The sequence below is a fragment of the Lolium rigidum genome, chromosome 5, assembly GCF_022539505.1.
Source record: "Lolium rigidum isolate FL_2022 chromosome 5, APGP_CSIRO_Lrig_0.1, whole genome shotgun sequence".
In the NCBI taxonomy this organism is placed as follows: domain Eukaryota; kingdom Viridiplantae; phylum Streptophyta; class Magnoliopsida; order Poales; family Poaceae; genus Lolium; species Lolium rigidum.
Window position 1 is genome coordinate 259,037,182 of NC_061512.1, and position 72,089 is coordinate 259,109,270.

A 72,089-nucleotide genomic window follows, 5' to 3' on the forward strand; every position below is an offset into this window, starting at 1 on the left:
GAAACCAAGCATGTCCATGACCGCATTGTACGAGGTGTTGCACACGCAAAACCCACCGGCGGCGGTGGTTAAGCAACACGAAGAGCCGGGAGGCTTCCAAGGCTGCGGTGGGCCTGGTCCCTCGACGTCGTCCCGCAAATGCTCCGGCACACGTCCTAGCGGTTGCAAGGGCGTGCCACACGACCTATACCTGGTCGGGAAGGTGTTGGATTGCTTCGATTAGTTTCATGCATGGCGGACACGTAAACATTAAATACGAGCCCGATCGGCTCTCGAGGTTGCCACTGTGGATCGGCTCACAAAGCCGATCGCCCCATGGTCTACGTAGGGTTAACGGCCGACATGGGGCTCTCGCTTGATCGGTATAAAGCTAAACCAATCTACGACAGTTTAGGGTTTTCACCGTATGATCGGAACATCCTACGCGTAGTTGAGCCTAATAGACACGAAAGATAATGGAAAACTAACCCTAAAAGAGGCCTAAAAACCAACATTAAGTTAATTCCCGGAACATCCCTCTTAGGACTAACAAACCATACCTAACGCACTACCGGATCGTTCAACCCGTTTGCAAGGCCTAACCATACGGATATTAAACCAATCCTTGAAGAATCAAGGAGCAACTATAACGGATCGGATCTACTAAATAACGAACAAGCAAGATGCTGCCCTTACACCGGATAGGTGTAAGGGCAGCTAGATATCGAGGGACGGCACAGCTAAGCAGATATGCGTAAGAAAAGCATCTATGCAAGCCCCAAAACATCTACGATAACTAGTGCTACTCGCCATCAACAACGCTTCAGTACGAGTAGCACAAGGTAAACGAATAAACGTGTGCTGCCTACATCGCAAGATGCGATCTAGGCAGCATGATGCTACCGGGAGAAACCCTCGAAAGAAGGGGTGGCGATGCGCTGATTTGTGTTTGTTGTGAACGTGATTGTCCTCCTTTTCCGATAACCCTAGATACATATTTATAGTCCAAGGGACTTTCTAATTCGGGCGTGCACCTAGCACGTGCACGAGTTAAACTCTATCTTTTAATTCTAAACTAAGATGCGATCTACTATATTACAGATACACGGGCAATTAAGCCCAAACTCTTCGTGCAAGGCCGCTTCAAAGATGCTCCACGCGTGTATCCTTCAAGCCCATCTTCACTTACGGCCCATCTCTGATTTGGCCAAAATGCTGGTGATAACACATGCCCCCTGGTTTTGGTGATGATAATTTCAAAACCACTGCATTTTTCTTCGAGGGGTCATGTCGTGGCAGAGCAGAACCGTCGCAGTATTCTTCATCATGACACCTTGCCTTCTCAACTTCTCTGCACGACTTGACAGTTTTGGCACCACATCCTTGGAAACTGTTCGAGCATTGAATCTCCAATATATCTCCTTTTATTTAACCGCATCGAACAGTTCACCTCTTCATCCCCTTGCTCCAAACCAGCCGTCAGCCAAAAACCCTCTTCCTCTGTAGCCATGTCTTCCTCTTCCTCCTCCCAATCCTCTTCCTCGAGTGAAGTAGAGCCGGAGGTCAATCAGATGGAAGCGTACAATCGGCGCGCTCCCGAGCATTGGGATGAGCAGGAGTTTGACTTCGACTTCGTGCCAGAGGGCCGACCCGAGGACCTTGTACGGTCGAGATGGCGACATGCCCACTGGCCGACGGGGAAGATGACCTTCGGTTCTTGATCGACGGAGAGCTGGAGGCGGAGAGCGGCGGCAACGACCCCCCTTTCGGGGCAAATTCACCTCCTCTACCAAAGAAGAAGAAGAGGACGATGAAGACGAAGACGTCTCCTCCGACACGAAGCAAGAACAGGAGGAAGACACCTCCTCCGACGAACCGCCGCCAAAGCGCATCCATGCCTGGGCTTGGTCAGATGAGGACGACGATGACGAAGAGGAAGAAGCCTCCGCTGAAGGTTACGGTAGCGAGCGAGCGAAATCGTCGACATCAGCGATGACGGCAGCTACCCCAGCGACGGCGAAGACGGCAACAGCCCTTAGAGTAGGGATTTACTAGCATAAGATTAGCAATAGTAATATGTTCCCTTTGAGCAATCGGCTTCTCTTTGTAAGAAATCACCTTTTTTAATCAATGAAGATGAAGATGTTCTTCCAATTCAATTTCCAATCATCCGATTTCACCTCTTGCCACTTTCGATTGTCAAAGGTGGTCAACGCTGCAATCCTTGTCCCAATTCCGATCCTCAAACGGCAATCCTTAACCACTCCAAATCACCGAGGCAACCTTGCACAATCTTCCGGAGCATCAAGCCGGAACCCAAGGAAGTATCGAAAGGTTCAGAACTTTCCTTATCGGGAGCACTGAAAATTTAAAAAAAATATGGACTCCCTCGAGGTTAGACCACCTTGCTCGATGACGACGGCACTCGGCAGTTTTACTCATGATCCGTCCCTGCTTCCTCCCCGCTGGTATGACTACCTCAAACAGGATTATGAACCTTGGTCACGGATCTTCAAGGCCAGTGCCCCCCGAGCCTCAGTTAAGGCGAGACTAGTAGTGAAAAAGGTGGCTGCCAAGAAAACTTTGAAGGGTAACAACCACTGTGTCCGGCTCAAAAAGGGATGCGAAGATAATATCGGCGAGAACATGCAATCCGGCCGACGAAGCTCCAGCTTGAGCACCTGCGGGGACACCACCACATGAAACTAGCCGAGATGTGTCACCATCGGCTTCCAAGAAAAGGTCAGCCCTCAACTCCCATCAAAACAAGATAGGAAAGCTTACGCACAAGGAGTCGATGCACCACGAGGGCTCGGCAGGACCAGCAAATCCCTTCTTTGAACCAAGAAGCTTCACATGCAATGGCTCTCTAACTCCTCCTGGCTCAATTCTTGTGCTTTGCTACTCAGATCGGCTCACCATTCTTGACGAGATCCATCCCCACGTCCCAATGACGCTGCAGTTGAAGCCCTGGCCAATCGTGACGTTGCTGTCTTCAAGTCAAGGATACGAAGTGGGTTACGCCCTTACTGGTGTACTCTGTGCCTTAGACTTTTTCCTTCAATGAGGCCTGATCAAGTGGCAGCTTAAACTCTGTAATTCTAAAGTCGATGTCCGAGCATCGGCTGTGCTTAAAATTTTTGTATTTTCGATTTTTTATTAGCCGATCGATCTCATGAATCGTACATACTTCGTGGCCTTGTACCTTCTCTGTGTGTATGCCCCCCGAGCCGAATCCTTCAAGTGATTGAAGATATCGGCTTTTCAGCCAATTCAAGCTTGTTTCGCAACTCACCATGCTAAATAGCACATCAGTGAACACGTGTGGTGCGACTAATTTTAGCCGATTCTTTGGAATCGGCTTCCCTTGCGATTGTCGATCCGACTATTTGTCGATAAATGTTGGCCATGGCTTATCCCCGGGACCAATTTCGATCTCTTCTAGTCCATCAGCTGCTTCGTAAACCCCAACTTTCCATCGCTTGCTAAATCAATGATGAACACGGGCGAAGGCATGTTGAAACTATTTGTGGCCGATTCTTGGGATCGGCCTCCTTTTCCATTGCAATGCTTAACGAGGGTTTACAACTTCTTGGTTCTACTGCTATAACGACGTGGCATGCTTGAAGTGAGATCCTTGTTTCTTATTTTTGGGGCCGATCGCGAGAGATCGGCCTCTGCCACGTGCGTCCATAGACTTGGATCTTGCTACTCTGTCGGGCCGGTGGATAAGACCAGCCTCACCCCATTTTTTGTAGCTTCGATGCGCTCACGGCCGTCCGGATTGATTCCGAGAAAGCGGCTCTTGGTCATTTTTTTCCCAGATGTTCATGGCAGCCAAAGAAATGTCGATCGAGTCATCTGCATGAACAACCTCCACTTCATCTCCATCCCATTGTATGATGCACTGATGCATTGTGGACGGAATGCAACAGTTAGCATGGATCCAATCCCTTCCTAGCGGGACGGCGTAAGTGCTCTTGCTCGTCGACGATGAAGAAGGACGTAGGGATGGTCTTTCGGCCGACGAGTTAAGTCCACGTTCGGTACACCCTTGGCTTCGACGGTTGGCCGTTGAAATCGCTTAGCGTGACGTTGGTCTTGATCGGATCTTCGGTGGAACGTCCCAAACGTCGTAACATGGAGTACGGCATTATGTTGGCTACTGCTCCCGTATCAACCGGCATCTTGGCTGATAGGCTGCCCATTGATATAACCCTTCGGGTATAGGGCTTTCGGATGCTCGTAGCTCTTCTCTCGTGGCTTTTCAAAGATAAGCGGTCGTGGCCCACAATCAAAGCTGTGCCACGATACTTCCTCATCTCTTGGAGCACAAAACTCGACGGGAGAACGAACACCATGTTTGTATCGGCCGATGTCCTGCATCGGCTTTTGTACGCTGGGTCGCCACACTTTCTTTGGTGGGCGAGCCTCCGTCTCCGGTGTTTGCTGAATTTTCACGGCCGAGATCGGGCCGTGCTTTCCTCAACGTGTACAGTCACTGCGCCTCGGCTTCCTCCAAGTTTCGTAGCCGTTGCACTCTGCGCTTTTGGGAGTGGCTGAGTCCATCAGGACACCACCTTGGTCGGTGATATCTATCTTCTTCCTCTGACTCCTCGAAGTCTTCACCTTGGGATGACTCAGCTCGTTTGTTACGAGGTGGGAGAGGTCCTAGACGCTTGAACAACTGAAACTTCATTCGTTCCCTTCCTCTTCGTTTACATTCTGGGCAGTTCTCGATTGTAGGCAATCGGCTCATTCCTGAGTCCCAGCAGTGTTTGAAGAAAGGACAATTCCAATGCATGTCCATGTCCTCTCGCTCTCTTGACCTCCCTCTGGCGTGACGCTCATACCCTTCGTATCGACGGTATTTCCTGTTGTCTGCATCGGGCCAGACGATATCTATCATCATCTACGTCGTGGCGGCGACGTCGGTCGTATTGCTGTTCATATTTGTTAAGGAGGTGCGCGGAAAGTGGTCGTTGATACCGCACGCTTATCACCTCTTCCTCAGTCAAATACCGTATGTCATCATGCTGGGGCCGGTCGCGTGGATCGGCCTCCTCTTTATCTTTGCCACGGGAGCGACTGCTCTCGGGCTTATCCTTACCATGGTGATCTGCGAGCCCTGCCATGTTGATATCAAAAGAGAAACGTGGCTCGCGTCTTATGCAATGGCTGAGATCCACCATGTTGACGTACGGAAACGGCTGCGTGTCAACTCTCATGGCAAAGCTGGCCGAAGAGTAATCGGCCTTGTTCTATCGCCATGCGAATCTGTCCGCGCAAGACTTTGCGGTCGTTGGTGGCATGGGTGAACGTGTGATGCCATTTGCGGTATGGCCTGCCGTAAATCTCTTGTAGCGTGGGGATTTTGTGGCCTTCGGGTAACTTCAGTTGTTTCTCCTTCAGCGGCAAATCAAAAATTTGCTCTGTTTTGCTCAAATCAAAGTCAAACCCTTTTGCGGAGTCCTGGTTGTTTCACCCACTTGCGGGACACGGGCTTTGCCCCGAGTCCATTCATCTATAGCGACTTCACGATCTCCTACGAGAATCATCATCTTCTTCCATCTCGATCGGGGCGACGCGCTTGAACTTGTCCTGGTACAATTCGGGTGGCGTTGTTCATACGATGTCAATTTCCGAACCATATGCGCCAACGAATTGTAGTCGGCTTGGAAGGTCACATCTTTGAGCGGCGGCGATAATCCTGCTATCGCCGGCTCGGCCGCTTCCTTCTCGGATAGGCGAACCGAATAACATCGGTTCACGACGGTCTGAACCTGCTGGATGTACTCAGATACCGTCTCTCCTCGTCTCTGCCGAACCTGGGTCAGGTCGGCAATGCCAGCTTCAGTAGCTTCTGAATGGTATTGTACATGGAATTGTTCCTCCAGCTGCTTCCACGTCCGAACCGAATCTGGTGGCAACGAGGTGTACCAACCAAAGGCCGGACCCGTGAGAGATTGTGAGAAGAACCTCACACGCAGCTCGTCTGAAGGCGAGACCATGCCCAAGCTGTGCCAAATATCGGCTCACGTGCTCGATTGAGCTGGTTCCTTCTGATCCACTGAATTTTGTGAAGTCAGGGAGCCGATACTTAGGCGGTAGTGGGATTAGGTCATAGTCGTTGGGATACGGCTTGGAATAGCCGATCATTCTCTTCTTCGGCGGGATGCCGAGCTGGTCTCTCATGATTGCGGTGATCTCATCCACCGTAGGAGCTGCGAAGTCGAGCGTTCATAACTTGTACCGGTGGTATATTTGGCTAGCCACGCTTGTTTCTTAGCATCTGCTCCGGAAGCGCTTCTGCTCCGGCAACTACTCCTGTTCCGGCGATCCCTCCTGCCGTGGCGATCCTTCCTCTCTGTAACCTGGGTCATCCGATTGTTGCGGTGCGGCACATATGTGCACACGTATCCATGTGGAATCTCCTTGGGCGGCTCATACGGGAATTGGTAATCGCCGGGATCACCTCCAACCTTGTAGACAACGTACGCCGGTGAACCTTGTTGCTTGTGGAGCTGCCGTCGTGTATGGCGGTGGCGGCCTGGTATAGAGCGGTATCTCTCCTTGATGAGTTCCTAGAGCAGGTCCGACGGAGAGTACTTGTGCTTCATGACTTCTTGCACCACATTGAGCGCGACACGCTCCGGAGTGTTCACCAAGCTCTCGAGAATGCCGATGAAGAGAGTGAGCAACGGCATAGTTAACCTCTGTCGCGGGGCTGCGAGTACGTTCGTCCGAAGGGAGAGATAGATCTAGTCCCTCCGAGCGCACCTTCGGGTTGGAACCCTTTGAACTTGATCCCGTGCGAACGGGTTTTCTCAAAAGCGCCGATGAGATCGGCTTCCAAGATGGCCTTGAGATCATCGTATTTCTTCTTATGCTCGGGAGGCGGATCTTCGTACTTGACCGGTTCTTCCGCCATCTCGGATGCGAGATGTTGACGTGGTTGCTTGCGGAAGATTGTCCCGATGTCCCACCGGGCGTGCCGAGAATGTGTTGCCTGCCAAAACCCACCGGCGAGCGGTGGTTAAGCAACACGAAGAGCCGGGAGGCTTCCAAGGCTGCGGTGGGCCCTGGTCCCTCGACGTCGTCCCGCAAATGCTCCGGCACACGTCCTAGCGGTTGCAAGGGCGTACCACACGACCTATACCTGGTCGGGAAGGTGTTGGATTGCTTCGATTAGTTTCCTGCATGGCAGACACGTAAACATTAAATACGAGCCCGATCGGCTCTCAGGTTGCCATGTGGATCGGCTCACAAAGCTGATCGCCCCATGGTCTACGTAGGGTTAACGCTGACATGGGGCTCCTGCTTGATCAGTATAAAGCTAAACCAATCTACGACAGTTTAGGGTTTTCACCGTATGATCGGAACATCCTACGCGTAGTTGAGCCTAATAGACACGAAAGATAATGGAAAACTAACCCTAAAAGAGGCCTAAAAACCAACATTAAGTTAATTCCCGGAACATCCCTCTTAGGACTAACAAACCATACCTAACGCACTACCGGATCGTTCAACCCGTTTGCAAGGCCTAACCATACGGATATTAAACCAATCCTTGAAGAATCAAGGAGCAACTATAACGGATCGGATATACTAAATAACGAACAAGCAAGATGCTGCCCTTACACCTGGATAGGTGTAAGGGCAGCTAGATATCGAGGGACGGCACGGCTAAGCGGATATGCGTAAGAAAAGCATCTATGCAAGCCCCAAAACATCTACGATAACTAGTGCTACTCGCCATCAACAACGCTTCGGTACGAGCGGCACAAGGTAAACGAATAAACGTGTCTTGCCTAGATCGCAAGATGCGATCTAGGCAGCATGATGCTTACCGGGAGAAACCCTCGAAAGAAGGGGTGGCGATGCGCCTGATTTGTGTTTGTTGTGAACGTGATTGTCCTCCTTTTCCGATAACCCTAGATACATATTTATAGTCCAAGGGACTTTCTAATTCGGGCGTGCACCTAACCGTGCACGAGTTAAACTCTATCTTTTAATTCTAAACTAAGATGCGATCTACTATATTACAGATACACGAGCAATTAAGCCCAAACTCTTCGTGCAAGGCCGCTTCAAAGATGCTCCACGCGTGTATCCTTCAAGCACATCTTCACTTACGGCCCATCTCCTGATTTGGCCAAAATGCGGTGATAACAACGGAGTCGGGGTGCATGTCTGTGGGATTGTTGTCCCTGATGGCCTATGTGACGTCCTTCACAGCAACAGTCATGTGGTGAAGGCCACCATCTCGTCGTCGGCGAAGGCACCTCTCTTCCTCTTGTCGGCGGTCACCTTCTCAGGCGCGTCGGCAACCTTCTCTGGTGGCCCATTGAGGTTGATCGTGTCGGACTCCTGGGTTTCAGCATCCTCGGGTGAAGGATTTCTTTGCAGCCGAGCCCAGGGGCTCACTGGATCCCATGGCGTACTTGCCGGTGGCGAGGCCGAAAGAGAAGATGGTATGCATCTCGTTGTAGTTGGCAATGGGCACATTCATGAACTCTGCGTCCTTTGGGTGATCCTACAATACGAAGGGATAATGATGTTAGTTCTGCTCGTGGCTGATCAAAAGAGTTAGTGAGGTGGACTGAGCGTGCTCACCGCGACGTGCCCGCAGTAGTGCTCACCCTCAAGGATGATGCATTTGGTATCCTCGCACCACTGAGCCCCGCTTAGATCGCGGAGCACAGTAATGATGAGCCACCTCTACCTCCACTTCCTCGGGTGGTTGTACACATGAGTGGAGCACGCGGAGACAACACGGTGTTCAAACGGCCCTTCACCACAACAGTCAGATGGACTTCCTTGAATCCTTTGTCGGTTCTCACTCCGGTCTTGATCAAGATGCACATCTTCTCCAAGACGAAGCTGGACATGAATGGAAGCCATTTCATGGGACCCTTTCTACGAGGCCTTCAAAGCCCTGTCCGCTTCCCTGTGGTTCTTGTCCTTCTTTGTGGTGGCCAACCTAACCGCGACCTTTGCCGCTACGTGAGCCACCGGGTCAGCCACGAGGCCCATTGACGGATGGCAAGGGGTGGCCGCCACCTTGGAGTCATAGACGAGCTGTGAATCAGGAACTTGCGAAGGGATCTGAGAGTCCCCAACACAGATAGGCGCCTGGCTAAAGTCATCACAGAAGGAGTCCTACACACATCGTAGTACATATAACGTGAATCTACTTGCAAGCAAAGACATGCCTAAAGTGGACAACACAAACCATACTAACAATCATCCTAAATCAGACAAGCGAGTTCATTGCAACTGTGAATAGCACAAACCCTAGCAAAATCATGGTAGGTGAGCACATTTGAACAAAGAAGCAACCGGAAATGTCGAACCCTAGCAAGATCATGATAGCTCAGCACAATCCGGACTAACCCCTGCTACAAGACCAAACCCTAGACAAGATCTGACAACTCCTAACCTAGATCTAAACATTACCGCGGTACCGGGATAAGGGATTCCTTACCATCATCGCCGGAGGTGAAGATGTGTTGCACCAGGAAGTAGATGAAGCCGCCTAGATGTAGTCGCCGCCTCCGCCGCCTCCGCTGCCACCGTCGCTGACCGGAGATGCGTGCGCCTCTTACCTCCTTGCCGGCGGGAGGAGGAGCTCGAAATTTGGGGGGGAGAGTGAAGGAGGGGTAGAAATAGGCCATGGGCGCGGCGGGAGGTGACGGAATCCTTCCCACCCCCCTTCTCGCTTTCGCCAATGCACGCCGCAGCTCCCGCCATCTCCATCCTCGTCTCCGCACGTGCGTCGAAGATTCCTTTTTGCATCAGCCGCGTTGGAGATTTGTCTGCACCGCTGGGAAATGTCGAACCGAGCGTTCCTCCAGAACCCGGCCCGAGGGTGCTTTGAGAACCGATTCGTGCAACAACGCCACTCAGCCCAGGCAACCAAACGGACCGACAATTGCTGAGCCGATGCGAGCCAAGGAGCGCACATCCTACCAAACGCGCCCAAAATCATATGTTGCGAGAGAGATTGTAGGAAAAACGAGGTAAGTGCACAAGGATGACGCCCGCAGCCTCCAGGCTTCGGGGATGAAATATCAGTGCTGAGCCTATTGATAACAAAAATAAACTCATGGAATACATCACTGAAAAAAAATCATATAAATATCAGGAAATCTAGGGAAATACAAATGTACATACACATGCAAATACATGAGCTATCATGTGCTCTAATTTTCAGAGAGCTGCTTTGAGATTCACTAAGACTAAAATCATAAAATATCATACAAAGATAAGGAAATCTTATACTGCAGCATAATAATATGTTGAGAGCAATTATGCGTTAAGAAAAAATTAGTGGATTGTGTTAGTGTAACAACAGAAGAGACTTCCTCACAAAAAGAGATTAATCATGCCACATAAAAACATGGCCAAAAGAAAAATAAAAGAAGACACGAAGAACCAACATATTTCCAGAAACTAAGGGCAAGGAACCTGATATTACAAAATCTCAGGAAACTACTGGAGACGCCAATTGAGGCCACCCTTGTTGAGCTGAGGGGGGAGAGGAGAGCCTGTACAGCTCCACTGCATGATCTATGTACACCAGAGTCTGCAGATCTATCTATTCTATATTCTGGAGGGGTCAAAGTCCATCACTTGCTACCACATACAACACATGTATGCAAAGTCAGATCTGCATAACTTAACTAGTTTCTTTTAGCTGCACAATAATAACTCAAACTAATCTGAAAGGATCTCCTCCAGCTCAGAATCCTCCTGCTTGGACAACGATTCATCGTCAGCCTCGGTGTCAACCATCTCTCCTGTTGCAGCAGGATCATCTTCAGCAATCATCTCTTCTCTCGCATTGAGATCATCCTCAGTAATCGTCTCTTCTCCTGCCCCTGTGGGGTCTTCTTCAGAGTCTGACCCATCCACCTCTTCGTCGATGTAAATAGGATATGCTGGTTCGCCAATGGCCTTCCTTATTCCAGTGCTATCTATGGTTTCCTGACGATTACTAACAGGAATTGATTTGACTACTGAATTTTGGTCGGTCTTTCCACATATACATGCAGCAGGGTTGGCATGGAATTCACCTCTTCCTGGCATGACTTCCAAGGGATCTCCCATAAATCCTTTCTGGAGTATTCTCATCTGAGAGGAGAATTTGTCCCATGACATGTTCCCCCTATTCATAAATAACGGGTAGAGCTGTTTAGCATTTGGGCGGATTGTTCTCTTGTGGCTAAAATATCTCCTGCAAAGAGCATCACTAGATGGTCAGAACTCAGAATGAAAAATGAACAGAGACATAAATAGCCAGCAGAAGCATCACCTTCGCCCAGCAAGTATTTTAGCCATGTTGCCATTGTTGTTAGTCACAAAAGCATCACTTCCATCACAAACAATGAAATCAATTGCAGCCATGCGAGATGAGTGTGTCAAGAACGGAGTCAACTCATCTTTGCTTGCCAATGATTCTTTTGTATGGAAATTCGGGAAGAGCGCCTTGAGGGGTGCTAATGTAGTTTCCCCTCCATATATCTCACCAGAAGCAGCATAGATATGGACATCACTTCCATAGCCTAATGCCCGCAACAGCAGCCCTACCTCCTCAGGAGTTAGTGGGCATCTACCTTGCCTTCTTCCTTTCTCTGGGTTACTTGTCTGAAATTTTAAAACACGATAAGTTGGCAATGGGCAACTTTAGCTCACTTGTATAAGTAACTGAGATGCAAACTGTTCATACATGCAAGGTTTTCCATCGCTTGCGAATGGCACCTAGATCTCTCCTCTCCTTTTCTCCACCACCATAGTAACACCCAGAAAAAGCAAGCATATCACTTTCGAATCTGCCAGAAAAACAGAAAACCTATGTTGATCAATAAACAAAAGTATAATGATGCATGCTTCACATTTTGCAAGCAAAATATTTTCTTTCATTTTCTTCTTTCCTTTTGATCAGTTAGCCATTTAGACATCATAATTTTTCTGCTCAATTATAATTCTAGTTAAGACAAAAACAATTGGTTCGATCTGAAAGGAATCTAGATAGTGAATCATAATGACATTAGGTGTATTTCAATAATTCGAAATCCAGCTTCATATTGTGCAAAAAAACTTGGATGAGGGGAATATCCTACAACTCTGGAATTCTTGAAGAAACGGATGTACCGGAGAAAGACATGAGAACGACAAAGGAATGAAGATTATTTTAAACTTTTTCATTAAACTTTCGTAATTCGGTAGTCTAAGTATGTCCCCTGTTGTCATGAAAACTGCAAGGTCACATATGTCTCTGTCATATTTTGAGAGAGTTCAGTAACAGTAGTATAATTTATGTGTTACCCGAAAATTGTATTTCCCAGAAACAAGATATCACACAGAGGGTCATTACATATGTACTTGCAAGTTGAAACCAAAAGGATGAGGGGTAAACTGAAATTGGCATATTATGAAGAAAGGAAATATGTGTATCGAGGACAGCTTCAGCTAAGTGTACCTCAAATGAAGAGCAATAAAATATCTGCTCTTCTCTCGCATTCTTTGTATTAGCTTTTCACCCAATTTTTGTATTGGATCAGTAAATCTCAAAGCATGGTAATTTACTCTGCAACGCAGTTTTTGCAGGTCAGTGTCCAATTTATTTGAGAGCCTGTAGTCATATTTCGTCATCCGAATAACCTGCAACACGAGGAAGAAAATAATAAGCCTGTGACTTGAGAGTGAGAACTTCAATAACCTCAGCCACAAATGAGCTGAAAAGAAAATGGAAGTACAGAAAGAAGCAAAGAGGGCAGAACAATGTACCAAGAAACTGGATGAACAGAGTGCAAGCATCACTGAAAAATCTTTTGGTAAAGGCTATTTATTAAAATGCCTAACTAAATTTAATCTACTGATAGGTTGTGTGTTTCAAGAAAATAAGATTAATTTCATACAGAACTAATATGTCCCCAGTAACAAAGACTCCTACTAAGCCACAGGGGCAAAACTTACATGTTTCTTCAGAAGTGCAGGCAAGACACGCTTCAAGTAACATTGTGGAGTACATTTCCGGGGGACACGCATTTTATAAGGTCGCACAGCTTTCCCTCCTTTTTCTGGAGGTTCTTTGATAATTTTGACATCCTTCGCAAGAAATGAAATGAACCAGTCGATATCAAAGATTTCGGAAAAATTGCTGCAGCAGATGTTGCATTAATATAGAATAAGCAAAATTTGTTCAACTTAATCACTTAAACAGTCATAGAAGACCACCGTTGAGATTTGGAAGCCCTCACTACTTACATACCTTGAATCTTTCCAGAAAGATGTCTGGTCCAACTTGGGGACAACAAGTGTAGCATTTAAAATACGTGCAGCAACTACAGCATCAACTATCTGAAAAGAAGCAGATGCCACGGTTTGTTTGATACACACAGTTCAGTTGTAGAGAACATACAAAAGTACTTGCGTACTTTAGACTTGCAAGTAAATGTACGAAGCATATGCTTTGCAGTAAACTGTAGTTCTTATTCTGCATAAATCTTAAAATGAAGATGCATGGTTGCAAATTATCAGCTAGAACAAAAAGGTAAGGCTGAAGAAAGGAAGGAACTTGATGTGGCTTAGCATATACACAAATAAAAACCAAATGCTTCTAGTGTGTCCATCAGAAGCTTCTCAAATGTATATGTACTGTATTGTACAGGGAGGATGGCGTTTTTGATATTCTCTTGGGACAAATAGACTCAAAAGAGCCCAAGAATGACACAAATCATTGGCGCAACAGTACCTAAAGTACTTAGATAAATATCTTCGACAATCAGTGCAGCTGAGGTTAGTGTTCCTATCACATGTCCATTCACACACATGAGAACGTATTCATACAAGGGAAGCGGGGGGAGGGGGGTTAGGTGCACCTCACCCCTGTTCTCTGCTGATTCAGACCTCCACTTGTAACAATAATCAAATATCGATCGGATTGTGTGGCAATACTGGAATCTGCAAAAAAAAAAGGCTTTAGCAAGATGTAGTGAAGTTGTCATAATACAAAAATGGCACCTCAAAATTCCGAAATATAGCATGAAACGACCCCCAGGTGTTCATCAACCAACACCCACTACAAAAGTGTGCACAGCATTCAATAATCATGATGCAGTGACGCAGTGTATATATATATATAGACACAATATTAGGAGAAGTTTCGGCAGAGCGGTGTCTCACCAAGGAATTTACGGCTAGCGTTACTGCATCCATAGAAGTTGGTAGCGAGCTGTGAACCCCAGAGACCGTCTCGCGCAGTCCATCCACTTGGCTGCATTTTGGGTGACACGTGAATTGATTGATCGATCAGTTATGTAAAGAGAGCTAAACATTTCCTATGCAGAAAAGCTACCACCACGTAACCAAATCCTGAAATCTTCAGGTGAGGAAAACTACTACTAGTGTATGTGCCTGGATGGTCCGATGTAAGATACGTGTGCACGGACGAAATTTGCAAGACAGGTGGATGAGGGAGACTAGGGTGTTCACTACTTGACCATCTGTTGTTATCGGAATTCGACATATTTACCAAATCCGCGGCATAAGCAAGAATGGAATCCTTGCATTGCGACCTAGCTGGAGCGTGATAGCACTCCGTTTCACCACCCGGGCTGTTGGCAAGAGATCGAATCGAACCGCATAAACAGCGCGAGGGGGAGGGGGAGCCGGAGCTAGACGTTCGTACCGGAGGGTGGCGGAGGGACCGGCGGGAGGAGGCGCCGGGGTGGCGGTCCGCGACACGCGGCGCGGAGATGGCGATGGAGAGGAGCGAGACGGCGAGGAAGAGCAGGAGGAGCGCCGCCACCGCCGGCAGGGCGCCGCGGCGCGGGCACGCGGAGTGCCCGGCGCGCGGGTGGGCGCGGCGCCTCGGGTGGGCCATCTCCGGCGGGGAGATGCGGGGGACGCGGCGGGGCGGGGAGAGGAGGTCGCCGGGACGGAGACGACATAGATCGACAGGCTCGGCGCGGGGGGATTTTTTTTTTTTGTCTCCTTGTGTAGTGCAGTGCACCTTAGCCGAATCCGAGATTTTGGATTTGAATATTGACACGACGCGTTTCGTAAAAAGAAAACACACTTAATTATGTACGGTGTATAATAATAAGAAAGAAGAGAATTTGTGCACTCGTGAAACCGTTGCCCCGATAGTGAGGCAATCAACAAAAGAAGATGATGATATTTTAGCGAATAAGAGAGCCGAGGAATAACGGAGTGTTTCTTTCTATACGCTACGTAGGCATGGGGCGATCGTGAGACCACTATAAGAAAAGAAGCGCGGCGACACACCACGCCTTAGGGTTATTGTTAGACGATCAATACAATAACTAGTAATATTTCCCTGAATAAAAGAGGCAGAAAAATAGAATATCTTTTTTCCAAAGTCACCGTAAAAGATGACAGTAGTACCTTTCCTAAATAAAAGAGGCAACGGACAATACAATAATTTCCTTTTCGAAGTTTCCGCAAAAACAATGGCACGGTAGGTCGTGAGATGATCAACATAAGAAGGTAGTAATATTTTCGCGAATAAAAGAGGTGACAAATAATGGAAAACTTTTTAGGAAGTCAATGTAAAAGAAGACAGTAGTATGTTTCCTAAATGAAAGAGGCGTCCATTTCCAAAGTTATCGCATAAGATATTGTTGATGAAGTATGAAGTTGCAATATTTTTCCCCAATCGTTTCATATATGGTACTATTTATTTTGCAGCTGGTAATGTTTATTTGCAAATTTCAAAATTAATTCTAATTTGATTACTGTAGGAGTGGTGCTATTCATGTACATGCTGGGATTCGTAACAGAAAAAAGTTCTAACTAACGCAACCTAGTTGTCCAGATCTATCTAAGAGTAATGTTGTAACGCAAAAGATATTGGTGAACGTACCCTCGTAGACCGATAGCGGTCAACGTTTCGCTAGAACGTGGTTAATGTAGTTGAATAGGTGACGCCGACCTCAGGGTCGTGAAGAAACCGTCTCCCCAAGGCAAGTACCGCAAATTACATCTGGGCATGGGCAGCCCGGCCCGAAAATCCTGGGCCAGGCCCGGTCGGGCTTGCACTTCGGGCCGGGCTCGGGCCTGAAATCTGAGCCCGAACATCGGGCCGGGCCAGTCGGGCTTGCACTTCGGGCCGGGCTCGGGGCTGAAATCTGAGCCCGAATGTCGGGCCGGGCCGAACTCGGCCTTCATTTTCGTGCATTTTAGCCTAGTCGGGCCGGGCTTCTCGGGCCGGGCCGGGCTTTTTGCTCGTTCGGGCCAGGTTCAGGCTTAAATTACAGGCCCGACGGTCGGGCCGGGCTCGGGCCTGACTTTTTACCCGCGGGCTTTTTAAAGCCCGGCCCGGCCCGAACTTTGCCCAGGTGTACCGCAAATGTAGCACCTCGTAATTTCGCACACATATGGTGCTCAACGACGCTCCCGGTCCCGATCCGCCGAAGTTGCATAAATAGATCTTCTGGATCCGGATCTCGGCAGCGTTCCGGTGTACTAGGTGGAGTTGTTCCCGCCCTGCGCAGTTCTTCGGGGAACCGCGTGGAGTCGAAACCGAGAGAGAGGGAGAGAGAGAGAGAGAGAGAATACTCTGTTTTATTGTGTATTTATTTTACCTCAAAAGATGCACTATATATAGGGCAAAAGTAGAGGCATGGCAACATGCCTACTCTATTGTTTGCCTATTCGCCTCCTTCGTGCCGCATGGTGGAAATTGACAGTTGGGCACCACATCGGAGCTGAAGGCCATGGGCGATTGACAAAGGACTCGCCATCCAGCTGCACAAGCCTGCCACGATGCCGCCACCTCTTGCGCCGAGGCCTCGAGCTCCAGCGCCCGCAGCTTATCGGCTTGATTTCGCCGGCCGGCACTAGCTAGGACTTGCCCCACGCGCCATGATTGAGAGCCAGATCTAGCTGCAGAGGTCAGTCGAGGATCAGCTACGTGGTGCAATGGTGAAGCCAGGCACGTACGCTAGCTCCATCCGCTACACGAACATGAGTGGAGACGGAAGGCCAGAGTCAGGAACGAACATCCGCTAGTGTAGCTAGCTGCCAGCCGGCTGGGCGCGCGGCCTGGCGTGCGCCGTAGCGACAGTAAACTAAAGAGTCCGGAGGCTGGCAGAGACGGCAGAGGCAGCTGGCTGCTGGAGCCGGAACAAGTAACGTGGCAAGTGTAAATTCTAGCCCGAAATGAAGCACCACGTCAGGTCGGTACTTTCTTGCTGCTTGATCATTGCTGCGTGCGCACATTAATTAGTTTGACTGCTATTGTACAGTAGTACTTCCTTTTCTGCTATTTTTATTGATTAAAAACAAGGTTGTGGTGTTCGTTTAGCGACATTTTACCAAATCAAAGTTTGGCAATTTAGCATATATTTGATTTTGGCCACACGATGTTGCGCATTTTATCATACAATATGGTCTATGTATTACGATGTGGTTTTTTCGCCAACTTTTATTAGACTTTATGGCTTTCATATTTTTAGACATACTTTTATGGTTGCCACACTTGCCAAGCTCAGGCTTGACAAAGCATGGCTGGGAATCAAACAACACACCCTTGGCAAAGGCTAAGGTCAAAAAATAAAAGTCTACCATCGCGGCATTACATACTCAACACTATAGCCCCCTGTTGAGACCTCGTATTGCCGTGTCCTCTTTAATTTTTGAAACTAACTTGATAGAAGTTAAGGAATTGTTTCGGAATACATGGGCATTGTACTCCTTTCAAATTTCACATGCCAACAAACATGTCAAGCAAAGTCATTGCCTTCTTGATTCACCATTCTTGTGGATTCTTGTGGATGACGTGAGTCCACCAAATGACCAATCCTTCATGGTGTCCCTGGTATGCCAATATCTAGGCTCTACATCATCTAATCCAAGCCAAGTCTTTAGGTTGGACCAAAGTCTACAGTGAACCTGCATTTGAAGAGGAGATGTGCGGCCAATTCGGGCACTTTATTGCAAATCTTACAAAGGCCACAATTTTGTCATCCTCGTCGCTCAGACCTATCCATCGTCGATTTTTTCCACACTATATTTTGAAGAATCAAATATGCAATAATCTTGCATTTGGGCTGCGTCCACAATTTCCACACCAAGGAAGGCATGGATCCATCGAGGATGTGGTGAGGCCCAAAATTTTTATCTTGCATACCAATTTGTCCGAATAGCATTCATTGTTGGTGAACTTCCATATGATTGAGTCTGGACTCTGGAGTGTCATTTTCCAAATGGATGGTGTCAAGGAGGTCCTAAAGCTTGGAGAATTGGACAATGTGTTGGATAGAAAGACCATTAAATGTGGTTATTTGAGAGACCAAAAAGTCGTTTTCCAAGGATTTCGCAACTGTGCACTTCTTCTTATTGGAAAGCTCAAATGTGAGAGGTGCAATGTCTTTTGGTTCCATGCCATTTAGCCATGCTTCCTCCCAAAAGAGGGCTTTTCTTCCCATCCCAACGGTAACTTAGTGGCCGCGGGAAAAATCTCGTGCTCGCGAGGTGTACATTTGTTTCCAAGCCTTATCCAAGGTTTTGGTCATCGCTCCATTCATGTCAAAGCAATATCGTGGTCTTTAGGCTTGCACACACATTCAAAATAAACTTTGCATTTTCCTCCGGTTATTTTGTCACAAGCCACCCAAAAGGAAGGCGCACCTAATGCTACCAATCTTCATGAGCACTTCCATGGGAACATCGAGCACTATGATGTAGTAGATGCCAATGCTTGTGAGAACCACCTTCACAAATGTTGATCAGCCGGCCATAGTGACAGGCTTCCCAAGCCAAGGAATAAGTTTGGTGGCCACATTGTCTTCGAAAGGCTGAAAATGGATTCTGTCGAGTCGTGTGAGGTGTGACCAACAAAGCAAGAACAAGATATTTCATAGGGAAATTGACTTGTGTTGCCAGGAAGGCTTGAAGGATATCTACAAGGTCACCACAACGAATGGGGTCTTCTTGACTTTTTGCACAACATATTACAAGGCAGGTGACATTTTAAAAATTTGCCAAGATAGATGCTAAGGAGTTGATGTCATTCTCATTTGTGATCACAAAGATGGTTAGATGATGGCGCCGTCGGCATAGAGGGAGGTGCAAACCTTGGGTGGTCTCACACGGAGCTACTAAAGGTGTCCTTACTCGGTGCCTTAATTTGTTTGCACATGGCAGTATGGCACATATTGCAACACGTTTGTGTGTCCTCCACGTGTGTGAGTTACAATTATGCGTAAGAGATACTAGCAAAAGTGCCCGTACGTTGCACCGGGAGAAACAATAATATCAAGAACTCCACCAAAAACTATCAAGCACTCCACCAAATCATCCGTATTGACACTCGATCACCATCATCAACGGTAGTCCCAGTTCTTCACGATTGTTCTATTCATGATGAACGTAATCCTACCATATGTACAGGCTCCGGACCGGCCTAAGGATGGCCGCTACCATCATTGCAACTCTTTAGGTATCCAAAAAAAAAACTTGCACTAAAATATCTCCAAGACGATTGGGAAATTGGCAACAGTAAGCACTGAAGATTCATGCGGTGGAGGGACGGCGGCTTAGTCCGGGCTAGTGACGTCGGCGAGCGTGCAGCATGGAGATCGCATAGGCCTCTAGAACCACTCAACCAGACCCCCTTGTTGTTACAGTCCAGCTATGGCGTGTAGGGTTCACGTGCACGGGATATGGGACGCCCGGTCGGGAGAAGTTCTGAACAAGGCGCGCCGGAACCTTCCGACGGCAAAGGGGAACCGGGGCGTGCAATGGCGTCTCCGCAGAACCGCTGTTCCGTGCTGAACTCCGACGGTAGGGGTATCGGAAGCGTGCCTGGCGTCTTCTCATAACCGCCGATTTGTATCACTGAACCTAGCATGGAAGTTGAATACGTCAATCCTCAACGAGCCTGCAATAGTCCGGGAAGCCATTGAGGCGTGGCTAGATAGATTGCCTAGGCCAGGGCGCGTCACTACAGGAATGGGCCGATATGCCGAGGGCCGGGAACCCTCGGCGTAGCCTGTTTTGGCCGTCGGCATAGGCTACGCCGAGGGCCGCCCTCAGCATATCTCCTCGGTGACTGATACGTCTCAAACGTATCTATAATTTCTTATGTTCCATGCTACTTTATTGATGATACCTACATGTTTTATACACATTATATGTCATTATTATGCATTTTCCGGAACTAACCTATTGACGAGATGCCGAAGTGCCGGTTCTGTTTCTCGCTGTTTTTGGTTTCAGAAATCCTAGTAACGAAATATTCTCGGAATTGGACGAAATCAACGCCCGAGGTTCCTATTTTGCCCGGAAGCATCCGGAACACCGATAGCCGCCGGAGGGGGCCACACAGGCCCCAGATGATAGGCCGGCGCGGCCCACCCCCTGGCCGCGCGGCCCTATGGTGTCGTCGCCCCTTCGACCTTCTGACGCCGCCTCTTCGCCTATATAAAGGTCCCAGACCTAAAACCTCGATACGGAAAAAGCCACGGTACGAGAAACCTTCCACAGCCGCCGCCATCGCGAAGCCAAGATCCGGGGGACGGGAGTCTCTGTTCCGGCACGCCGCCGGGACGGGGAAGTGCCCCGGAAGGCTCCTCCATCGACACCACCGCCATCTTCATCACCGCTGCTGTCTCCCATGAGGAGGAGTAGTTCTCCATCGAGGCTCGGGGCATACCGGTAGCTATGTGGTTAATCTCTCTCTTTGTACTCCAATACAATGATCTCGTGAGGTTCTTTGCATGATTGAGATCCATATGATGAGCTTTGTATCGCTACTAGTTGTGTGCTACTCATGTGATGTTATTAAAGTAGTCTATTCCTCCTGCACGGTGTAATGGTGACAGTGTGTGCACCGTGTGGTTCTTGTCGTAGGCTATGATCATGATCTCTTGTAGATTGTGGAGTTAATTATCATTATGATAGTATTGATGTGATCTATTCCTCCTTCATAGTGTAATGGTGACAGTGTGTGCGCTATGTTAGTTCTTGGTTTATTTTGCAATGATCTATTATGCTCTAAAGGTTACTTAAACATGAATGCCGAATGTTGTGGCGCTTGTTAACTCCGGCATTGAGGTGCTCTAGTAGCCCTACGCAACGAAAGGTGTTCATTATCAAACAAGAGTGTATGTAGCACATATGAGAAAGAGTTATTTATTATGCGATCAATGTTGAGAGTGTCCACTAGTGAAAGTATGATCCCTAGGCCTTGTTCCTAAATACTGAAATCGCCGCTTGTTTACTGTTCTACTGCATGTTTACTTCCTGCAATATTACTACCATCAACTGCACGCCAGCAAGCTATTTTCTGGCGCCGTACTACTCGCTCATATTCATTCATACCACTTGTATTTCACTATCTCTTCGCCGAACTAGTGCACCTATTAGGTGTGTTGGGGACACAAGAGACTTCTTGCTTTGTGGTTGCAGGGTTGCTTGAGAGGGATATCTTTGACCTCTTCCTCCACCGAGTTCGATAAACCTTGGGTGATCCACTTAAGGGAAACTTGCTGCTCGTTCTACAAACCTCTGCTCTTGGAGGCCCAACACTGTCTACAAGAATAGAAGCACCCGTAGACATCAAGCTATTTTCTGGCGCCGTTGTCGGGGAGGAAAGGTAAAAGGTACTCACACTCCGGATCTCGGCTACTAAGCTATTTTCTGGCGCCGTTGCCGGGGAGGTAAGGTAAAAGGTATTCACATCCTCCGACTACTAAGTTATCTCTTAGCATTGTTGCCGGTGTGTGAGTGCTCGAAGCTATTTCCTTTAGATTCTGCAATTGCATCTTTTTGTTTCTTGTTTTTTATTTTCACTAGTTAGGCATAATGGAAAACAACAAAAATTTTGGTGAGCTTTTTAATCTTTTTCCTAATTTAGAATTGTTTGATGCGAAAATTAAAAAACCTATGGAACCTTATTTACATGATAGTAGCAATGTTATTAGTATGAATGCAATTACTGCTAATGCTATGGATAAGTCTAAGCTTGGGGAAGCTAGTTTCTGTGATCTTTTTACCTTCCCATCCTTAGGGGAGAAAATTTGTTCTGATAATGCTTTATCTCCCATATGCGATAACTCTAATGATGCTTGTGATATTTTAAATCCACCTACTGCAAGTACTCGCTTTCAAGATACCCATGAAAATTATTGAACGTGTTATTGATAACCGCTATGAAGGGGATGGAACTATCCATCCCGAAGATCATTTACTTGTTTTTGCATGGATTATGCGGGTTATTCAAGTGTGCAGGTATCTCTATGGATGAAGTGAGGAAGAAGCTATTCTCTTTTTCTGTCGTCCGGTAAGGCGGCGCATTGGTATAAATTGTTGAAGAATAGTCATTCTCTTGGTTGGGAGGAAATTGTACCTCTCTTTTATTCTAAATTTTATCCTCCTCATGAAGTGCATATTGATAGGAATTATATTTATAACTTTTATCCTCGTGATGGAGAGAGTGTTTCTCAAGCATGGGGGAGATTGAAGTCACTAATGCTCAAATGTCCCATTCATGAGCTACCCCGTAATGTTATAGTTAACAATTTTTATGCGAGGCTTTCAGGACAATACAAGGACTATCTGGATGCCTGTTCAGAGGGATCTTTCACAAGCAAGGAGGTTGAAGCTAGGTGGGATCTTCTTGATCGGATTGAGGAGAATGCTGAAGGATGGGAGAACAACAAAGGTGAAGAGTCAGGTATAAATTATGATTATGAATGCATTGAAACTTTTATGGATACTGATAAATTTCGAGATATGAGTGCTACTTATGGTCTTGACTCTCAAGTTGCTGCAAATCTTTATAAAGCCTTTGCTTCTCATTTTGAATTGCCTAAAAAGAATTTTGATAAGTATCATGAACCTTTTAAAGAGGCTTGCATGAAGAATGAAATTGTTGTTAATGATTGCAATAAGCATGCTCAAACTCCTAAGAATGCTATTTCCTATAAGCATGTTAATTTTTGTGGAATGCATAGACCTTGTGGAATTAATCAAATCAAAGATGAATATTGTATCCATCATATTAATGAAAAAACTAGAAAGTGGGCTAGGGCTCTAGATGATCTTGGTAAAAAAGTTTGTGCCCTCTACCCTTTTATTTGTGAAGTTTGCCATGAAGTGGGTCATTTTAATTTTCAATGCTCCACCAATGATAATTTGAACCCAATGAGTGCTGCAAATTTGTATTGTGATGATGAAATTACTCCTAATCAGCATGATGAACTCACTTTATTTTTGTGGTGTGAAGAGCTCTCAAGAAAAATCTCTTTGTTACATATGAGTGATCTTGATATTGATGATGTCCTGCATGGGTGTTTTTCTTATTGCATTGATAATAGCCATACAAATACTTACATACAAAATATTTTAGAAGATGACACCTTGCCAAAATATGATAGGACCGCTGTGTGTTTTCAACTAATTAATGAAAAGGAGGGATCCTCCCAAGTTTCTTCTATTGTTTCTGAAAGTAAATCAGGTTATGCGGACAAGCCACCCTTCAAGCCTCTTCCTCCTAAAGAAGGGAACGAGGAGAAGGAAAAGAAGAAGAAGAAGGGAACGAAGAAGAAGAAGAAGAAGAAGAAGAAGAAGGAGAATAAAAAGAAAGAGGTAACGGCATATCCCCGCGTGAATGAGATAACGCTAGGTAACCGTAAGTATGTTGCTCCTAATGATTATTATGATAATGAATCTGAATACAATGATCTTCCTATGCCCTTTACATACATTACTGATCATGATTTGAATGAGCACACTACCTTTGATATTGGAAATCTCTTTGGTACTGATTATGAGAGTAATGATGATAGCATTATTCATGTCCCCTCAAATGATGATATTGAAAGCTCTAAGCTTGGGGATGTTGTTCTTGAAGATCCTATATTTGAGACCTCTACATTTAGTGAAAATGATGATATTACATATTCTGGTTTAGATAATCACTATAGAGATGGATATGACACATGTTACAATTATCCTTATGAAACTTGTCATAGTTATGATGGGCTTGCCAAAAACCATTCCCTTAGTATGCAACTTGTTTACCATGTTCAAATTCTTGATAATAATCTTGCTCCAATTACTATTAATGAGAAGAACTCTTCTTATGCTAAAATTAATGATACTCCTATGCATATGAACTATGATAAGAATGTTTTAAGTGATGGGTATATTGTGGATTTCATCAATAATGCTACTGAAAGTTATTATGAGAGAGGGAAACATGGTTATATGCATATTAATAATATTAAGTTTCCCCTCTCTATGTTGAGAATTTTGAAGTTACTCGTGTTTTATCCTCTTTTGCTTGTCACCTTGTTCTTCATGAATTCATTTGTGTACAAGATTCCTATGCATAGGAAGCATGCTAGGCTTAAATTTGTTTTGAATTTGCCTCTTGATGCTCCTTTTTGCTTCAACTACTAGTTCTTGCGAGTGCATCATTAAAATTGCTGAGCCCATCTTAATGGCTATAAAGAAAGAACTTCTTGGGAGATAACCCATGTGTTTATTTTGCTACAGTACCTTTGTTTTATATTTGAGTCTTGGAAGTTGTTTACTACTGTAGCAACCTCTCCTTATCTTAGTTTTGTTGCATTGTTGTGCCAAGTAAAGTCTTTGATAGTAAGGTTCATACTAGATTTGGATTACTGCGTAGAAATAGATTTCTTGCTGTCACGAATCTGGGCCTAATTCTCTGTAGGTAACTCATAAAATTATGCCAATTTACGTGAGTGATCCTCAGATATGTACGCAACTTTCATTCAATTTGAGCATTTTCATCTGAGCAAGTATGGTGCCATTTTAAAATTCGTCTTTACGGACTGTTCTGTTTTTGACAGATTCTGCCTTTTATTTCGTATTGCCGCTTTTGCTATGTTGGATGAATTTCTTTGTTCCATTAATGTCCAGTAGCTTTGTGCAATGTACAGAAGTGTTAAGAATGATTGTGTCACCTCTGAACATGTGAATTTTTGATTATGCACTAACCCTCTAATGAGTTGTTTCGAGTTTGGTGTGGAGGAAGTTTTCAAGGGTCAAGAGAGGAGGATGATATACTATGATCAAGAAGAGTGAAGAGTCTAAGTGTAACATCCCAAAAATTTAAAACAAAGAGAAAATGAATTCCCTTTTTCCAAAAATGAGAACCAACAAAAACTTTTATTAAATTAAGTTTGGTACATAGTGAGCATGCTTATATGTGGTGATATTGCCATGATTGTTTATTTATTGCATTGAACCTAATTCCCAAAACCCTAAACCCTAATCTTCTCACAACAAAATAGTATCAAATAAGAAGGAACTCAAATGAAGTAAAATATGTGGGCCAATAACCCTAACATGCAAATATTGACTAATAACATGCTTACTCTTCAAGATATAGGTGAACCATTGTGATACTCCACTAAACCCTAAACCTCCCCCCCTCTTTTCACCATCATAGTTAAAATAAAATAAAAGGAAAATAAATAAGAAAAAGAGGCATATGAGAATAAAATAGCAATTTGGGGAAAACAAATAATATTGACCCTAGTATTTGTTGTGAATGGTTAGATCACCTCCATATGACATATCAACCCTCAACAACATCATTTGGGACAAGCAAAGTCAAATTAAAAATCAAATGCCACATATGCATAGAGGCATATGTGACACATAGCCACTTTTCCAAAAACTTGACCTAAGCACCTCTACCTTGCCAAAATGGTTGAAGACCTTACTAAACCCAAACTAATACTAAATCAACCATGAACCATGACCTTTGGTCATAGGTAAAGAGAATGAAATAAAAAGATGAAATGCACATATGTGCATATGGCCAAAAATACAAATGTGAGCCAAAGACCATCAAACTTGTTTCCCTTGCTTGGATTGTTTTCTTACATCATACTAAACCTCAACCACATCAATGAGATCAAGAAAAACCAAATAAAATTGGAAATAAGAAGATTTTTCAATACACATATGTGGATATGGCCATTTTTACAAATCTTGAACCTAGACCATTATGGCTTGCACCATTGGTTGTGTTTGGTTACTAAACATATATAAACACCTTTGGAATCAAAGAAACTCAAATCAAACCAAATTTGGATGAAATATGAGCTCACATGCACTAATGGTCATTTGGCCACATTATAAAATGTTCCCCACTTTAACCCCTGGTTTTTACTTTTCTTCAAACTAAACTTGGTAAAACAAAGCCATGTCATCCAAGAACATGTCAAGGTGAGTAACTTTCATGTTGACCACCAAGGTCAGAGTTGACTAGGTTGACCAGTATGAGAGTGACAAGTGGCAACATTGAAACAAAGAGAAGATCATCCCCATTTTGAAATTTCACAAACCACTTCAAATTTGACCACCACCACCACCAGTAGACTTCAATTATTATATGTTTACAACCCACCAAAATTTAATCAAAAATTCACATCTTTTCTTCTTGCGGCCATTTCATCGAACACCTTGGGTGCACCAACCTGCCAACCCTATACCTTGCTTTATCCAGTGTGTAATTGCCCCAACTATCAACCCTATGTCATCACCAGACCACTCTTTCACCCAGTAAGCAATGCCAGGCCTTGGTACCTCATGTACCTTGATGTATTTGACAAAACCTTGCCATGCCGTGGTGGCCATGGCATACCTCATGCCATTCCCCTCTCCACCCCTCTCCAGCCCATCACACCATGTCTAGGACACTCACCACACCTCCTCGGTCACGCTCGTGCAAGCCCTGGACCAAGATGACGTCGACAATGCCCAGAACATGCCGTGCCCAAACGTGCCAGGACGCGCCAGAGCGTGCATGGACGCGCCCTGGACACGCCGGTACACGCACGCGCGCCGTTGACTCTGGCCGTCCCCAACCCTCTCCTCTCTCCTACGCACGCACCACGGTACCCTCTACCTCCAGGACAACCCCATTGGACCGCCGGTGCCCTGTAGACGACGACGCCATCGACGCCATCCGCCACTGCTGCCAGAGTGCGAGGACGATGACGAGCGCCACAGACCGCCATTCTCTGCGCCGTCAAGTCCCACGCCCTCACCATGACATCGCCTACCCGCCTGCGTCAGCTTCCAACCCTCTCGACCACTGTATCGCCGTCGTCATCGTCGACCTGCCCCGCTCCGCCTCGGCCACCTCTCGCCCCTATAAAAGGAGGGCCTCCCCGAGCAATTCCAACACACCATCACCTTCCCCTTCTCTCTCTGACCCTCCTCGACTCCTCTCCCAGTCACCTTCTCACCAGTAGCCCTCCAATTGCTAGCCGGAGTCCCGTAGCGCCGCCGCAGAAGCCGCCGTCAAATTCGTCCACCTCCGGAGCTCCCACGACCCTCGTTCGCCTCGCCGTCGTCTTCCACGCCGAACGCCCGCCTCGCCGAGCCTCGCCGGAGCCCCAGGTGCCCCCTAGCAACCCCTCTGGCCGCCGGTCGGGTTTAGACCTCGCCGGAGCTCGTCGCCGACGAGGACGAACCCCAGCCGTAGATCCCCCTTTCATCCTACGTCCCACATTCCTCCACACCGGTTCGGCGTTTAAACGCCACTGACGTGCGGGGCCCCTTGTCAGCTGGCCCGCGTGCACCGTGGGCATAGCTGGGCCGGCCCAACTCTTTTCCCCTCTCACTGGCCCATTTTCTTTCCCGCGCAAGCCCACTCATTTGAATGTGAATATTTCGAATTAAATTCAATTCTTCTTAGATGCTGTTTTGAAAATTAAATAGAATAAAATCTACTAAACCAAATTTAACAAATTTTATATATTTGGAAACCTTGATAAATTATCTACAAGACTACACTGGTCTCACCCTTAAACTGTTGGTAGAAATAATGTGATAAAAATAACAAGGCAGGGCCTTTTTCAACTTCAAATAATTATTTAAAATTAACCACAAATGCTTTTTAGTTGATTCCAACTCCTATAAATCATATTTCACTTGCACTAAGTGTTTATGCAAAAATATGCTATGCTTACTTTGAATGATCATGGCATGGTTAAATAAAGAACTATATGACTACTTCTAGTCAAAGATATTGCCCAAAACTATAAATAAATCTTATGAGGATATTTCTCTCATTTAAATCTTGTCATGAACAATTCAAAATAAGCTAGAGACTCTGGTCATTTAGGTCTCATATGAATTGTTGATAATATTAGATCCTTACCATGTTAGAATTAAATGGTATGAGGTGCTACACCTCATTTAAATCATTAGTATGTGGTATTCAACTATATGAGGTGTAGCCTCTCATTTAAATACTTACTCCAAGGGATTCAATGAGAATTGATGACACATGTAGTAATAATCCATAGGTTCTTATTTAAAAATATTCAATCATTTTCATAGTAGTATTTCAATTATTCAAGGCTACTTATTAAATCTTATGAGATGTAGTGGTCTCATTTAAATCTTGTCTCAACTAAGTTAATATGGGGTATAGACTATGGTCAATTTTAAACTCATATTAAATTAGTTGATGATATTAAATCATTAATCCTGAGTATTAAAAAGGCATGAGGTGGTGTACCTCATTTAAATCATTTCCCAATTGACACTTGTGAAGAGGTTGACTTTAGTCAACCTAGGTCACATCTTATTCATGAAGGAAATTAAATCTTAATAATATTTAATGAGAGGAAATTATTTTCTCTCAAGAAATAAATAGAAACTCTAATTAATATTTATAATGAGATGAAAATATTTTTCTTAAGAATAAAATTAAATCAACTCACCTAATAAGCATGTTGATTGATAGCTTAGTAGGAATGATTTATGTGTGTGCTTAGTCTAGTACTTAGGCTTTGTGTAGTAATTGTGTGTATTATACTCGTATTTAGACGCTAGTACCGAGGAGTACACCGAGGAGGAGGAGGTCTACTTCCAGGAAGAAGAAGACCACTTTGATCAGTACACCACCCAAGGCAAGCTAATATTATTGCTAAGTGCAAAGCTCTACCGGAGCAAGGCACCACCACTTTTTACTTTATGCTTAATGATCCCAACCCAAGTTTTGCCTTACAAGCTTTAATGTTTTTGGTTTATCAAAGTTTACTTTTGGTTCATGATTCACTTGGTCTAGAGTAGAACAAGATCAGCAAATTTAGCCTAGAGCAATGAAAGCTAGATAGCACCCCTCATGATTAGTTGCTAGTGCTAACAAATAAAATTGACTACTCTAGATGGGAACTTGTGAAATGAAATGACTTTGAAAACCTTGGAATGATGAGTCATTCTATTGAAAGATTTTGAAGGTAAATGTGACTTGTGAATGACATGGTGAACTTTACAAAAACTGATGGTTGGGTTCGGATGCGATACCATTCCAATTTTGCAAGTACCCCCACAATACCCGATTATGGGTAAGGGCTTAACTCGGAAGTTTATGTATCTTAGTATGGGTTCCCTCTAAACAAGCGTCATCGGGGTTATGCCAAGGGCTGCCTCCAAAGAAACATGACATGATGTGAAATGACGTGAATGAGGTGAATTGTCCGGCCCAAGCCTCGTGCGGTTCCCGAGCCGACCGTCCGTCTTCACCGGGAGGCCAAGATCATGGGGAGAGGTGCCTATACTAGGATATGTAAGTGAAAGGTTATGGTTGGTAGTCCGCACACGGAGTGTGATAAATCAGTGGCCGCTAACCCCGACGGATTATTGCAAATGTTGTGGCACAAGTGTACGACCTCTGCAGAGTGTAGAACTATTCGAATAGCCGTGTCCACGGTTACGGACGATTGGAAAGGCCATACTGTTCCGTCATCAGACCATTTTCAAAAATGTGACATGTGAAGGGTGACTTGTGTTTTGAACCTGAACTGGTGACTTTGACTGGAATCACAACAGAGTTGTGGGAATGACACTAATGTTCCCCCTTGAGTTAGTCTAGCGATTCAAGCATCTTTACTAAATGTTTATGAAATAAACTTGGCTTTATGCAAATAAACCTAGAGCTTAGCATCCCCCTTACTATAGTTGATAGTGCTTACATTAGTATTAGTTTGCGAGTACTTTAAAGTACTCATGGCTTTGTCCCCGGCTATTCAAATGGCCGGACTATGAAGAGGAACAACGAAGTACGAGGAAGATGGACAGCAGGACGTCTACGACAACTAGGATCACTCCCGACGTCAACAGCTTGCTCGTGGAATAGATGGACCGCAACCGTTACTTCGCTTCCGCTATGTGTTTTGTAATAGGATCTCTAGATCCACTATGATGTATTAAGACTGGATCATGTGATCCCTATTTGTAAGACAATTACGTGTTGTAATGAATGATGTGTTGTGATATCAATCTATTATGTCTCGCAAAAACACTATTCCTGGGATTGCGATGAATGTCATAATAGGCATCTGGACTTAAAAATCCGGGTGTTGACAAGTTGGTATCAGAGCCATTGTTGACCTTAGTAGACCCTAGTTAGAATGGACGTCCTGAAAAATTTAGTTTCAAAACAAATGAAGTGAATATTTATGAAAAATTATTCTCACTCTTATCCTTGAGATCTTTTCCCAAAATAAGAGATCCATACTCCACTTTTCCTTGTAAATATTACATAAAATTTTGCACACTTGATCACTTCTCTAACTTACTTATCCTAATTGCTCATAGATGGAATACCAATGGGAGTGTTATCAGCTTGGTCATGGAGGAGAACTGAAGTTTGAAAAGGATTTGAAGCAACTAGTGGAATATCTAGGACACCCGTACCCTGAGTTCTTCGGAACATCCTTCAATAATCAGTTGGGAGGACCACCTCGGTGGGAAGTTTCGCCGATCTAGGAAGAAAGCTTGGAGCCCCGGTATGGGAAACCATATGGTTTTCTCGTAACGGGAAACACCTGGAAGGAAGGACTAGACAAAGCTATGCAAGAAGCAATTTCCGTCTGTGTGGACAAAATAAGGACAAGATCAAGAACACTCGTTTCCTCTACTACCCAAGACATGACTCCATGGGAAGACCGATGACCATGCCCCCACCACAACCAGAGATGAACCCCTATAAAGCCCCTCAGGACTTCAGGCAGTACAAAACCCGCAGGGATTTGGAAAACGCCCTCGCCCGTCGCCAAACACCACAACAGTGAAGACGAAGAATTCTCCCCTGAAGAGTAGTATCATTAAAGCACTAAGTAGGTGTGAGTTGTATCAGGATCCCTTGTATCGTAGAGCGAATGAATGGTTCTTAAAACCAACGGTGTGTTAGCTTTGTAATGTGTGATGCTTGGTATGAATGAAAAAGTGTTGTTGGTTTCTACCCCCTCAACACTACTCAAGTTTTGAACTTTTTGAATTTAACTCAAACAAACCATAGAAATTTCCCTCTTATCTTATCATCTAAACCAATGCTCAGATGGCCCCACCAAACCGCAACCAAGACGCAATGATGCAGATGCTCCAGATGATGATGGAAGATCGCGAAGCCACGAGAGCTGAACGACAAGCCAACTTAGCGGCACTGCAACAGATAGCTCAGAACAATCAAGGCCATGGAAACCATGATCACCCTGGATCGAAGCTGAAGAATTTTCAGAACACCAACCCTCCGATGTTTAGCAAGACCGAAGAGCCACTTGACGCAGATGATTGGCTCCAAACAATGGAGAACAACCTGGAAGTTGCGGGAGTAGAAGCCGCAGAGAAAGTACTGTTCGCCACCCACTATCTGTCAGGACCTGCAAGAGCCTGGTGGACAAGTGCCCGCGCAATGAATGCTGGACAAATGATGAACTGGGAAGACTTCAAGCTGAAGTTTAGTAAATACCATGTGCCCCAAGGACTAATCAAGAAGATGAGAGACGAGTTCCGCGAACTCAAACAAGGAAGGATGTCCGTGGTGGAATACCGCGACAGGTTTCTTACACTGTCAAGGTACGCCCCGGATGAGACCGACACCAATGAAAAGAGAAAGGAAAGATTTCTGAATGGACTGCATGACGAGATGCAAACTGTGTTAGTGAACATTCCGTTCGCTGACCTCGAAGCCCTAGTGGACTCAGCCATACAGATGGAAGGAAAGCTGCATCGTGCAAATGAAAACCGCAAGCGCAGGATGATGAACCAGAATGGACCCCACCATACCCAGAAGTACCGCAACAACTCCTCTGGAGGATTCACCCCAAGACACAACAAGCCCCCTGCTCAGAATTTTCGCCCCAATTACTCCAACAATAACCGAGGACCCCCGAAGCCCGGAGGCAACCATAACCACCACAGCAACAACAACAACAGCAACCCCAACAACACCAACAACCACCCCAATGGTAACAATAACAACCCCAATAATGCCCCAAAGACTGGAAGCAACACTGTTCCCATCAACCCCAAAGATAAGTCAACTATAAACTGCTATGAATGTGGAGTTGTGGGTCACTACTCCAATGAGTGCCCCAAGAAGCTTGCCAGGATTGCCGCCAACACTGCTGCACCTGCCCAGCAACAACGCCGCTTCGCAGTAGAAAGAACCGAACACCAATAACGGCCGACTCTACCACATGAATACAGCGAAGCTACTGGAAGCACCTCGGGCCATACCAAGTATGTTTTTCTGTGAATCAAATTGCTCAATCTTTCTTAGGAACCTAACTTTTCTTAAAATCTCGGGACGAGATTTGTTTAAGGGGGAAGGGATTGTAACATCCCAAAAATTTAAAACAAAGAGAAAATGAATTCCCTTTTTCCAAAAATGAGAACCAACAAAAACTTTTATTAAATTAAGTTTGGTACATAGTGAGCATGCTTATATGTGGTGATATTGCCATGATTGTTTATTTATTGCATTGAACCTAATTCCCAAAACCCTAAACCCTAATCTTCTCACAACAAAATAGTATCAAATAAGAAGGAACTCAAATGAAGTAAAATATGTGGGCCAATAACCCTAACATGCAAATATTGACTAATAACATGCTTACTCTTCAAGATATAGGTGAACCATTGTGATACTCCACTAAACCCTAAACCTCCCCCCCTCTTTTCACCATCATAGTTAAAATAAAATAAAAGGAAAATAAATAAGAAAAAGAGGCATATGAGAATAAAATAGCAATTTGGGGAAAACAAATAATATTGACCCTAGTATTTGTTGTGAATGGTTAGATCACCTCCATATGACATATCAACCCTCAACAACACCATTTGGGACAAGCAAAGTCAAATTAAAAATCAAATGCCACATATGCATAGAGGCATATGTGACACATAGCCACTTTTCCAAAAACTTGACCTAAGCACCTCTACCTTGCCAAAATGGTTGAAGACCTTACTAAACCCAAACTAATACTAAATCAACCATGAACCATGACCTTTGGTCATAGGTAAAGAGAATGAAATAAAAAGATGAAATGCACATATGTGCATATGGCCAAAAATACAAATGTGAGCCAAAGACCATCAAACTTGTTTCCCTTGCTTGGATTGTTTTCTTACATCATACTAAACCTCAACCACATCAATGAGATCAAGAAAAACCAAATAAAATTGGAAATAAGAAGATTTTTCAATACACATATGTGGATATGGCCATTTTTACAAATCTTGAACCTAGACCATTATGGCTTGCACCATTGGTTGTGTTTGGTTACTAAACATATATAAACACCTTTGGAATCAAAGAAACTCAAATCAAACCAAATTTGGATGAAATATGAGCTCACATGCACTAATGGTCATTTGGCCACATTATAAAATGTTCCCCACTTTAACCCCTGGTTTTTACTTTTCTTCAAACTAAACTTGGTAAAACAAAGCCATGTCATCCAAGAACATGTCAAGGTGAGTAACTTTCATGTTGACCACCAAGGTCAGAGTTGACTAGGTTGACCAGTATGAGAGTGACAAGTGGCAACATTGAAACAAAGAGAAGATCATCCCCATTTTGAAATTTCACAAACCACTTCAAATTTGACCACCACCACCACCAGTAGACTTCAATTATTATATGTTTACAACCCACCAAAATTTAATCAAAAATTCACATCTTTTCTTCTTGCGGCCATTTCATCGAACACCTTGGGTGCACCAACCTGCCAACCCTATACCTTGCTTTATCCAATGTGTAATTGCCCCAACTATCAACCCTATGTCATCACCGGACCACTCTTTCACCCAAGTAAGCAATGCCAGGCCTTGGTACCTCATGTACCTTGATGTATTTGACAAAACCTTGCCATGCCGTGGTGGCCATGGCATACCTCATGCCATTCCCCTCTCCACCCCTCTCCAGCCCATCACACCATGTCTAGGACACTCACCACACCTCCCTGGTCACGCTCGTGCAAGCCCTGGACCAAGATGACGTCGACAATGCCCAGAACATGCCGTGCCCAAACGTGCCAGGACGCGCCAGAGCGTGCATGGACGCGCCCTGGACACGCCGGTACACGCACGCGCGCCGTTGACTCTGGCCGTCCCCAACCCTCTCCTCTCTCCTACGCACGCACCACGGTACCCTCTACCTCCAGGACAACCCCATTGGACCGCCGGTGCCCTGTAGACGACGACGCCATCGACGCCATCCGCCACTGCTGCCAGAGTGCGAGGACGATGACGATCGCCACAGACCGCCATTCTCTGCGCCGTCAAGTCCCACGCACTCACCATGACGTCGCCTACCCGCCCGCGTCGCCTTCCAACCCTCTCGACCACTGTATCGCCGTCGTCATCGTCGACCTGCCCCGCTCCACCACGGCCACCACGCGCCCCTATAAAAGGAGGGCCTCCCCGAGCAATTCCAACACACCATCACCTTCCCCTTCTCTCTCTGACCCTCTTCGACTCCTCTCCCAGTCACATTATCGCCAGTAGCCCTCCAATTGCTAGCCGGAGTCCCGTAGCGCCGCCGCGTAGCCGCCGTCAACTCGTCCACCTCCGGAGCTCCCACGACCCTCGTTCGCCCTCGCCGTCGTCTTCCACGCCGAACGCCCGCCTCGCCGAGCCTCGCCGGAGCCCCAGGTGCCCCCTAGCAACCCCTCTGGCCGCCGGTCGGGTTTAGACCTCGCCGGAGCTCGTCGCCGACGAGGACGAACCCCAGCCGTAGATCCCCCTTTCATCCTACGTCCCACATTCCTCCACACCGGTTCGGCGTTTAAACGCCACTGACGTGCGGGGCCCCTTGTCGCCTGGCTCGCGTGCACCGTGGGCATAGCCGGGCCGGCCCAACTCTTTTCCCCTCTCACTCGGCCCATTTTCTTTCCCGCGCAAGCCCACTCATTTGAATGTGAATATTTCGAATTAAATTCAATTCTTCTCGTATGCTGTTTTGAAAATTAAATAGAATAAAATCTACTAAACCAAATTTAACAAATTTTATATATTTGGAAACCTTGATAAATTATCTACAAGACTACACTGGTCTCACCCTTAAACTGTTGGTAGAAATAATGTGATAAAAATAACAAGGCAGGGCCTTTTTCAACTTCAAATAATTATTTAAAATTAACCACAAATGCTTTTTAGTTGATTCCAACTCCTATAAATCATATTTCACTTGCACTAAGTGTTTATGCAAAAATATGCTATGCTTACTTTGAATGATCATGGCATGGTTAAATAAAGAACTATATGACTACTTCTAGTCAAAGATATTGCCCAAAACTATAAATAAATCTTATGAGGATATTTCTCTCATTTAAATCTTGTCATGAACAATTCAAAATAAGCTAGAGACTCTGGTCATTTAGGTCTCATATGAATTGTTGATAATATTAGATCCTTACCATGTTAGAATTAAATGGTATGAGGTGCTACACCTCATTTAAATCATTAGTATGTGGTATTCAACTATATGAGGTGTAGCCTCTCATTTAAATACTTACTCCAAGGGATTCAATGAGAATTGATGACACATGTAGTAATAATCCATAGGTTCTTATTTAAAAATATTCAATCATTTTCATAGTAGTATTTCAATTATTCAAGGCTACTTATTAAATCTTATGAGATGTAGTGGTCTCATTTAAATCTTGTCTCAACTAAGTTAATATGGGGTATAGACTATGGTCAATTTTAAACTCATATTAAATTAGTTGATGATATTAAATCATTAATCCCGAGTATTAAAAAGGCATGAGGTGGTGTACCTCATTTAAATCATTTCCCAATTGACACTTGTGAAGAGGTTGACTTTAGTCAACCTAGGTCACATCTTATTCATGAAGGAAATTAAATCTTAATAATATTTAATGAGAGGAAATTATTTTCTCTCAAGAAATAAATAGAAACTCTAATTAATATTTATAATGAGATGAAAATATTTTTCTTAAGAATAAAATTAAATCAACTCACCTAATAAGCATGTTGATTGATAGCTTAGTAGGAATGATTTATGTGTGTGCTTAGTCTAGTACTTAGGCTTTGTGTAGTAATTGTGTGTATTATACTCGTATTTAGACGCTAGTACCGAGGAGTACACCGAGGAGGAGGAGGTCTACTTCCAGGAAGAAGAAGACCACTTTGATCAGTACACCACCCAAGGCAAGCTAATATTATTGCTAAGTGCAAAGCTCTACCAGAGCAAGGCACCACCACTTTTTACTTTATGCTTAATGATCCCAACCCAAGTTTTGCCTTACAAGCTTTAATGTTTTTGGTTTATCAAAGTTTACTTTTGGTTCATGATTCACTTGGTCTAGAGTAGAACAAGATCAGCAAATTTAGCCTAGAGCAATGAAAGCTAGATAGCACCCCTCATGATTAGTTGCTAGTGCTAACAAATAAAATTGACTACTCTAGATGGGAACTTGTGAAATGAAATGACTTTGAAAACCTTGGAATGATGAGTCATTCTATTGAAAGATTTTGAAGGTAAATGTGACTTGTGAATGACATGGTGAACTTTACAAAAACTGATGGTTGGGTTCGGATGCGATACCATTCCAATTTTGCAAGTACCCCCACAATACCTGATTATGGGTAAGGGCTTAACTGGAAGTTTATGTATCTTAGTATGGGTTCCCTCTAAACAAGCGTCATCGGGGTTATGCCAAGGGCTGCCTCCAAAGAAACATGACATGATGTGAAATGACGTGAATGAGGTGAATTGTCCGGCCCAAGCCCTGTGCAGTTCCCAGGCTGACTGTCTGTCTTCACTGGGAGGCCAAGATCATGGGGAGAGGTGCCTATACTAGGATATGTAAGTGAAAGGTTATGGTTGGTAGTCCGCACACGGAGTGTGATAAATCAGGGCCGCTTAACCCCGACGGATTATTGCAAATGTTGTGGCACAAGTGTACGACCTCTCGCAGAGTGTAGAACTATTCGAATAGCCGTGTCCACGGTTACGGACGATTGGAAAGGCCATACTCGTTCCGTCATCAGACCATTTTCAAAAATGTGACATGTGAAGGGTGACTTGTGTTTTGAACCTGAACTGGTGACTTTGACTGGAATCACAACAGAGTTGTGGGAATGACACTAATGTTCCCCCTTGAGTTAGTCTAGCGATTCAAGCATCTTTACTAAATGTTTATGAAATAAACTTGGCTTTATGCAAATAAACCTAGAGCTTAGCATCCCCCTTACTATAGTTGATAGTGCTTACATTAGTATTAGTTTGCGAGTACTTTAAAGTACTCATGGCTTTGTCCCTGGCTATTCAAATGGCCAGACTATGAAGAGGAACAGCGAAGACGAGGAAGATGGACAGCAGGACGTCTACGACAACTAGGATCACTCCCGACGTCAACAGTTGCCTGTGGAATAGATGGACCGCAACCGTTACTTCGCTTCCGCTATGTGTTTTGTAATAGGATCTCTAGATCCACTATGATGTATTAAGACTGGATCATGTGATCCCTATTTGTAAGACAATTACGTGTTGTAATGAATGATGTGTTGTGATATCAATCTATTATGTCTCGCAAAAACACTATTCCTGGGATTGCGATGAATGTCATAATAGGCATCTGGACTTAAAAATCCGGGTGTTGACACTAAGCTTGGGGATTCCCCGGTGGTTCATCCCTGCATATTTCAAGAAGACTCAAGCATCTAAGCTTGGGGATGCCCAAGGCATCCCCTTCTTCATCGACAACTTATCAGGTTTCTTCTCTTGAAACTATATTTTTATTCGGTCACATCTTATGTACTTTACTTGGAGCGTCTGTTTGTTTTTGTTTATGTTTGAATAAGTTCATCCTTGTGTGGGAGAGAGACACGCTCCGCTGGTTCGTATGAACACATGTGTTCTTAGCCTTACTTTTAATGTTCATGGCGAAGGTTGAAACTGCTTCGTTCATTGCTATATTGTTGGAAACGGAAAATGCTACATGTAGTAATTGATAAAATGTCTTGGATAATTTGATACTTGGCAATTGTTGTGCTCATGTTTAAGCTCTTGCATCATATACTTTGCACCCATTAATGAAGAAATACATAGAGCTTGCTAAAATTTGGTTTGCATAATTGGTCTCTCTAAGGTCTAGATAATTTCTAGTAAAGAGTTTGAACAACAAGGAAGACGGTGTAGAGTCTTATAATGTTTACAATATGTCTTTTATGTGAGTTTTGCTGCACCGCTTCATACTTGTGTTTGTTTCAAATAACCTTGCTAGCCTAAGCCTTGTATCGAGAGGGAATATTTCTCATGCATCCAAAATCCTTGAGCCAACCACTATGACATTTGTGTCCACCATACCTACCTACTACATGGTATTTCTCAGCCATTCCAAAGTAAATTGCTTGAGTGCTACCTTTAAACAATTCAAACTTTATCACCTCTGATTTGTGTCAATGTTTTATAGCTCATGAGGAAGTATGTGGTGTTTATCTTTCAATCTTGTTGGGCAACTTTCACCAATGGACTAGTGGCTTCATCCGCTTATCCAATAACTTTGCAAAAAGAGCCGGCAATGGGATTCCTGATCCCAAATTAATTAACAAAAATAGACACTCCTCCATGGTATGTGATTGTTGGACGGCACCCGAAGGATTCTGGTTAGCCATGGCTTGAGAAAGCAAAGGTGGGGAGGAGTGTCATCATAATAAAACTAAAATAAAAAGGCACTCCTTCATGGTATGAGATTGTTGGCAGGCACCCAAAGATTCGGTTAGCCATGGTTTGTGAAAGAAAGGTTGGAAGGAGTGCCACACAAAAATAAAAATAAAATGGGAGCCGCTCTTTGAAGGTTTGTCTGGCAAGGGGGTTAGAGTGCCCACTACCATTCGTTGACAACAACAAACACCTCTCAAAACTTTACTTTTATGCTCTCTTTATGTTTTCAAAACCAAAGCTCTAGCACAAATATAGCAATCGATGCTTTCCTCTTTGAAGGGCCATTCTTTTACTTTTATGTTGAGTCAGTTCACCTATTTCCCTCCACCTCAAGAAGCAAACACTTGTGTGAACTGTGCATTGATTCCTACATACTGTAGGATAACGTTGCATAGAAAACAAAAATTTTCCTACCGCGAACACGAAATCCAAGCCAAGATGCAATCTAGAAGACGGTAGCAACGAGGGGATTATCGAGTCTCACCCTTGAAGAGATTCCAAAGCCTACAAGAGGAGGCTCTTGTTGCTGCGGTAGACGTTCACTTGCCGCTTGCAAAAGCGCGTAGAAGATCTTGATCACGATCGGTTCCGGCGCCACGAACGGGCAGCACCTCCGTACTCGGTCACACGTTCGGTTGTTGATGAAGACGACGTCCACCTCCCCGTTCCAGCGGGCAGCGGAAGTAGTAGCTCCTCTTGAATCCGACAAAGACGACGGCGTGGTGCTCGGTGGCGGTGAAGAAGTCCGGCGGAGCTTCGCTAAGCTTACGGGACGTTGTGGAGGAGAGAGGCCGCTAGGGTTTGGGGAGAGGGGGTGGCCGGCCACTAAGGGGGGCGGCCAAGGTGGAGGCTTTGGTGTGTCCGGCCCCCTCCCCTTGGCTCCTCATTATATAGGTGGAAGCCCCAAGAGTTGGTCTCCAAGTCTTCGAATAAGACCCGAACCAAAACCTTCCATATGGTGGTGAAACCTAGCCCAACTAGGACTCCCACCCAAAGGTGGGATTTCCACCTTCCATAGGGAGGTGGCCGGCCCCCTATGGTGGAGTCCACTTGGGACTCCACCCCATCTAGGGCTGGTCGGGCCATGGAGGTGGAGTCCCTTGTGGACTCCACCTTCCTTGGTGGTTTCTTCCGGACTTTTCTAGAACCTTCTAGAACCTTCCATAGAACCTTCCGCGACATTTTATTCACATAAAATGACATCCTATATATGAATCTTATTCTCCGGACCATTCCGGAACTCCTCGTGATGTCCGGGATCACATCCGGGACTCCGAATAAATATTCGAACTCCATTCCATATTCAAGTTCTACCATTTCAACATCCAACTTTAAGTGTGTCACCCTACGGCTCGCGAACTATGCGGACATGGTTGAGTTCTTACTCCGACCAATAACCAATAGCGGGATCCGGAGATCCATAATGGCTCCCACATATTCAACGATGACTTTAGTGATCGAATGAACCATTCACATACGATACCAATTCCCTTTGTCACGCGATATTTTACTTGTCCGAGGTTTGATCATCGGTATCACACTATACCTTGTTCAACCTCGTCTCCCGACAAGTACTCTTTACTCGTACCGTGGTATGTGGTCTCTTATGAACTTATTCATATGCTTGCAAGACATTAGACGACATTCCACCGAGAGGGCCCAGAGTATATCTATCCGTCATCGGGATGGACAAATCCCACTATTGATCCATATGCCTCAACTCATACTTTCCGGATACTTAATCCCATCTTTATAACCACCCATTTACGCAGATGGCGTTTGATGTAATCAAAGTACCTTTCCGGTATAAGTGATTTACATGATCTCATGGTCATAAGGACTAGGTAACTATGTATTGAAAGCTTATAGCAAATAACTTAATGACGTGATCTTATGCTACGCTTAATTGGGTGTGTCCATTACATCATTCATACAATGATATAACCTTGTTATTAATAACATCCAATGTTCATGATTATGAAACTAATCATCCATTAATCAACAAGCTAGTTTAAGAGGCATACTAGGGACTTCTTGTTTGTCTACATATCACACATGTACTAATGTTTCGGTTAATACAATTCTAGCATGATATATAAACATTTATCATAAACATAAAGATATAAATAATAACCACTTTTATTATTGCCTCTAGGGCATATCTCCTTCAGTCTCCCACTTGCACTAGAGTCAATAATCTAGATTACATTGTAATATACCTAACACCCATGGCATTCTGGTGTTGGTCATGCTTTGCCCTAGGGAGAGGTTTAGTCAACGGATCTGCTACATTCAGTATCGCTGTGTACTTTGCAAATCTTTACTTCTCCATCTTCGATGTACTCGCGAATCGAGTGGTAACGCAGCTTGATATGCTTCAGCCTCTTGTGTGACCTTGGCTCTTGTGCATTGGCGATGGCACCCATGTTGTCACAGTAGATGACTAGTGGGTCCAATGCACTAGGAACCACACCGAGCTCTACAATGAACCTCTTCATCCATACCGCTTTTGATGAAGCCTCTGAAGCCGCTATGTACTCCGATTCTGTTGAGGATTTCGCCACCGTGCACTGCTTCGAGCTTGCCCAGCTTACTGCAGCACCATTCAATATAAACACGTACCCAGATTGTGACTTAGAGTCATCAGGATCGTTGTTCCAACTTGCATCGGTGTAACTTGTTACAACGAGCTCTTGGTCACCTCCATAACAAAGAAACATATCCTTAGTTCTTTTCAAGTACTTCAGGATATTCTTGACCGCTGTCCAAGTTGTTCCATTCCCGGATCACTTTGATATCTCGCTAGTTAAACTAACAGCATGTGCTATATCCGGTCTTGTACATAGCATGGCATACATGATAGAGCCTCATCGCCGAGGCATAGGGGATCTGATTCATCCTTTCTCTTTCTTCCGCCGTAGCCGGACCTTGAGTCTTACTCAAGACCTTGCCTGGTAACATAGGTAAGAATCCTTTCTTACTTTCGTCCATTCTAAACTTCTTTAGAATCTTGTCCAGGTATGTACTCCGTGATAGCCCTATTAGACGTCTTGATCTATCTCTATAAATCTTGATGCCTAATATATATGATGCTTCACCAAGGTCTTTCATTGAAAAACTATTATTCAAATAACCCTTTACACTGCTTAATAGTTCTATATCATTCCCAATCAATAATATGTCATCTACATATAATATCAGGAATGCTACATAGCTCCCACTCACTTTCTTGTAAATACAGGCCTCTCCATGACACTTTATAAACCCGAATTCTTTGATCACCTTATCAAAGCGTCGGTTCCAACTTCTTGATGCTTGCTTCAGTCCATAGATTGAACGCTGAAGTTTGCATACTTTGTCAGCATTTTTAGGATCGACAAAACCTTTGGGTTGTACCATATACAAATCTTCCTCAATGTCTCCATTAAGGAACGCCGTTTTGACATCCATCTCGCCAAATCTCATAATCGAAAAATGCAGCTATTGCTAACAAAATCCTCACAGATTTTAGCTTCGCTACATGTGAGAAAGTCTCATCGTAGTCAACACCTTGAATTTGTCTGAAACCCTTTGCGACAAGTCGAGCTTTATAGACAGTAATATTACCATCAGCATCTGTTTTTCTCTTGAAGATCCATTTATTCTCGACAGCCTTGCGGCTATCATGTAAATCTACCAAAGTCCATACTTTGTTATCATACATGGATCCTATTTCGGATTTCATGGCTTCTTGCCATTTGTTGGAATCTGGGCTCATCATTGCTTCTTCATACGTCGCAGGGTCCTCATCATTGTTATCCACAATCATGACATTTAGACAAGGATCATACCAATCTGGAGTGGCACGATCCCTTGTCGATCCGCGAGGTTCAGCAGCTATCTCATTTGAAGCTTCATGATCATTATCATTTGCTTCCTCGCGTTGTTGGTGCAGGCGGCACAGAACATTTTCCGTACTCGCGCTACTCGATCAACGAGTAGAGATTCTTCAATCTCATCGAGTTCTACTTTTCTTCCAAATCACTTCTTTAGTGAGAAATTCTTTCTCAAGAAAGGTTCCGTTCTTAGCAACAAAGATCTTGCCTTCGGATCTCGTGATAGAAAGTGTACCCTATAGTTTCCTTAGGGTATCCTATGAAGACGCATTTCTCCGCTTTGGGTTCTAGCTTGTCCGGTTGTAACTTTTTTACATAGGCTTCGCAACCCCAAACTTTTAGGAACGACAGACTTAGGTTTCTTATTAAACCATAATTCATACGGCGTCGTTTCAACGGATTTTGATGGTCCTCTATTTAAAGTGAATGCGGCTGTCTCTAATGCATAACTCCAAAATGATAACGGCAAATCAGCAAGAGACATCATAGAACGAACCATATCTAAGAGAGTTCGATTACGACGTTCGGACACACCGTTTCGTTGTGGTGTTCCCGGCGGTGTCAATTGTGAAAGTATTCCGCATTTCTTTAAATGCATGCCAAACTCATAACTCAGATATTCACCTCCACGATCAGATCGTAGAAATTTAATCTTCTTGTTACGTTGATTTTCTACTTCACTTTGAAATTCCTTAAACTTCTCGAAAGTTTCGGATTTGTGTTTCATTAAATAGATATACCCATATCTACTCAAATCATCTGTGAAGGTTAGAACATAACGATAACCACCGCGCGATGCTACACTCATTGGTCCGCACACATCGGTATGTATGATTTCCAATAAGTCAGTAGCTCGCTCCATAATACCAGAGAATGGAGTCTTAGTCATTTTTCCCATTAGACATGCTTCACATCTATCAAGTGACTCAAAGTCAAGTGATTCAAGTAATCCATCAGTATGGAGTTTCTTCATGCGTTTCACTCCAATATGACCAAGACGACAGTGCCACATATAAGTAGAATTATCATTCAATTTAATTCGCTTAGCATCAATGTTATGTATATGCGTATCACTACTATCGAGATCTAACAGAAATAAGCCATTCTTTTGTGGTGCTCGACCATAAAAGATATTATTCATAAAAATAGAACAACCATTATTCTCAGACTTGAATGAATAACCGTCTTGCATTAAACAAGATCCAGATATAATGTTCATGCTCAACGCAGGTACATAATAGCAATTATTTAGGCTTAAAACTAATCCCGAAGGTAGATGTAGAGGAAGTGTCCCGACTGCGATCACATTGACCTTGGATCCGTTTCCAACGCGCATCGTCACTTCATCCTTCAGCAGCTTGTCGTTTATTCTTTAGTTCCCGTTTCGAGTTACAAATATGAGCAACCGAACCAAGTATCAAATACCCAGGTACTAGAACGAGAACCAGTGAGATAAACATCTATAACATGTATATCAGATATACCTTCTTTCTTCTTCTTGACAAGGCCGCTCTTCAGATCAGCCAGATACTTGGAGCAATTACGCTTCCAGTGTCCCTTCTCCTTGCAGTAATAGCACTCAAGCATCGGCTTAGGGCCGTTCTTAGGTTTCATAGGAGGTGTGGCAGCTTTCTTGCCACCCTTCTTGAATTTTCCCTTAGACTTGCCCCGTTTCTTGAAACCGGTGGTCTTGTTGACCATCAACACTTGGTGCTCTTTCTTAATTTCAATCTCAGCAGCTTTTAGCATGCCAAAGAGTTCAGGAAAATCCTTGTTCATGTTCTGCATATTGTAATTCATCACAAAGTTCTTGTAACTTGGTGGCAGTGATTGAAGGACACGATTAATCCCCAGTCTGTTAGGAATCACTATTCCCAAGTCACTGAGTTTCTTCGCATGCCCGGTCATGACGAGCATGTGCTCACTGATGGAGCTGCCTTCTTCCATCATACAACTGAAAAAGTGTTTCGATGCTTCATAGCATTCCACGGCCGCATGAGTCTCAAAAATAGTCTTCAACTCTTTCATCAACTCATGAGGATCGTGGTGCTCAAAACGTTTTTGAAGATCGGATTCCGGATCGCATAAGATGGCACACCGAACTTGAGAGTACCGAGTTTTCCGAGTCGCGTAAACATTCTTTACTTCATCGGTTTCAGCTTCTGCTGGAGGGTCACCTAGCGGTGCATCAAGCACATATTGCAGATTTCCGCCATTGAGGAAGATCCTCACATGACGGAACCAGTCGGTGAAGTTGCTACCGTTGCTCTTAAGCTTTTCTTTCTCTAGGAACTGGTTAAAATTGATTGGGGACGCCATATCTACAACATATTTGCAATAGTTTAGACTAAGTTTATGACAAATTGAGTTCAAATTTTAATTCATCATAATTAAAAATCTAGGTGAACTCCCACTCAAAACAATATCCCTCGCATTGTCTTAGTGATCACATGAACCAAATCCATCGCACCTTAAAACGATCATCACGAGAAAAGGTGTAATTTCAATGGCAAACACTCAAAGTGTTCATCATATCAATCATATGATTCATGCTCTACCTTTCGGTATCACGTGTTCCGAGACCATGTCTTTACATGCTAGGCTCGTCAAGGCCACCTTAGTATCCGCATGTGCAAAACTGTCTTGCACCCGTTGTATGTACTTATCGAATCTATCACACCCGATCATCACGAGATGCTTCGAAACGATAAGACTTGATAACGGTGCTACTAAGGATGAACACTTTATTATCTTGAGATTTTAGTGAGAGGGATCATCTTATAATGCTACCGTCGCGATCTAAGCAAAATAAGATGCATAAAAGGATTAACATCACATGCAGCTTCATATGTGATATGATATGGCCCTTTTGTCTTTGCGCCTTTGATCTTCATCTCCAAAGCACGGACATGATCTCCATCATCTTCGGGCATGATCTCCATCATCGTCGGCGAAGCACCAAGGTCAATGGCGCCGTCTTCATGATCGTCCTCCATGTAGCAACTATTACAACTATTTTGAAATACTACTCAACATGAAATTTAAAGACAACCATAAGGCTCTCGCCGGTTGCCACAATACAATAATGATCATCTCATACATATTCATCATCACATTATGGCCATATCACATCACCAAACCCCGCAAAAACAAGTTAGACGTTCTCTAATTTGGTTTGCATATTTTACGTGGTTTAGGGTTTTCGAGTAAGATCCAATCTACCTACGAACATGAACCACAACGGTGATACTAGTGTTTTCAATAGAAGAGTAAATTGAATCTTCACTATAGTAGGAGAGACAGACACCCGCAAAGCCACTTATGCAATACAAGTTGCATGTCGAGCGTGGAGCAAATCTCATGAACGCGGTCATGTAAAGTTAGCCCGAGCCGCTTCATCCCACTATGCCACAAAGATGCAAAGTACTCAACTAAAGATAACAAGAGCATCAACGCCCACAAACCATTGTGTTCTACTCGTGCAACCATCTATGCATAGACACGGCTCGATACCACCGTAGGATAACGTTGCATAGAAAACAAAAATTTTCCTACCGCGAACACGAAATCCAAGCCAAGATGCAATCTAGAAGACGGTAGCAACGAGGGGATTATCGAGTCTCACCCTTGAAGAGATTCCAAAGCCTAAAAGAGGAGGCTCTTGTTGCTGCGGTAGACGTTCACTTGCCGCTTGCAAAAGCGCGTAGAAGATCTTGATCACGATCGGTTCCGGCGCCACGAACGGGCAGCACCTCCGTACTCGGCCACACGTTCGGTTGTTGATGAAGACGACGTCCACCTCCCCGTTCCAGCGGGCAGCGGAAGTAGTAGCTCCTCTTGAATCCGACAGCACGACGGCGTGGTGTCGGTGGCGGTGAAGAAGTCCGGCGGAGCTTCGCTAAGCTTACGGGACGTTGTGGAGGAGAGAGGCCGCTAGGGTTTGGGGAGAGGGGGTGGCCGGCCACTAAGGGGGCGGCCAAGGTGGAGGCTTTGGTGTGTCCGGCCCCCTCCCCTTGGCTCCTCATTATATAGGTGGAAGCCCCAAGAGTTGGTCTCCAAGTCTTCGAATAAGACCCGAACCAAAACCTTCCATATGGTGGTGAAACCTAGCCCAACTAGGACTCCCACCCAAAGGTGGGATTTCCACCTTCCATAGGGAGGTGGCCGGCCCCTATGGTGGAGTCCACTTGGGACTCCACCCCATCTAGGGCTGGCCGGCCATGGAGGTGGAGTCCCTTGTGGACTCCACCTTCCTTGGTGGTTTCTTCCGGACTTTTCTAGAACCTTCTAGAACCTTCCATAGAACCTTCCGCGACATTTTATTCACATAAAATGACATCCTATATATGAATCTTATTCTCCGACCATTCCGAACTCCTCGTGATGTCCGGGATCACATCCGGGACTCCGAATAAATATTCGAACTCCATTCCATATTCAAGTTCTACCATTTCAACATCCAACTTTAAGTGTGTCACCCTACGGCTCGCGAACTATGCGGACATGGTTGAGTTCTTACTCCGACCAATAACCAATAGCGGGATCTCGGAGATCCATAATGGCTCCCACATATTCAACGATGACTTTAGTGATCGAATGAACCATTCACATACGATACCAATTCCCTTTGTCACGCGATATTTTACTTGTCCGAGGTTTGATCATCGGTATCACACTATACCTTGTTCAACCTCGTCTCCTCGACAAGTACTCTTTACTCGTACCGTGGTATGTGGTCTCTTATGAACTTATTCATATGCTTGCAAGACATTAGACGACATTCCACCGAGAGGGCCCGGAGTATATCTATCCGTCATCGGGATGGACAAATCCCACTATTGATCCATATGCCTCAACTCATACTTTCCGGATACTTAATCCCATCTTTATAACCACCCATTTACGCAAGGTGGCGTTTGATGTAATCAAAGTACCTTTCCAGTATAAGTGATTTACATGATCTCATGGTCATAAGGACTAGGTAACTATGTATTGAAAGCTTATAGCAAATAACTTAATGACGTGATCTTATGCTACGCTTAATTGGGTGTGTCCATTACATCATTCATACAATGATATAACCTTGTTATTAATAACATCCAATGTTCATGATTATGAAACTAATCATCCATTAATCAACAAGCTAGTTTAAGAGGCATACTAGGGACTTCTTGTTTGTCTACATATCACACATGTACTAATGTTTCTGTTAATACAATTCTAGCATGATATATAAACATTTATCATAAACATAAAGATATAAGTAATAACCACTTTATTATTGCCTCTAGGGCATATCTCCTTCACATACTTGCATATCGCACTTGTTATATTACTTTACATTGATAATATCCATGAGATATACATGTTATAAGTTGAAAGCAACCGCTGAAACTTAATCTTCCTTTGTGTTGCTTCAATACCTCTACTTTGAATTATTGCTTTATGAGTTAACTCTTATGCAAGTTTTATTGATGCTTGTCTTGAAGTACTATTCATGAAAAGTCTTTGCTTTATGATTCATTTGTTTACTCATGACATTACCATTGTTTTGATCGCTGCATTCATTACATATGCTTACAATAGTATGATCAAGGTTATGATGGCATGTCACTTAAGAAATTATCATTGTTATCGTTTACCTACTCGAGGGCGAGTAGGAACTAAGCTTGGGGATGCTTGATACGTCTCAAACGTATCTATAATTTCTTATGTTCCATGCTACTTTATTGATGATACCTACATGTTTTATACACATTATATGTCATTATTATGCATTTTCCGGAACTAACCTATTGACGAGATGCCGAAGTGCCAGTTCCTGTTTTCTGCTGTTTTTCATTTCAGAAATCCTAGTAACGAAATATTCTCGGAATTGGACGAAATCAACGCCCAGGTTCCTATTTTGCCCGGAAGCATCCGTAACACCCGAGAGCCGCGCAGGGGGGCCACACAGGCCCCGGATGATAGGCCGGCGCGGCCCACCCCCGGCCGCGCGGCCCTATGGTGTCGTCGCCCCTTTGACCTTCCGACGCCGCCTCTTCGCCTATATAAAGGTCCCGGACCTAAAACCTCGATACGGAAAAGCCACGGTACGAGAAACCTTCCGCAGCCGCCGCCATCGCGAAGCCAAGATCCGGGGGACAGGAGTCTCCGTTCCCGCACGCCGCCGGGACGGGGAAGTGCCCCTGAAGGCTCCTCCATCGACACCACCGCCATCTTCATCACCGCCGCTGTCTCCCATGAGGAGGGAGTAGTTCTCCATCGAGGCTCGAGGCCGTACCGGTAGCTATGTGGTTAATCTCTCTCTCTCGTACTCCAATACAATGATCTCGTGAGTTGCTTTGCATGATTGAGATCCATATGATGAGCTTTGTATCGCTACTAGTTGTGTGCTACTCATGTGATGTTATTAAAGTAGTCTATTCCTCCCGCACGGTGTAATGGTGACAAGTGTGTGCACCGTGTGGTTCTTGTCGTAGGCTATGATCATGATCTCTTGTAGATTGTGGAGTTAATTATCATTATGATAGTATTGATGTGATCTATTCCTCCTTCATAGTGTAATGGTGACAGTGTGTGCGCTATGTTAGTTCTTGGTTTATTTTGCAATGATCTATTATGCTCTAAAGGTTACTTAAACATGAATGCCGAATGTTGTGGCGCTTGTTAACTCCGGCATTGAGGTGCTCTAGTAGCCCTACGCAACGAAAGGTGTTCATTATCAAACAAGAGTGTATGTAGCACATATGAGAAAGAGTTATTTATTATGCGATCAATGTTGAGAGTGTCCACTAGTGAAAGTATGATCCCTAGGCCTTGTTCCTAAATACTGAAATCGCCGCTTGTTTATCGTTCTACCGCATGTTTACTTCCCGCAATATTACTACCATCAATCGCACGCCGACAAGCTATTTTCTCGCGCCGTACTACCGCTCATATTCATTCATACCACTTGTATTTCACTATCTCTTCGCCGAACTAGTGCACCTATTAGGTGTGTTGGGGACACAAGAGACTTCTTGCTTTGTGGTTGCAGTGGTTGCTTGAGAGGGATATCTTTGACCTCTTCCTCCCTGAGTTCGATAAACCTTGGGTGATCCACTTAAGGGAAACTTGTTGCTGTTCTACAAACCTCTGCTCTTGGAGGCCCAACACTGTCTACAAGAATAGAAGCACCCGTAGACATCAGTGACTACCTCCCTCGGCAGAGTCATTATTGCCGTTGGCGTAGCCAGGCCCTCAGCGTACGATGCTACGCCGACGGCAAAACCGTCGGCATACAAATTTTAAAAATTCAAATTTCCATTTTCAAAAAAAAAATTCCAAAAAAAACTTCCAAAATAAAAATCATTTTTGGCTATGACGACGGCAAAACCCTCGGCATATAGTTTTAAGTTTTTATAAATTTTAATTTATTTTACATCATTTTTTTTTACTTGTTTATCTTTCACCCAAGACACTTTTAACTCTAAGTACACTTAATCTTAGGTCAAATTACAATCATGGTTAAACTTCTCAGTCGGTCACCTATCCTCACACCACACTACTCCAGCCTCAGCACGCTTAACTTCTTGGTTTTATTCGGATGAGTTTCCATTAAAGAATTGACACATTGCTGATAATAATAGCATATCAACTCTATTAACCCTTGGACCGTGATGTCACACCTCTTTATTTTTGAATTCCAAGCAATTACTTAAGTAAACAACAATGAATATATAAGTAATAATAATATTAAATTCAAATAACAATAAATTAATTTTATTTTTTGGTATTTTTTCTATTTAATATGGAATAATTAATATCTTCAAATCGGAAAATCGAAATTCCACAAATAATATGTCTAAATCGATCAGAAAAATGAGAGGAATCTAAATATATCATTCATATCATCATTTGAACCTAAAAATTAGATGAATCCAAATATGACGTCCAATTTGCTATCTGACCAAAACGGTCCCCTCGGCAGATGCGAAATGGCCGTACCGGGCGTGCTGGTGCACCGTTCGCCAACACGCTAAACGGAAAAAATAGCATAAAAAGGGATGTGTTATAGACCTAAAAACATTTTTTCGCGGAACTTATTGGGCGACGGAAAGTGTACCCCTAGTTCAAATCCGGTCAGTTTCCAGTGGATTCGGCGGGATACCGCAGGAAGCCGCAAGGATTCCCAGATACCTAGCGCGCACATATGGCATATGATATGTGGTGCGGAGGCGGTGTCCTACCACTACGTGAAGGTCTCGCGCAATACTAAAATGCGCCCCATGTAGCTGCTTCAAAAAAAACCCGTTTTGACACCTGGAAAATGAAAAAACCATCGTCCATGGGTCGGACTGGAAATTCGCTCTCGGGGCCTTGCTTCCCATCCCAGGGACCTTACACGTGCCAAATATGGCCTCGTTCCGACAAACTATGCGGTGTCACAGGCCGTTTCCTACTAATTTTCCCTAAAAGTCATAGAACTCCTGACGTGATAGTCATGTTTGTGAAGAGTTTTCCAAAATAATTGCCGTATCATAATTCCGACTTTTTGAGTGGTTACTAGGACACATAAAATGACACCATGCGGCTCCGTGGGATTTTCTGACTTCATTTAAATTGCCATTTGGTCAAAACAGGCCCCCACGGAGATGCGGTATGGCCGTCCCGGTCCCGCTAAATGGAAAAAAATTAGCACATAAAGTGATGTGTCTCAGACCTAAAAACATTTTTCCCGAAATTTATTGAGCGACGGAAAGTGTACCCCTAGTTCAAATCCGGTTAGTTTTCAGCGGATTCGGCGGGACACCGCAGGAAGCCGTAGGGATTCCCAGATACCTAGCGCGCACATATGGCATGTGATATGTGGTGCGGAGGCGGTGTCCTATCACTACGCGGAGGTCTCGCGCAATACTAAAATGCGCCTCATGTAGCTGCTTCAAAAAAAAACCATTTTGACACCCCGAAAATGAAAAAAACCATCGCCATGGGTCGGATTGGAAATTCGCTCCCGGGTCCTTGCTTCCCATCCCAGGGACCACACACGTGTCAAATATGGCCTTCGTTCCGACAAACTATGCGATGTCACATGCCGTTTCCTACTCATTTTTCCCTAAAAGCCATAGAACTCCAGACTTGATAGCCCTTTCTGTGAAGGATTTTCCAAAATAATTGCCGTATCCTAATTCTGACTTTTGTAGTGATTACTAGGACACATAAAATGACGTCATGCGGCTCAGCAGGATTTTCTGACTTCATTTAAATTGTCATTTGGCCAAAACCGGCCCCCACGGAGATGTGGTATGGCCGTACCGAGCGCGCTGGTGCACCCGTACACCATCGCGCTAAACGGAAAAAAATTAGCACATAAAGTGATGTGTCTTAGACCTAAAAACATTTTTCTTGGAATTTATTGAGCGACGGAAAGTGTATCCCTAGTTTAAATCCGGTTAGTTTCCAACGAATTCGGCGGGACACCGCAGGAAGCCGCATTGATTCCCAGATAGCTAGCGCACACATATGACATGTGATATGTAGTACGAAGGTGGTGTCCTACCACTACGCGGAGGTCTCGCGCAATACTAAAATGCGCCTCATGTAGCTACTTCACAAAAAAAATCATGTTTTGGCACCCCGAAAATGAAAAAACCACCGACCATGGGTCGGATTGGGAATCCGCTCCCGGGGCCTTGCTTCCCATCCCAGGGACCCCACACGTGCCAAATATGGCATCGTTTCGATAAATTATGCGGTGTCACGGGCCGTTTCCTACTCATTTTCCCTAAGAGTTATAGAACTCCGGACTTGATAGCCCTGTTTGTGAAGGGTTTTCCAAAATAATTGTCGTATCCTAATTCTGACTTTTGGAGTGGTTACTAGGACACATAAAATGACTCTCATGGGCATACCCTTCGCGTACCCATTATTAGTATACCTGGCTCGGCCCAATATGGAGAAGACCCAAGAAGGCAACCCGAAGAAGTAGTCAACTAGGACTCTTGTAAAACCCTAGGCTGGTTGCATATACTATAAAGTTAGCCAGGGCACCCATATAGAGGGGGACAACAGATAGAAAACATAGCTACGCCTATGGGCGACCCCCTGTAAACATATTTATGATCATATACTAGATTGCTAGCAGCACGTGGTGATCCTCCACCGAGGGGATCCGAAGCTGGGTACATCGTGTGCCTAATCTCGCTCCTGGAATCTCTATCGTCGCTCTCTCCCGAAACCCAAGTCTACAACACGTAGGCATTGGCAAGGTGATCCCTTGTCAATGACGCCATGCGGTTCCGCGGAATTTTCCGACTTCGTTTAAATTGCCATCTGGCCAAAACAGGAACCCGAGGACATATAAGAAAGTGTTTGAATTGTTACTATGTTAACATGGTACTTTACATGATTCAAATATGCATGATTTTGACATAAACGGATAGATGATGTTTTTCTAAACATTTTGATACCTTATACGCATTTTTCTGACATCATATAAATTAGTTATGATTTTTACAAAATTAGACAAATTTGAAAAATGGCCTACACCGAGGGTGGCTGTCGCCGTAGCCATGTCTACGCCTAGGGCCAAAGATATGCCGAGGGCTGCCCTCGGCGTAGACCTCGCTACGCCGACGGCAACGCTACGCCGAGGGTCGAATTGGCAGGCTGGCCTGGCCGGGTTGTACGCCGACGGTCCCGATTTTTGGCCGTCGGCGTATAAAAGTCGTGCCATTCCTGTAGTGCATGTATATAAGTAGGGGATTTCGATCGAGTCCTTGTACGTCTGTGATACGGAGGAGTATTCCATCAGGACACGATCCAATTAACAAACCCAATTTCTAACTATTGCCTGGGCACTCTCTAGTCTTACAGGGTGCTCCCCTCTCGGAGTCGTCGGATCGTGATCGAGTGACTCAGACGAAGCAGCGCAAGCGAGGAAAAAAAGACGACTACCTCTTCCCCGTTCCCCTGTTCAAAGTCAACTTCGTCCTCAATCCTTCTTCTCTTCATCCGCGCCCACTTCTTCTCAACCCCTCGTCAATCCCCCACTAGATCGACCTCAACGGCGGCGAGCGGACCGCCGTGAAGCTGTGGGGCGTTCCTCCTGGTGGGTGGGAGCCCTGTAACAACCTCGCCGTCGCGGACGTGTGGATCGACGCGTCCGACGCGGGCCATGCAATTCGGCGCATTCGAGTTGGGCTGGATGAGCTTGAACGCATCGGCGAGAGGGCATCGGCGGCGTGGTGTTGCGTCCAGACCGCGGCGTACTTCTGTTCCTTTTTTGGAGATGGTGAGTGCTTCAATCTTGAGCTTTTCCCCATCCGATTTTTGCTTTTCCGCGTTGGTAATTTAGGATCGATGCCCGTTTGATTTTAGTTGCTTAGGGATTGATTCGCGTTTGATTCTAGTTGCGGAGACACAGCCCCGGCTAAACTAGTGTTGTAGCAGATTTACTCGCAGCAGTTCGTGGCTCTACATCGTTGCCATTCTGTATGGATGAGCTGGTGGTGGTCAAATACTATAGGATGTATATTTACGAGCGCAGGTACGGTGGTGGTCATGAAGGTTCAGTTCTTAATGGTGTGTGTCTCTGTTGTAGCATGTAGTATTTTTTTGCCGGTTGAATGCTGGCAGATGTTCCCGGTTCAGCTGCTTGAACATCTCCTTTTTACCTGACCAACTTGGGCATTAGATGGAAGTGTTCAGCAATTCGTGGAAAATCTGAAATTTGTAGCGGTAGATGTATATTTTTTCTTTTTCTACATCTAGGATCTTGATTAGTAGGTTTCCCCAAAGATATTGGATGTAACAAATAGTAGCTTCCTCCAGATCGGGCTGTAACAAATAGTTGGTTTTTCCAAAGAATGATACTGTCCTTGGGGTGTTTAATCTCCTGGTCTGGTGTCATTAACAGAAGCCAGATGTCATGTACTTCTCCAAAGTAAAACTGTGAGCATACTTGCATCAATCGCATTCAGCTACTTGAAAGAATCAAACGAAAAGCAAAGTAAGGTCATCTAGACATATAGGTGGATGCAACATATCATCTTGTATTTAACGGTAGGATGATTAGGATTGTATTTACACATCCAATGCTCACGATGATATGATTTGAGGCTGGTAGTGATATAATAATATGTACATATGGTGTGGTGAACTACGAACACTGCAATTATATGTGCCTATGATTTGGCCGCACTCCATTATCATTATTATTTTTGAAGCTTCCAATTCTGTCCTCTATGAAACGCTACTGCATTTTCCTGCCCTTCTCCGTTGTTTCTTCTCACTGGTGAGAAATTCTGCATGGGCTGTGTTGCGTTGCAGGGTCACCTTCTCGAGGATCAACAAGAGGAAATCAACAAGGACTTATCTGGCGTGCCATACAACATGATGCTGCTCAACTGCCTCCTATCGGCATGGTAACTAGCCAGCTCCCGATACTTGAGCTTCACAGTCTTGCACTCTACTAGCACTAGAACTACTTGCAGAAACACAGGCTTTGCTTGACTGGTTCTTCGTCCATGCCATTCATGTTTGTTCTTAACTACCACGTTGAGCCTTGTTTGGTACTAGTTTGCTGAGGGGCGGTTTGGTCATAGTCTCATAGATGTGTTAATCCCTTGAAATTTAACTTGGCTGTAATAGTTCCCTGATAATGTATTATTCATGTTAAGTTAGTACTAATTTTCAGAAATCGAGCAAGTTAAACGTCTTGCTCTCTTAATGATATATTTAGTGCACCCGATGAACCAAGTAGGTCCACTGTTTCAGACTAATATATTTGAAGCAATCTGCTGCTTGCAACTATAGTAGTTTTCATCAAAGGGTTGTATTGTAGCCAGTGTAGTCCTATTTCATCCAGTTTTAACTTGGTCATTTATGTTCTTAATAACATTTGCATTCTTGTAAGTCTTTAGAAATATGCTTATCTCGTTTCCTTGCCCAGTTAATCTTCTTTATATATTTGAGCTGGCTTCGTATGCCTTACACTATACTTTCCATGCCTTGCTCCTTTTTATGTACTGCCATGAGTTGTCTGGCATAGAAGAGCTTTCTGGCCTAGCACTTGCTGGTCTTTGCATTATGTGTTCTCTAGTTATGCTCCCCATCTTGTTTCGTGTCTAAAATAAATCTACTATATACTACTTGAGATAATTTTATAGAGCTATTGCCAGATAGTATTTTCAGTATTGTAGCAAGTGGCACTAAACAACGGATCGTGGAGCTTTAAAATACGAATGTTATTACACAGCTATAACACTTTTTTTTGTGTTTTGGGCATGGTTCAGGTGCTTTTGATCAATTCCTTATTGTAACCTATGAGTCTTATCTCTCAACCTACAACTGACTGCAAGTGTCCTGTAGGTGTGTTGGACATATTAAAATATAGGAAGCTAATAGAGGAGGAAAGAAGCGATTTGATTACCAAGCAGCATGGTCCTTTGGGTTGTGGTAAGCTATTCTCGCATCTTGAATTTATTTTATAAAGTTAATGTTGCATAGTTTTTGATTGGTGATATTTGTTTTGGGTAATTTGTCTGATGATCGATGATGAACTGAACTTAGTTGTATTTGATTCTTGCATGTAGTTTTAGCAGTACTAGAGCTATTTTTGTATTTTGTTACACCCATGGGCTGTACAACAACTGTATAGGATGTAGTTCTCCCAACTAGCATTTAATTGTTCACATAGATCTGATGCAGCAATAACATGTTTTTTTTTTATTTTTAGTTGTGCTCGAGCTATTTTTGTACATCCGTAGACCATAGCCTATATGATTATGATTTTGTATACGATGTTAAATTCTGAATGTTTAAATCGGCATGGTCTGATGCATGGTTTGAACGGTTGGATGTAGTATTAGAGCATTAGTTACATGTATGATCTACATGATCTTTTGTATAATGTACAGTTTCAATGCTCAAATCTGCATAGTCTCGAAATAAAACTTATGCCTGATGTAGGTTATTGTGTTAGCATGTAATTTTTATTTAGTAGATGTGTGTTTGTTACATGCACGAGTTTTTCTTTTGTACATGATCATGTGTGCACGATGTATTTTCTTTCCATGGGTTGAACCATTCACTGCGGGTATTGTTACATGTAGTTTTTAGCTTTAAACTGCAATGGTTGCACAGCCATAATGTAGTTGTTCATATACCGCCATGCATTTTTCCTATGTAATGCATTTGCTAGTATTTTTTCACGCAAGCAATCTAGATGTGGTTTTGCAATTATCGACTGCCATGTGCTTTTTTCCAATATGTACTTTCATTGTAAAACGTAATGATTTATTACATCTGTTTTTCTTTATTTTCATTTTTTTCTCATTCACTTATTTCCTCATACACTAGATCCAACATATTTTCTTTCCGTGCAGTTTCTTCAATGCTAGATTGACACAAGGATGTAACAGCAGTGATATTTTACATCGTCAACCAGGGGCAGAGCGGCGAGAGGCCTAGAGAAGCGTAGTTTTTGTCGATCACCTAGAACAAAATTTTCATCTATGGGGAGTGAAAAGCAGGCAAGGTACCTGTGATTTTTTTGGCTTTTGCCAACCCATGTACGTTGATTAGTGATTACACTATTTCTCTGTGATGAACTAGCAACGGACCTGCCGTTGCATCTTTTTCACCTCACGAAAAAGTTGTTGTCTGGGCGGGCTTGTGGAAACAATAAAGAATGGGGACATGGGGGACTAGGGGACCACAACTTTCCTTTTCTGGTAAGGCACGGGAATGGACATTATTTTCTTTCTAATTTGGGGAGGGGCACCGTGGAAGACTACCCAGTGCCTGAGCACTGTGTAGCCACGTCCATTAACAAAAGGAAAACTGACGGCTGCCTTGTGTTTCATGTACGTCCGGTTATGTAACTGCCGTCAATAGATGAAATCTGGTGAATCGTTTTCTAACTTATAGGTAGCATTGCTTGTAATTTGGCCTGAAAAACAGGGGCAACAAAAAACAAACATGAATCGCTTTTTTTTTACAGTGGCAGTGGTGGGTAATTTGTACCAATTTTTTGGGCGGTTTTAAGTTGAACGAACGACTAAAGATGAAACCCTTTTGCTTTTATTATTAGGTTGTATAGATTAAGAAATTAGATACGAGATAAATATATGAGTGCATAGGGTACTTTTGCATGTTCGTTCGGCAGATAATCCGAGCACACCTCAAACTAGAAACACACACTCCTAGACGGTTACACTGCTCCGCGTGTGCCAAGAGAGGTCAAGTAAAACCAACTTAAATAGTTGAGGAACTAATTAAACAGAAAAAAGCGTGCGTGTGCATGTAGGCAGAGGAATATTCTCCATTCGTACTATAATCTTCACGTGTCACTAAATAAACCACTATCGGGCCAGCAACTGATGCAGTAGGGGTAGATCGAGTGGCTCAAAGAGCGACCTCGGCGAGGAGCGTCTTGCTGTAGCCGACCTGCTCCATCTCCCACCGCAGCTTCGGCGTCGCCGGGTCATCCTCCTTCACCGCCGCGTACTCCTGCAAAATTGGATTGCAAAATTAGCAAGTCATGCGCGCGCGCGAGGCATTAGATCGAGGAAGAAGATGATCTACATCATGCATGCATGAGTGATCACCTCGAGCTTGTGGACGAGGTCCCTGGCGTGGGGCGCGCTGACGAAGATGTGGCGCTGGGCAGGCCTGATGAAGCCGTCGTCCACCGCCTTGTCGATGAAGGCCAGCAGGAAGTCGTAGTACCCCTCCACGTTCAGAAGACCCACCTGCATCCGTACGTCCAGTCGCCATTAGCGCGCGAAAGCCGGACGAAGAATGTCGAACTGCAGCTGATGAAAACTTAACAGGTTTGGTGTGGATGCCGAGCTGCGCCCAGGCGATGACCTCCAGCAGCTCGTCGAGGGTGCCGTAGCCGCCAGGGAGCGCGATGAAGGCGTCGGCGTTGCGCGCCATCTCCGCCTTGCGCTGGTGCATCCCCGACACCGCCACCACCTCCCCCACCGTCTCCCCCGTGATCTGTTCCATCGACATACATGCATGAGTTAGCTTAGCTAGCTTACTAGTCCATGAATGGGCTGGATGTGTCGAACAATCTTGTGCTTACCTCCTTGCCCATGAGAGTGGTGGGTATGACACTGCATGCAGATTAAAAGAATAGACACAAAGCAGCACCCGTGAGAGCTAGCAACTTGGATTGGATACTTCCTTTCTACTAGTTGGAGAGATATCATTGTCAACAAAAAGGTCGCTACAGTGAGGAGATAAAAGGCGGTCGATACGAACGATTGACAATAATGCATGCAAGATGTATGCTATGTGTACGGTGTACGGACCCGATGACATGGCCGCCGGCGTTGTGGACGGCCTCGGAGACCTCCCCCATGAGGCCCAGGCTGCCCCCTCCGTACACCAGATCCATCTTACGAGCTACCTGAAGCGCACGCACACAAGAGATACCAGCACACCAGATTAACTAACGAACCAACAAATTAACTCATGCAACAAGATCCAGTAGCAGTAGTATGCATGCACGCGACTTACCAGCTCCTTGCCGAGCTCGACGGCGGCGTCCCGGTAGCTGCTCCGCTTCCCGGAGCTGCTCCCGCAGAACACGCACACCCGCCGGAACCGAGGACCCTCCTCCACCTCCACCTCCACGCCGCCCTCGCCACCTCCCTTGGCAGCCGCCGCTGTGTCCTCCATCGTCGCACCACCGCCGCTCTGCCTGCCTCCCTGCTGCTAGCTAGGGCTTGGCCACGATATAGCGCGTGGTGCCGTGCGCGCTCGTGTGAGGACTGTTTGTGTGGTGGGGCGGCCAAGGAATATATTAAGGAAGCTTCAACTTGGAGGGTGCCGGGGCATGTAAAGCAGCGGGTCGGTATATATCCAGGGAAAGAGAACAGGAGTTCGTCATGAATGGCACTATAGTCTATAGTGGAGTTTCTTTTTTTCTTTTGAGAGAAATGATGGAGTTTCTTTTACCGACCATTTACTGATTTGTTACCGCAGTTTAACTCTTTGATCGTCCAAAATGTTAGCCCTGTCGGCCGCCCGTCCAATCAGGGAGTCTAGCTAGTTAGCTTTCTGGTGCTACTGCAGTATAGCATCAGTGACTTGAATGCATTGACACTTAAACTTGTGACCACTGACCAGTCGAGATCCAGCCGGCGAGCGACACAAGCCAAGTGTGTAGCCAACTTGTAGTTAGGACAGGACGTACGGTAATGCAAAAGCTACCTCCAGAAGGTGGGAGGATGAACGGCGATGGGAAGACGAGCGTAGACGTGAGGATGAATGTAGGCGAGAAGAACAAAGGCGCAGGATCGAGAAAGGCCGGCGTCGTTTGGAGGAGCGCCGTCACAATGAAGAGAAGAAGCTGGAGGAGGAGCACCGCCGGGAGGAAACTCTCCCCATAACCGAGACGACTGCTAGAGAAAGGGCGATGGCAGAACGCCAGCGCAAGGAAGTAGAAAACATCAACGTTAACATGGATCGGTGGGCGCACAGATAGGAGATGCAATGTGGAGCCCGTGTGAACGATTCTTCCTCCAACACCTTCACTACTGTTGTAATTAACCATATGCGTCTGCAGGCTTCCGCCAAGCAACTCCGGTCAGTTCCACTCATGTTGAACCTTCGGACCTGCTAGAAAGCAAATGTTGTGGTGGCATCCCCTTCGCCTGTGGAGGCTTTTTACGGTACTTTTTTTTTTACTGTGACTCCGGCGGGCATAAGCCAGCCTGAACATATATTCAGTCAAGTTGCCTATGAAGCCTTTCAGCCTCTACAAGATGGGTCCAAATGGACCAGAGTACACAGGGGTTACAAGGATGGAGAATAAAAAGAAAAACACACACCCACAACACACAAGACCGAGGAGGAAAAGTGGCCACCCCACAAACCTATGGGGCGGTTGGCCGATGAGAACTCATCGCAACCCAAGTATAGCGATCACAAGGAAGAGCCTAGGGATACGCAAGAGGGGCACCACAGCTCTAGTCCTCGCCGGAGTAATCGAACGGCATTGGATCGCCGAGACTTAGCAACGACACTGCACCGTCGACGTACTCGAAGGGAAGCGCGCAACCGAGACCACCCTACGCACCGACACCATCTGCGTCGAGGGGGCTGCCGAAGGGTCGCGCGCGGCCGAGACGACGACACGACGCCTGTGTGCCGCCAGCTAGAGTCGAAGGGCATCACCAAGCAGAGACACACCCATTGAGCACTCTCGCAAAGAGCACCCTCAACGCGCCACAGAGCTCCGACAAGGACCCGACACCGGAGCCCAGCAACCGGCAAGAAGAAGTCACCACCACCGCTGCCACGGCTCACCTCACATCGGAGAGGAGACCGCACCCATGGACGCCATCTGCAGAACCATAGGGCACACCGGTACAGAAGGAAGCAGCGTCCTCTGCAACTGATGGCAAGACAGAGGGGCTCAACACCCAGCCATGACGGCCCCCCGGGTGGGAAGCGCGTCACCACCATGGCCGCCACTGCGAAACCATGGCACTCGCCAGCCCCAGCGGAAACCCCCTGCAGGCTGATGTCTGAGTAAAGAGGAGACGACTCTTGCAGCCACGCACCGACCACCACAGGCCGGCACACCGCAAGCAGGCACCCTGCCGCCCGACGCCACGCCGGCCAGCGAGAAGAAACCGGCTCATGCCCCCTGCCGCTGAGCTGCCGAACGTCGAGGCCTTGGAGGGGGGCGCCCTGCCACCGATGCAGGACACGACACCACTGCAAGATCCAAGATTTGGCCCAGCCAAACCCGCCCCAGGCCTGCAGGCCCGCAGCAGGCCCAGATCGGGCCCGAGCCGGCGCGCCGCCGGCAGAAACGCCCTCCGTCGACGCATCCCCCCGCCGATGCGCCGCCCATAGGCCACCAAGCTCGCCAAGGAGGCTCCGCCGAGCCTCACTGCGCCGCCGGGCAGAAGAGCGGAGGAGACCGGCGCCACCAGATGCGACCGCCCCGCGAGGCCGCCCTAGGAGAGAGTAGTATTGACTTGTCTATCCGCAAGCTTATTTGGGGCAGGGTACAATCGCTGTATGGAAGTAAATCGTATGTTTTGGTTGTGCTTTTGCCAGCACGTTTAGTTGGATGTATTTAGCAGCAGAGAGTAGGATTAATTAGATAGGAGACTTAAAATTCGGTTGTATCGTTGGTGCGCATGGGAGTTGATTTTTTTCGATAAAGGGAATATATTAATATCAAAAGATACCCATTACACCCAGCCTCTGCAACAACGCATCACCCTAATGACACTACGGATGCATACAACTAAAAAATAGAAAACAAAACTGAGAAACAAAAGTCTCGCTACAGTATCTCGGGCCTAACAACAGCAATACATCCCACACCAAGACAACACCTGAAATACAGACTCTCCAAAAATGACGCCTTCAAGAAGAGAACAATGCTCTGACACCATCGTCGCCCGATCAAAGATCTTAGGTTTTCACTCTAAAGATAGTCCCCGCTCTCAAAACAATGCCTCCAAAAAAGGTCATTGCCAGGCACAACCAGTTAAGGCTAGACCTTGGGTTTTCATCCTGAAAGGTAGGACTCTGAACTTCACATGTGTTGTCGCCCCCACTTTCATACCGCTGCTGTAAAGTCCGGAACACCAAGCAAGTCCCTCAATAGCGCGGAGACTTGAACCTCCCTTAGCTAGTCCTCCCATCCGGCCTTCATGAAATTCTCTTTTCCGACTTTCATCATAGATCCATAGTCACTTGATGTCAACACAGAAAAAGAGTTTCGGCCGCTCCCTCCAGAACCAAACGGTCGGAATAAAAAAGCATGGGTGCGCGCGACCGAATATCACCCGATCCAGCAAACTACAGGCAAAAGATGCGCTGATGCATTCGCTGGCGGAGCCTTCCGGAACTCAACACTCCGGCTAGATGAAAAGGATCAGCATCCGGTAGGTCTTCATCTTCGCAGAATAAAAACCCTAGGACCACCACCTTCAAACCCGAAGCAGACGAATAGGCCCCCACGCCGCCATCCGCTAACCAACGATGACGAAGGAGAATTCGGTGGACGGCGGAAGCCGCAACCACACCATCCTCGCCCCGCACATCGCCGCCCCTTCCTCGCGCCGCCAGCAGAAGCCGACGATGGATCTCGGCGGGCACAAGATCCAACAGCCTCCACCACCATCCATCGCCGGAGGCCGTGGAAGAGGAGCCGCCGCCGCACTTCCAAGGACGCCGCCGTAGACGCGGAGCACGCCGAAGCCGGAGGTCGCCGCCACCGCCGGTCGCCGCCTCCAACAACCCCCCGGGCACTGATACGTCTCCAACGTATCTATAATTTCTGATGTTCCATGCTAGTTTTATGACAATACCTACATGTTTTGCTCACACTTTATAATGTTTTTACGCATTTTCCGGAACTAACCTATTAACAAGATGCCGAAGTGCCAGTTCCTGTTTTCTCCTGTTTTTGGTTCCAGAAAGGCTGTTCGGGCAATATTCTCGGAATTCGACGAAACAAAGACCAAACATCTTATTTCACCGAGACGGACCAGGACACCGAAGGGGAACCGGGGAGGAGGCCCAGGGCCCCCAGACCACAGGGCGGCGCGGCCTATAGGGGGGGCGCGCCAGCCTATGGGGAGGAAGCCCCCTGGCCCCTCCGACTCCGCCTCTTCGCCTATAAAATCCCTCGCGACCTAAAAACCCGATACCAATTGACGAAACTCCAGAAAGACTCCAGGGGCGCCGCCACCATCGTGAAACTCCGTTTCGGGGGACAGAATCTCTGTTCCGGCACGCCACCGGGACGGGGAAGTGCCCCCGGAAGCCATCTCCATCGACGCCACCGCCTCCATCATGCTCCGTGAGTAGTTCCCCCATGGACTACGGGTTCTAGCAGTAGCTAGTTGGTACTCTCTCTCCCATGTACTTCAATACAATGATCTCATGAGCTGCCTTACATGATTGAGATCCATCTGATGTAATCGGTGTTGTGTTTGTTGGGATCCGATGAATTGTTACATTATGATCAGTCTATCTATATAAGTTTGTGAAGTTATTGTTGCTGCAACCTTGTTGTGTTTAATGCTTGTCACTACTGCACGAGTGGCATGATCTTAGATTTGAGCTCTATAATTATTGCTTAGATTGTATCTACAAGTTGTTTGCACATGTCTATGTCCGGAACCCGAGGCCCCAGAGTGATAGCAACTGGGATAACTGGAGGGGAAGACTTAGATATGAGGATCACATGTTTTCATCAATTGTTAATGCTTTGCTCCGGTGCTCTATTAAAAGGAGTACCTTAATTGCCAGTAGATTCCCTTGAGGCCGGCTGCCACCGGCTGGTAGGACAAAAGATGTTATGCAAGTTTCTCATTGCGAGCACGTATGACTATATATGGAAAACATGCCTACATGATTAATAGACTTGATGTTCTGTCTTAATGCTATTTCAATCCTATCAATTGCCCAACTGTAATTTGTTCACCCAACACTTGTTACTTGTTATTTGAGAGTTACCACTAGTGTAGATAGCTGGGAACCCCGGTTCATCTCTTATCATCATAAACTCGTTCTATATGTCATTGGAAGTAGTATCAACTATTTTCTGGTGCCATCGCCTACGTATTACTTGTATCGCTGCTCGTGTTACTCGTTACTATTGCTCTCATATTACTGCTGCTTTCATATCACCCCTGTTACTAGTGCTTTTCCAGTGTGGTACTGAATTGACAACTCAGCTTGTTAAGGCTTATAAGTATTCTTTACCTCCCCTTGTGTCGAATCAATAAATTTGGGTTTTACTTCCCTCGAAGACTGTTGCGGTCCCCTATACTTGTGGGTTATCAAGACTATTTCTGGCGCCGTTGCCCGGGAGGCATATCTCTACTCATAAGTTCACCTGGGGAGTACACTCTACCTCTCTCTCTGTTTTTATTTTATTTTATTTTGCCTAGTTTACTTTTGTCTAGTTTATTTGTGCTTAGTTTATTTCTGTCTAATATTATTTTACTTATTTTACTTTTGTTTAGTTTGTTTTTGTCTTGTTTTATTTTTCTTATATACCTAAAAATCCATAAAAATTTGAAAAACCGAAAAATTAAAAACTGTTGTTATGGGAGAACCCACAACCTATTTGGAGCTTATTGAAATATATATGAATTATAGAGAATCAAGAACGGGTAAAGTCATGAGTGCTGTGATAGAAAAATTGAATACAATTGCTAAAATCTTGCTTAAACGCCATGATATAAACTGTTGCTCTAAACAGGATACTAAACATCTGAAATTCCAATGTGGCTTTAGTGAAGAAGTTTTAATTAAGAACTATAATTGGAATAACTATATTCATTTTGGGTTCGAAGAGGTAGAACAATTTGTCTTATTTATGGGAGCTTCTGAAATAGAATCCTTCATGTCTAAAAATTATGAAACTTGTGTTACTTGTAATAACCTTAAAGATTATGTCTCTTCTATCCTTAATTTCTGCATAGAAAGTTACAGTGATAATCCTTATATCATTGATTATAAAGAGAGACTCATTAATGCACAAGAATGCACTCACAATATGCAGGAACCTGTGAAAGAAGAAATTGATGAACCTGAAAGCTCATTGGATGAAAAAGAGGAGGAAATTGATGAACCTGAAAGCTCATTGGATGAAAAAGAGGAGGAGAGTGATGAACAAAAGGAGGAAGAATGGATTAGCTACCCATGCCAACCTTCTAATGAGAGTAACTTTTTATCTCTTACACTATTTGATTGTCCTCCATGCTTACCAAAGGAGGATGAATGTTATATGCCTGTGGATTCTCTTGAAATATTCCCTATGAGTAAAACTTGTGAGAATAATTATGCTATCGTTATCTATGATAATCCATGCTATTTTGATAAATCTTATGATAATGCTTTGTTTGTGCTCGATGTCGAAATGCATGGTACTAAAGAGTTTTGCTTGGCAAATGTTTATGATAAATCTCTAGATGATGGTCCTATGTTACTTGATAATATTAATTGTACTACTAATGAAAATGGGATTGGCGAGATCTTGACTTTATCTAGGAGTCCCATATCTCTTGAGATTGATCAATCATCTTGTTATATTATTGATAAAAGTGGGTTTGAAAGTTTTAATCCCATTATCTTTGAGCTTGATAAAAATTATGTGTTTGTAGATCATGGAAAGCATGCTGTATGTGATAGTTATATTGTTGAGTTTATTCATGAAGCTACTGAAAATTATTATGTGAGAGGAAAATATGGTTGTAGAAATTTTCATGGTACTAAAACACCTCTCTACATGCTGAAAATCTTGAAGTTGCTCGTGTTTTATCTTCTTATGCTTGTCACTTGGTTCTTCATGAATTTATTTGTGTACAAGATTCCTATGCATAGGAAGTGGGTTAGACTTAAATGTGTTTTGAACTTGCTTTTTGATGCTCTCTTTGCTTCAACTCTCATCCTTATGTGAGCATCATTAAAATTGCTGAGCCCATCTTAATGGCTATAAAGAAAGCACTTCTTGGGAGATAACCCATGTCTTTATTTTGCTACTGTTTTTTTGTGTCTTGGAAGTTGTTACTACTGTAGCAACCTCTCCTTATCTTTATTTTATTGCATTGTTGTGCCAAGTAAAGTCTCTAATAGAAGGTTGACGCTAGATTTGGATTTCTGCGCAGAAACAGATTTCTATCTGTCACGAATTTGAGTAGGTCTCTCTGTAGGAAACTCAGAAAAATCTGCCAATTTTCATGCGTGTTCCTCAGATATGTACGCAACTTGCATTAGTTTTGAGTTTTCTGATTTGAGCAACGGAAGTACCTCTTAAAAATTCGTCTTTATCGGTCGTTCGTTTTGACAGATTCTGTCTCTGTTTTTTTTGCATTGTCTCTTGTGGACTTTAAGTAAGGCTTTCTAGACGTGGAGAGCTGTAGCTAATGTTTTATTGAGTTCTTGCAATGTGTCACTACAGGACCAAAGTGGATTAAAGTTTTTTTTAGTACTAACCCCTCTAATGAAGTTTATGAGAAGTTTGGTGTGGCAGAAGTTTTCAAGGGTCAAGAGAGGAGGATGATATATGATCAAGAAGAGTGAAAAGTTGTTATCACCAGAATTTGACCAAGCCAGAGGTGGGCCGCGATCAAGATGGGCTTGAAGATAATATATAGAAGAAATACGTGAATCGGCCTTACATGCAAAGTTTGGGCTAGTTTGCCCTTGTATCTGTAACATAGTAGATTCCGTGTTGGTTAGTTAGAGTTCGCCTCGTGCACGGTTGGGATTATTCCCACGTTAGAAAGTCTACGGACTATAAATATGTATCTAGGGTTTATGAAATAAACAACAACCAACGTTCAACACAAACAAATCTCGGCGCATCGCCAACTCCTTCGTCTCGAGGGTTTCTCCGGTAAGCACCATGCTGCCTAGATCGCATCTTGCGATCTAGGCAGCACGAGCCTGCCCCTGTTGTTCATGCGTTGCTCGTGCTGAAGCCTTTTTGATGGCGAGCAACGTAGTTATCTTAGACGTGTTAGGGTTAGCATTGTTCTTAGTATCATATGCTGTCGTAGTGCAACCCTTGCACGTCTAGCCGCCCTTACACCTATCTTAGGTGTAGGGGCGGCACCCCGCTTGGTCATTATTTAGTAGATCTGATCCGTTACGGTTGCTCCTTGATTCTTCAAGGATTAGTTTAACATCCGCAATAGTTAGGCCCTACAAAGGGTTGGAGGATCCAGCGGCGTGTAGGGTGTAGTTTGCTAGCCCTAGACAGGACGTTCCGAGGATCAACCTCATGTTGGTTTTTAGGCCCTGTCTAGGATTGGCTTACGATCACCGTACGCGAGCGCGAGGCCCAATCGTGAGTAGGATGATCCGATTATGCGGTGAAAACCCTAAATCGTCGTAGATCTCATAGGCTTTATCTTGATCAAGCAGGACCACCATATATTCGGCCACCTTGGACGAATCATGGGTGGATCGGCTCTTTGAGCCGATTCACAGGATAACCTGAGAGCCGATCGAGGCTCGTATTTAACGTGTACGTGTATGCCCTGCAGGAAACTAAGCGAGGCAACATCCAACACCTTCCTGACCAGGTATAGGTCAGGTGGCACGCCCTTGCGATAGCATCGGACGTGTGACCAGGAGGCTTTGCGGGCCGTCGCTCTGAGGGACTGGGGCCAGCCGCAGCCCTAGTTGTTCCCGGCTCTACGGTGTTGGCCAGTCGTTGCCCGCCGGTGGGTTTCTGACGCCAACAAAAGTCTAAGCTTGGGGATGCCCCCGTGGTTCATCCCTGCATATTTCAAGATGACTCAAGCGTCTAAGCTTGGGGATGCCCAAGGCATCCCCTTCTTCATCGACAACTTATCAGGTCACTTCTAGTGAAACTATATTTTTATTCCGTCATATCTCATGTTCTTTACTTGGAGCGTCTGTTTGTTTTTATTTTTGTTTATGTTTGAATAAATTCGGATCCTAGCAATCCTTGTGTGGGAGAGAGACACGCTCCGCTTTTTCATATGAACACTGGTGTTCTTAACTTTATTTTAATGTTCATGGCGGAGTTGAAAACCGTTGCACTTATTGATATTTGGTTGGAAACAGAAAATGCTTCATATTGTCTTGAATAATTTGATACTTGGCAATTGTTTTGAGCTCTCAAGTAGATCATGTTTAAGCTCATGCACCATGTAGTTCAAACCTATTAGTGGATAACTACCGTAGAGCTTGTTGAAATTTGGTTTGCAAGATTGGTCTCTCTAAGGTCTAGATATTTTCTGGTAAAAGTGTTTGAGCAACAAGGAAGACATTGTAGAGTCTTATAATGCTTGCAATACGTTCTTATGTAAGTTTTGTTGTACCTGTTCATACTTGTGTTTGCTTCAAACAACCTTGCTAGCCAAATCCTTGTACTGAGAGGGAATGCTTCTCGTGCATCCAAAACCTTGAGCCAAAACCTATGCCATTTGTGTCCACCATATCTACCTACTATGTGGTATTTCCTGCCATTCCAAGTAAATACTTTATGTGCTACCTTTAAACAATTCAAAAGCTATTATCTCTTATTTGTGTCAATGTTTTATAGCTCATGAGGAAGTATGTGGTGTTTATCTTTCAACCTTGTCATTTACTTCTGACAGACTCTCGCCAATGGACTAGTGGCTCATCCGCTTATCCAATAATTTTGCAAAAAGAGCTGGCAATGGGGTTCCCAGCCCCAATTAATTAACTTGCATTAATGATTCTCTTCACATGCTTTGCCCTGATCAATCAGTAAGCAACTTAATTTTGCAAAAAGAAAAAAAAAGATACTCCTCCATGGTATGATAATGTTGGAAGGCACCCGAGGATTCGGTTAGCCATGGCTTGAGAAAGAAAAGGTTGGGAGGAGTGTCATCTATAAATAATGAAACTAAAATACATGTGTAAACAAAAGAGAAGAGGGATGATCTACCTTGTTGGTAGAGATAACGTCCTTCATGGGAGCCGCTCTTGAAAGTCTGGTTGCTAAGGTAGTTAGAGTACCCGCTACCATTCGTTGACAACAACAAACACCTCTCAAAACTTTACTTTTATGCTCTCTATATGATTTCAAAACTTAAAAAGCTCTAGCACATGATTTAATCCTCGCTTCCTCTCGCGAAGGGCCTTTCTTCTACTTTATGTTGAGTCGGTTTACCTACTTCCTTCCATCTTAGAAGCAAACACTTGCGTCAACTCGTGCATTGATTCTTACATACTTGCTTATTTGCATTCATCATATTACTTTGTGTTGACAAATATCCATGAGATATGCATGTTGAAGTTGAAAGCAATTGCTGAAACTTAAATCTTCCTTTGTGTTGCTTCAAACCTCTTATTAAGAATATATTGCTTTATGAGTTAACTCTTATGCAAGACTTATTGATGCTTGTCTTGAAAGTACTATTCATGAAAAGTTTTGCTATATGTTATCTATTTGTTAGTAAACTATAGATCGTTGCCTTGAATCACTTCATTTATCTCATATGCTTTACAATAGTATGATCAAGATTATGTAAGTAGCATGTCACTACAGAAATTATTCTTTTTATCGTTTACCTACTCGAGGGCGAGTAGGAACTAAGCTTGGGGATGCTTGATACGTCTCCAACGTATCTATAATTTCGATGTTCCATGCTAGTTTTATGACAATACCTACATGTTTTGCTCACACTTTATAATGTTTTTACGCATTTTCCGGAACTAACCTATTAACAAGATGCCGAAGTGCCAGTTCCTGTTTTCTCCTGTTTTTGGTTCCAGAAAGGCTGTTCGGGCAATATTCTCGGAATTCGACGAAACAAAGACCAAACATCTTATTTCACCGAGACGGACCAGGACACCGAAGGGGAACCGGAGAGGAGGCCCAGGGCCCCCAGACCACAGGGCGGCGCGGCCTATAGTGGGGGGGGGGGGGCGCCAGCCTATGGGGAGGAAGCCCCTGGCCCCTCCGACTCCGCCTCTTCGCCTATAAAATCCCTCGCGACCTAAAAACCCGATACCAATTGACGAAACTCCAGAAAGACTCCAGGGGCGCCGCCGCCATCGCGAAACTCCGTTTCGAGGGACAGAATCTCTGTTCCGGCACGCCGCCGGGACGGGGAAGTGCCCCCGGAAGGCATCTCCATCGACGCCACCGCCTCCATCATGCTCCGTGAGTAGTTCCCCCATGGACTACGGGTTCTAGCAGTAGCTAGTTGGTACTCTCTCTCCCATGTACTTCAGTACAATGATCTCATGAGCTGCCTTACATGATTGAGATCCATCTGATGTAATCGGTGTTGTGTTTGTTGGGATCCGGTGAATTGTTACATTATGATCAGTCTATCTATATAAGTTTGTGAAGTTATTGTTGCTGCAACCTTGTTGTGTTTAATGCTTGTCACTAGTGCACGAGTGGCATGATCTTAGATTTGAGCTCTATAATTATTGCTTAGATTGTATCTACAAGTTGTTTGCACATGTCTATGTCCGGAACCCGAGGCCCCAGAGTGACAAAGAATCGGGATAACTGGAGGGGAAGGCTTAGATATGAGGATCACATGTTTTCACCAAGTGTTAATGCTCCGGTGCTCTATTAAAAGGAGTACCTTAATTGCCGACAGATTCCCTTGAGGCCCGGCTGCCACCTGGCTGGTAGGACAAAAGATGTTATGCAAGTTTCTCATTGCGAGCACGTATGACTATATATGGAAAACTTGCCTACATGATTAATAGACTTGATGTTCTGTCTTAATGCTATTTCAATCCTATCAATTGCCCAACTGTAATTTGTTCACCCAACACTTGTTACTTGTTATTTGAGAGTTACCACTAGTGTAGATAGCTGGGAATCCCTGTCCATCTCTTATCATCATAAACTCGTTCTATATGTCATTGGAAGTAGTATCAACTATTTTCTGGTGCCATCACCTCTGTGTTACTGTTACTGCTGTTGTGTTACTGTTACTATTGCTCTCATATTATTGCTGCTTTCATATCACCCCTGTTACTAGTGCTTTTCCAGGTGCAGCTGAATTGACAACTCAGTTGTTAAGGCTTATAAGTATTCTTTACCTCCCCTTGTGTCGAATCAATAAATTTGGGTTTTACTTCCCTCGAAGACTGTTGCGATCCCCTATACTTGTGGGTTATCAGGCACTTTGGCGCCGGGGCCTGCCGCCACCGTGGCCAGCACCGACGGCAGCGGCGAATGGAGAGAAACGGAGGGAGGGGTGGCGGGAGGAGGGAGATCGGCCCCCCGACGGCGCCCTGGGGAGGAGCGCTACGGGAGGGGTTAGGGGAGAGCACAGTCCCTCCAAATATCACGTGTGCTCGGCCTCCGCCTAGTTGAAAAAAAGGCCTCCATCACAGCCTAACGATTCGACGCAAACTGATCGGCCTGTTCACGGGACGCAAACACAGCCTAAATTCGCGTCAAGAATGCGTTTGCGCGAGGATGTTGTAAGGTCAGCTCGTATGTCAATATGGCTAGTATCCATGCTTGTTAATATTGATTATAGAGATGGTTAGACGAGTTAACCTAAACTACGACGGCCATACCTACTCGTCCTCGCATGGTCTAATATGGCCGAGGTTACTCGCTGTCGCGTGGCTGTCGGCCTGCCCTGAGGGCACGACACCGTTGGAGCTCCTCGAGAGATGCCCGCTCGCCCTCCAACGCGACGACCAAGCGCCCCACCGCCTCCGCCACCTCCCCCATGCCCTCCCGGTAGGGCCCGTAGAGCTCGTCC

At 44.9% G+C, this 72,089-nt stretch overlaps 2 protein-coding genes across 2 annotated transcripts; both read right to left on the reverse strand.

Annotated features, from left to right (window-relative positions):
* Positions 1–10,410: 10,410 nt before the first annotated feature.
* On the reverse strand, positions 10,411–14,869 carry LOC124657526 (O-fucosyltransferase 6-like). The gene is made up of 9 exons (XM_047196064.1): positions 14,675–14,869; positions 14,170–14,260; positions 13,871–13,947; positions 13,256–13,344; positions 12,961–13,144; positions 12,464–12,645; positions 11,711–11,813; positions 11,297–11,628; positions 10,411–11,218 (listed from the first exon to the last, which is right to left on the reverse strand). The coding sequence occupies exons 1-9, from the start codon at positions 14,867–14,869 to the stop codon at positions 10,699–10,701; spliced, it is 1,773 nt and encodes a 590-aa protein (XP_047052020.1). The 3' UTR covers positions 10,411–10,698.
* Positions 14,870–58,254: 43,385 nt separating this feature from the next.
* LOC124657527 (probable cytokinin riboside 5'-monophosphate phosphoribohydrolase LOGL9) lies at positions 58,255–59,538 on the reverse strand. Its single transcript, XM_047196065.1, has 6 exons — positions 59,377–59,538; positions 59,169–59,266; positions 58,940–58,970; positions 58,681–58,851; positions 58,458–58,601; positions 58,255–58,359 (listed from the first exon to the last, which is right to left on the reverse strand). Exons 1-6 carry the CDS (start codon positions 59,536–59,538, stop codon positions 58,255–58,257), a joined length of 711 nt encoding a protein of 236 aa, XP_047052021.1.
* Between the last annotated feature and the right edge of the window lie 12,551 nt (positions 59,539–72,089).

What these genes read in the sequence shown, in the direction of transcription:
- LOC124657526 (XM_047196064.1), bottom strand. Translation starts at nt 14,869, where the DNA reads ATGGCCCACCCGAGGCGCCGCGCCCACCCGCGCGCCGGGCACTCCGCG. An exon ending in CGCTAGCCGTAAATTCCTTG is followed by an intron (nt 13,948 to 14,169) that starts GTGAGACACCGC and finishes TTTTTTTTGCAG; the next exon opens with ATTCCAGTATTGCCACACAA. An exon ending in CTGCACTTCTGAAGAAACAT is followed by an intron (nt 12,646 to 12,960) that starts GTAAGTTTTGCC and finishes CTCGTGTTGCAG; the next exon opens with GTTATTCGGATGACGAAATA.
- LOC124657527 (XM_047196065.1), bottom strand. Translation starts at nt 59,538, where the DNA reads ATGGAGGACACAGCGGCGGCTGCCAAGGGAGGTGGCGAGGGCGGCGTG. An exon ending in TCGGCATCCACACCAAACCT is followed by an intron (nt 58,602 to 58,680) that starts GTTAAGTTTTCA and finishes GTACGGATGCAG; the next exon opens with GTGGGTCTTCTGAACGTGGA. An exon ending in ACCTCGTCCACAAGCTCGAG is followed by an intron (nt 58,360 to 58,457) that starts GTGATCACTCAT and finishes CCAATTTTGCAG; the next exon opens with GAGTACGCGGCGGTGAAGGA.